At 45.2% G+C, this 53,208-nt stretch overlaps 1 protein-coding gene across 1 annotated transcript; it reads right to left on the bottom strand.

Annotated features, from left to right (window-relative positions):
• Positions 1-542: 542 nt before the first annotated feature.
• On the bottom strand, positions 543-39,253 carry IL6ST (interleukin 6 cytokine family signal transducer). The gene is made up of 16 exons (XM_066377638.1): positions 39,121-39,253; positions 30,659-30,737; positions 25,065-25,370; positions 23,687-23,807; positions 20,535-20,701; positions 19,858-20,012; positions 17,930-18,089; positions 15,823-15,905; positions 14,996-15,206; positions 14,316-14,498; positions 12,347-12,448; positions 12,029-12,175; positions 11,596-11,736; positions 10,819-10,915; positions 6,574-6,655; positions 543-5,766 (listed from the first exon to the last, which is right to left on the bottom strand). The coding sequence occupies exons 2-16, from the start codon at positions 30,720-30,722 to the stop codon at positions 5,038-5,040; spliced, it is 2,748 nt and encodes a 915-aa protein (XP_066233735.1). The 5' UTR covers positions 30,723-30,737; positions 39,121-39,253; the 3' UTR covers positions 543-5,037.
• Between the last annotated feature and the right edge of the window lie 13,955 nt (positions 39,254-53,208).

Genomic DNA, 53,208 nt, shown 5'->3' with positions numbered 1-53,208 from the left:
ACACGGCCCAAAGCCAGACATTATTCCTATAATAGCACATGCGTGAAGGAAGATGTTCACTTGTCTGGATTGTGGGTTTGTTCTGGACTGTGCGTACTTCAGATAAAATTGCAATGTGAGGACGAGCAAATCGGACAGATGAGTTTCTTCTAAGTTTCAGAATGGTTGACCAGGTCAGTTCTACACCCTGGGCGCCTCACTGGGACTAAGGCCCACACGACACAACGGTGGTACAGACTGGCCACAAGGTGGCGCAGCACCTCTGTACTAGGCTGGTCCCTTGTCAAAACCAGTCGGAAAAAATTCCCAGTGAGGCAACTCCTAAATGCAGAACATAACTTGCCACGTCCGTATCCACTGTGTTACAAAGGCCATGACGGCACATCCATTTTCTCAGTCCCTTCATCACGCTGGCCGAGCAGTTGCAAAGCCGCAGAACTCACACAGAGCACCGACTTCACACGGGGACCCGGCACCCACACTGACGCTGTCAGCCTAGCCATCAGGTGTAGAACGGCAAGGGCAGTGACCACACACAGACGCCATGAACAAAACTTTATTACCTAAGTTTACCTAAAGTATTACAGGTGAAATATGAGTACATTTATAGTAACAGTATGTCAACATAAGGAACAACAGCTGTGGTTACAATTAGCACATGCAACTCGCTACAAAGGTAAAAATACTCCCCATGACAAAGCTCCAGACAAGGCTTGTGTATGACAGTGGGTCAGCTGGGCGTGAGTGAGTGACCCTGACAGGGGACGCTCACAGGGAACGGGGCGCCCGGACCTGTAGGAGATGGCCCTCACATCTCCCTGCACTCGCAGAACTAGCAAACTGCGCGCCCCTGTTTAGAGCTTACTGATCAAAGTGCGTGTGTATTAAAACTAAAGAATTTTCAAACACTGACCTTTCAGAATATCCCTTTCTATGACATCACATTTTGGTATTTGTATCACAGCACTGGAAAGTGTGTCTGAGGGAACAGCTCATCACCCCTGGCCCTAAGTGCATGCTCAATTCCAGCTGTCAACCTGAATGGTCATGGCATCGGCACCCGTAGAAGCTCTGAAGGTTTGGGAACAAATGGGTGACACAGCTCACCCAGAGCTGCCTCCTTATTTTTAATGCAGTGTCCAAGACCGTCATTGCTAATGCAGACTAGGAGCATCTGATAAAAATACATATTAATCCCAAAGGTGTTATATTTGGCTTTGAAAAAACTCTTGGACCTACATCTGAATTGTTTATAAACAGTCTGATGCGAAGGACCAGTCCAAAGAAGACCAGGCTGCAAGTGTGCTAATTCATACTTCCTTTGAAATCTAGGACAAGACCCAACGTTAGGCGAAATATCTAAATACCTTGCTGTTTTGTGGCTCCTCCCTAGTCTCTTGATTCACAGAAAAGTGCAAAGAACTTGTTCAGTAACCTTACCTGGGCCACAGACTCTTCACATGACCTACAGCAGAAAGCTATCCCAGTAATTTTTAACCACTGAACTTTGCATTTAGGGAGCTTATGACTTTGGAATTGTAGCCATTTCAGTACTGTTGAAACGGAAGTGTATGGTTTAGAAATATGTTCCTGAAACCGCACAGAGAATGATGTGGCATGCGGCTAGGTGTGGCCGGTATTAATGTTCTGCCTCATTGTGTCCCTCCAGATGCTGTGAGTCCTTCAGGATCCAGCCAGGACCCTCTGCCGGTGGAGACACGACTCACTGAGGTGCAGTGATAGTGAACTTTCTAGCAACACTTTTTACAATGAAGGTATGTCGGACTGGATGCCCTAAACACAAAGCTCTCCTGCTTGGTTTACAGCTGGTCAATAGGGACCAGTTAACGGAAATGTTTTAGGGGATTCTATATGATTACCCTACCTCTTTATTCATGTCCTGACTTAACTACATAGTTAACTGTGGAGAGGAAAAAGACATCTTTCAACCTCTGATTTTTATAAAGCTATTTTAGATGTTTCACTTTCAACAGAACCATTCATAAGTACACATTTATAAAGTATATTTCAATTCCTTTGACCTTTAACTTCATAATAAGCTCGGGTCACTGGATAATTTGATGTGTAGACCTCCTATCGAGGAATCAAGAGGAAAGTAAATGACCCGAGTCGGCAGGAACAGAGCTGAGCAGAGGGCATGGGACAGTTCTGCTTGTTCTCTCTTCTCCATGTGGGTATGCTGAGGCCGACTGATCCATGTTTTAAAAAAGGACTTGATTTTTTTAGATTTTTTTTTTTTTTTTTTTGTATTTTTCTGAAGCTGGAAACGGGGAGAGACAGTCAGACAGACTCCTGCATGCGCCCGACCGGGATCCACCCGGCACACCCACCAGGGGGTGATGCTCTGCCCCTCCGGGGCGTCGCTCTGTTGCGACCAGAGCCACTCCAGCGCCTGGGGCAGAGGCCAAGGAGCCATCCCCAGAGCCCGGGCCATCTTTGCTCCAATGGAGCCTCGGCTGCGGGAGGGGAAGAGAGAGACAGAGAGGAAGGAGAGGGGGAGGGGTGGAGAAGCAGATGGGCGCTTCTCCTGTGTGCCCTGCCCGGGAATCGAACCTGGGACTTCTGCACGCCAGGCCGACGCTCTACCACTGAGCCAACCGGCCAGGGCCGATTTTTTTTAGATTTTAATGGGTTTAAAGTTAGTTTTCCAACACTTGTTCAGAATCCTGCCTTTGTGAGAGACCAGAGAGGGATCCCCATGACACCGGTACCTGACAGCACACGCTATGGATGCTCGAGGGGTTTTTGTTTTGGTTCTCTAAGAGGCAACTGCATCAGAAGCAGTGAGTCAGTTTTGTCCACCAAGAAGCTTGCTGATGAGCCAGTGGTCCTTTAAACTTAATTTTTGGATGCTAAAGATTTCATGGGTGGTAAAACCCACTAACTTATACATAGACTAAATGTCACATGAGCTGGAATCTTTCTCTGCCCACCTAACATACAATTCACATGCATCAAGACAGATGATTCAAGATGTGTCTCAGCCAAGTCATCCTGTACTTAAAACCAGTTTCATTTATTTTCTGTCTGGAAGGGCAAAGATGTATACTTTATGTTAGTGATCAAATATATATTTTCTGAATGAATTTTTGTACAGTAACTATATATCCATTGTCTAAAGTGCTCTGTGGCTGGGGGATGGGGGTGGGGAACTCTATCACATTCTGCATAAGCTGTGAAGTTTGCTCACGGGACGCCTGTCTTAAGTGACACCTCACTCTCATTCCCTTGCGCTGTGAGCTGTTACCACCACCCTTCCACGTGCAAAGTTCACATAGAATGTGCCCTCCTCCACCACCACTGCTTATGAGAAGGGTTACAACTAAACATAATCACAACAACGTGACTACTCATCTTGAGGAAATGAAAAATGTAACAGATATAAACTTGCAAGATATGTCACGAGATAGCTCTCATCTTGCTTTGGACCAGCCACTGATGGTCAACTTAAATTGCGGTGATGCCCTTATCCTGTAGTGTGAGTGTGGGGTCTCCTGCCCCTGCCGGGGCACTCTGTGCCTCACCTGCTTCAAATCCTGTCCCTCACCAGTCCTGCTGGTTTACCCAGATGGGAATGGGCTGTGTTGGAACAGAGCACCTGCTCCGTTGCGCAGAGACTGCAGACGTGAGGAGGGTGGCGAGCATGGGGCAGGGCCGCACCGGGGAAGGCGTTGTGAGAACTCCAACATGAACGGTGTTCTGAGAGCAGTGAGGAAATTCTATTCCAGCTGTAAGTGTATACCGATTCTTCTTACCCCTTTTATTCTCCAACTGCCTCCACAAACTATTTTAAGTTAGCCTGGTTTCTGTAACTTGCAGGACAGAAAACAAAACCTATTTTCTGCACAGTCACTTGACAGCAGTGATGAATTTTGACAGCGTCTTCCTACTCGGCTCCTACCTCTTGCCCATGTCCCCATCGATTGTGGTGTGGGGGGTGGCACACAGGTGCGCCTGGCAGAGCAGGTGCAGAGCTGAGGTCCCCACCTCAGAGCCAGCAGGAGTTCAAGTGGTCACTGTGATGCTCACTGGGAGCAGCAGTACCTGTCTGCAGGCATGGTCTGTCTGTCACACCCTCTAACTTAGTCTGCTTCAAACACCTAGTAGAAAAGAAGAACCTCGATCTTGGCCTACTTAAAAAATAGAAACAAAGCCTATGAAATTGAACTACATTTGAAGGCTGAAGGCACTGCATAAACTCTCTGAAATCCTAACAAAAGGGTCCACAACGTAGGCATCTATAGACGGTGAGCACCGTTTTAAGTGCCTACGGCAGTTCATGGTGTCTGTGCCCAGGGCCTTTCTGGGCAAACTGCTGAACTTGTGAAATGCATCTTCACAGAGATTGTTCATGGTGACAGCAACTTTTTGAAAATTTACTTACATTACTGGTTATATAGTAGTTAAAAGTTAGTATTTTTAATCTTCCAAGTTAAAGCTCTAGAATTTCTTTTCTCTAAGACTTGCGGCATCATTACCAATGTAAGATGACACATATTTTATAGGATTATAAATGGGCCCATTCCCCCCTTTTTTTCTGGCCAGGGAACAAAAGTTGGGCTCATATAGTCAGGCTGCCTGGACTTGTTTTAAAATTGTGTTGTCAGCAGAGGTAGAGGGTCCAGACCGCCTCACCTTGTTCTCTGCATTACCTGCTGCTCCCATGACCACGGTATTGGATGACTTCCGCATGGAACTCAGTACCGCTGTGCCAAGTTGCTCACTGCTTATTTAAACACTGTTTGCTGGGTCACCAGTTTCCTTTGTAAGTTCCCGAGGAGCTTTCTGCTTCTCTTCAGTGCAAAGGTCCTGAACTGGCCCGGTCAGGCCCCATTCAGGGAGGAAGACAGTTCATGTAGTGTTGAAGGACCCAGGTTGTCTGGAGGGAGGCCAGGCACTGGGGAGGACAGGGCATCCCCGTCCCCATGTCGGTGAGTAAGGGCGGCTGTCCTCCGGGATCACAGACACACGGGCTTGGCCTGGCTCTGCAGCACCGCCGAGGGTAAGCGAGTGCCCTTACTGGGGCATGTAGCCGCCCGGCCGTACCGTCTGTGGTAAGTAGCTTTTTGGAACGCCTTCTTCAAGCGTGGCCTCCACCCCTACTGTTTCCAACCTCTCGACCAGTCCCTCTGTCCCTGGAGCAAAGGTGTCCATGGCGGGAACCTCCTGGAACATCTGCATCTGCCCAGACCCGCAGGCCTGGGACAGGCGCTCGGACCCCGGCTGCTGTGTGTGTCGGGCCGAGTCATCCTCCTGGACCGGCGACACTGGCTTGGAGGTTTCCGACGGGGAGCTCTCTGGCCCGGTCTTGTGGTGACTGCAGTTCTGCTGGAAGTACGGCTGCCTGGGCAGCACGCCGTCGAGCCCGTCCGCCAGAGGCTGCTCCTCCGGCCGCTCCTCGGAGTCCAGCAGGGGCTGCGTGGACTCGGACCTGGAGAAGACCTGCACGGAGGGCACCTGGTGCCGGTAGCCGCTGTGCACCACGGTGGAGTACTGCACCGTGCTGGCGGTGCTCTGAGCCGACTCGGTCTCGTCCCCACTGGAGATGCTCGGCCTGGAGGAGGACATGCACGAGGACCCCCCGATGCCGCTGCTGTGGCCTTCGGTGCTGGCCTTGTCCTTCCGGAACAGATCCAGGGACTTCAGGTCCTCCGGAAAAGGCTTGTCGTTAGCTTCTATTTCCACAACGCTCACATCAGTGAACGTGCCGTCTGAATACATCTGATCCTTTGGACTAAAATTATGCTGAGAGAGAGAGAGGACAAGACATTACCTAGGGCGTATGCTTTAGAAACTCTGAGAAACATGGCAGATGTCAGCGCACAAAGTCAATGATTCTGCTACCTCTCGAGGGGTTTCAACAGACAGCTCCCAGCCCCACAGCCCCACGTCAGCCCATGGCCCAAACCGCAGCTGCGGAGATGATTCTAAGGAGTATGCACTAGGGTGTATCTCCTCAGAACTCCACGTTGATATTGTTGGGGTTACACTTTGAGAAGCTATTTGGTCTACAAATAGTAAGTCATATTTCATGCCTGGACTAGGTAGCCTAGGATCAAATGGACACAAAAACTAGAAAATGTTAAGAAAAGCCAAACTCCAATGACTCTTGTTTCATAAAATACACAACGCATTTTAATCTATTAATATAAAATTCAAGAATTAAAAAGTAATCTATACAAATCATTTCTCCTTTAGAGTTCATAGAATTTAGTGCAGGTGTCTGGAAATCATGTCTTCACTGTTTCATTGTGGCAGATTGTTAACTCTGATGTTATTATCCAGTGTGGAAATGTCTGCCGTACAGGGTTAGCACACAGCGCTATTAGTCACTTTCAGTTTTCAAGCTGTACTATCAGGATATTAGTAGCTGACATTAGGAGTATCAGAACAAATATGCTATAATGATAATAAGATAGAATGTGTAGGTATCATGTTAAGTTTCTGTCAAAAGTCTCATTTGTGTACTATTCTGAATCAGTCTGATCATCTCTTAGTTGAACTCCTAATTAGCCTGTGTCTTATAAATAAGTTACAAATGTTTTCTCTTACCCGAGGAGGCGTGTGAGGTGACCACTGGGCAATGTGACTCTTTGAAGGATCGGGAACATTGGGCCAGATGTGTTTTTTAATGCTGGAGGGAAAAGAAACACAGCATGTGTAGAATCCCATGTAATCAACAAGGAGCTGCCCCTCCATCTAAACATGCTCATCTAACACTATGAAGAAGCAAAGCAATTAAGTAAACAACCCCCACGGTACCACAAAGCCAGTCAGAAATGACCTGCCTTGTCATCAGGAGAAAATTACAGTTTAAAATGCTTTAGGATCTTAATCCTAAGTCATAAGAAGAAGTTGTTAACAAGGGCAAAGCTAGTATCAAATTCTGTAATAAAAATCATTTAAAACATTAGATAGATCACAAAATGATGTGGTATATAGCCCTTCCCAATAACCAAAAAGCAAAAATGTTCAATTTCCAAATAAAAGATAAAGTTTCACATTGGTACCAGATAAAGAATGATAACTCTGACTTTTCAATAGGAAGACTAACGATATTAAGAATGCTCAATGAGCCTGACCAGGCGGTGGCGCAGTGGATGGAGCATCAGACTGGAATGCGGGGGGACCCAGGTTCGAGACCCCGAGGTCGCCAGCTTGATCGCGGGCTCATCTGGTTTGAGCAAAAGCTCACCAGCTTGGACCCAAGGTCGCTGGCTTGAGCAAGGGGTTACTCAGTCTGCTGTAGCCCCATGGTCAAGGCACATATGAGAGAGCAGTCAATGAACATCTAAAGTGTCACAATGAAAAACTAATGATTGATGCTTCTCATCTCTCTCCGTTCCTGTCTTCCTGTCTGTCCCTATCTGTCCCTCTCTCTGACAAAAAGAAAAAAAAAAAGCTCAATGAATTCAGGATGTCCCATTGTCAAAGTCTGCTTGTGTATGTTCACTTTACTATTGGTTTGCAGCCCAAAGTTAGAGGCCCATTATTTTCTGTAAGTAAACAGGAACTGAGTCATCTTGAGAACAGGTTCAAATGCAAAAATAAAAATGAATAATAAGACCCTGCCAGACTGGCTCTCCTGCAGGAACAGCTACAAAACCTGGCTTGATATAAAAAGCAACCAAGTTAACAACCTATATCAGGGGTTGGGAACCTATGGCTTGTGAGCCAGATGTGGCTCTTTTGATGGCTGCATCTGGCTTGCAGACAAATCTTTAATAAAAAAAAAATGTTAAAAATATAAAACATTCTCATGTATTACAATCCATTCATTTCCTACCGCTCATGTTCATGGTTGTGGGTGGTTGGAGCCAATCACAGCTGTCCTCCGGGACAACACCAAATTTTTATTGGATAATGTGTAATGTACATGGGTCGTTGTATGGCTCTCACGGAATTACATTTTAATATATGTGGCCTTCATGGCTCTCTCAGCCAAAAAAGTTCCCGACCCCTGACCTAGATGAACAGACCAATCAGTTGATGGATACATCCCTTGAGAAAGAAACATCACCAAAAACAGACTAAGAAAACCTTCAATAGCCTGGTATTTATAGAGAAATTATATTTTTAATTAAAAACTTCCCATAAAAGAAAATTCCAGGCCCAGATGCTTTGTTTGTAAATTCTACCAGACACTTTAAAAGGAAACTCGCCTGCTCCCACTCAAACTCTCCCAGAAACCGGAGGTCACACATCCCCATGAATTTCATGAGGTTGTCTTATGAGACAATCAGCAACACCCTGATTCCAAAACCGGACAGACACCACAGAAAAGATCACTCATGAACACAGAGCAAAAATTAATACAGTAAATCCAGGAAAATCCAAGGGATGCAAAGATAGTTTACGTTAATCTGAAACTCAATGAAAAAAACTACCCAATTCAGGAAAGAAAAGGAAAAAAAATCACATGCTCAGTCTCACTAGATGGGGAAAAGGCATCTGACAAAGTTCAACACCATTCATGACAAACACTCTTGGCAAAATATAAATATAACTTTCTCAACCTACAGCTAACAAACATCACGTGTACTGACGGGTTGGAGACTGACCCATTTCCTCCCCTAAAATGAAGGACATCGGTTCTCATTCTTTCTATTTAACACTACACTGGAGGCCTCAGCAGGCAGCGTGACTGTGTGTAAGAACTCCTAAGAAATAGAAAAAGCTACCAGAAAACATGAATTTATCAACGTCTCAATATACAAGAGCAGTGTATTTTAAAAGACCAATTGCATTTGTACATACTGTATTAGCAATGAAACAATTAGAAATTTAAAAAAAAATCGAAGTCCAAGTATAACAGTATAGAAAATACTCAGGAATAAGTTTAACATTAGCCTCTCTGCTGAAAACTACAAAACATTGCAAAAGGCAATTAAAACCCAGATATGTAGAGATACATACTGTTCATGGGCAGAAACACGAACACCTGTACTCATGTTCAGATGGCATTTCCCCCTAAATTGCTGTGTAGGCTCGATAAAATTCCAGTCAAATTTCTAGCAGGGTTTTTTAAAAATGAAATTGGTAAGCTGATATTAAAATGTACCTTAAAAGTCAAAGGACCGAGCAAAATAATTTTGGAAAAGAACCTACGGAAGGAATTTCAGCACCTGCTCTCAAAGCTCACTGCAGAGCTGTAGTAACCACAACAGGGTGCACTGAAGTCAACGAACAGAACGGGAGTCCAAAAAGGGTTCCAGAGTTACATGGATAACTGATTTTGACAAAGGTATGAGGATAATTCAATCAAAAAAAGTACATGATGCTCAAACAACTAGATATCTATGAGAAAAAATGAACTTTGACCCTGACTTCACACCATGCACAGAAAATTAATTCTAACGCAATTAAAGGCACAGCATTACAATGATCAATACTCTATCAGAAAATACAGAAAAATGTCTGTGACTCTGCGTTAGGCAGTTTTTAACCAGACACGAGACCCAAAGACCACAGAAAAGAATAACCACTGATAAAATGGACTTCCTCAACATGAAACTGTTTTTCTAAAGTCACAGTTAAGAAAACAAAAAGGTAAGCCACATAATAGAATGTGCAAAGTATATTATTTGACAGAAATTATGGAACCAGGAAGACTCTTATAGCTCAATATGAACAAGACAAAAATCCAATTTAAAAATGGGTGGAGGCCCTGGCCGGTTGGCTCAGTGGTAGAGCATCGGCCTGGCGTGCAGGAGTCCTGGGTTCGATTCCCGGCCAGGGCACACAGGAGAGGCGCCCATCTGCTTCTCCACCCCTCCCCCTCTCCTTCCTCTCTCTCTCTCACTTCCCCTCCCGCAACCAAGGCTCCATTGGAGCAAAGTTGGCCCCGGCGCTGAGGATGGCTCTGTGGCCTCTGCCTCAGGAGCTAGAATGGCTCTGGTTGCAACAGAGCGAGGCCCCAGATGGGCAGAACATTGCCCCCTGGTGGGCATGCCGGGTGGATCCCGGTCAGGTGCATGCGGGAGTCTGTCTGACTGCCTCCCTCGTTTCCAACTTCAGAAAAATACAAAAAAAAAAAAAAAAAAAAATGGGTGGAAGAGTTTGCAAGGCTCACAGAAGATCTAGGAGTGGTACATGAGAAGCCTGATCGCCAGCTCCCAGGAAAATGGAAATTAAAACCCTGCAGAGCCAGCAGGAGGCCGGGCTGGAAGGAGAGCCCGGGCAGCGCTGGGCCTGGTGAGAGGCGAAGCAGCCACACCTGCCACATGGCAAGGTGGCAGACCCCCTTCGGAAATGGTGTGACAGTTTCTGAGCAACTTAAACGTGCACGTAGAACCCAGCAACCCCACAACTAGGAACTTACGCAAACAAATGGTAACATCTGATCACACTAAAACTTGTGTGAATGTTCACAGCAACATTATTCAAAATAGCCAAAATCAAAGACACAACCTGAACTCCCATAACAGATGCACGGATAAACAAATTTCGATGTACTACAGAATACTCTTCAGCAATACAAAGAAGCAGCAAATAACATATGCATCAACATGGCCAAGTCTCAAGTATGCTAAGTGAAAGCTGTCGTACACAAAACTAAGTCACAGAAGGCAGACAGGAACCGGCTAGGGCCAGGGGCCTGGGGACAGGAGGACGATGAACCAAGGACACTTCCCAAGGAGATACAGGTGCTCTCGAGCCCAGCTATGCGGGCAGTCACACTTGTGTATAGTTACAGAACTCATCACTGTATGCTTGACACGTCTGAATTCTACTGCATGCAGATTATAGTTCAGTGCAGCCGGGGGAAAATGCAAGACCATGAATAAGGACACTTACAGGTCTCGCTTATTAAAGCAGAACAGTACTCCCAAAAGGGTTACCAACAGGAACGCCAGGCAAACGGGCACAACGATGGCTTCGATTTCTCCTTGGGCTGAAACACAAGAAAGGTGAGCAGGTAAGTGCTGATGCCCTGCAAATGGGCAGCCCAGGCAGGAAGGAGCAGAGGGGTGGCCTGGGAGAGTCCAGTCTGAGAAACAAAGAACAGGTCAGAGAGGCCCGGGGAGGAGGCAGTTTCGGGAGGAGCAGCCATCCGAGTGAAATGCTGAGACGTGCAGGAAAAACTAGGAATACAGGAGGCACGTGCTGATGGACAAGAGAGAGGTCTTCCCTGGGCGCCACCATGGTGGCCTCCGTGCAGAGGAAGCCGGGCTGCAGTGGGTAAAGATGGTGCTGCAGGCATGCACGTGGGAACTACAGGGCAGCCCTGTCTTCCAAGCAACCTGTCGGGGAAAGGAGGGAACAGGAGACAACCCAGGGGGAAAGAGAGGCCACTACAGAGACACACACATGTTCTTCTAGGATTTACTGGGGTTAGGGGTATGGGGTAATCAGTCCGACACAGTTAAGAAAACAACAAAAAAAGGTGAGAAAAGACAGTTCTTATAGTTTAAAGCGACAAACCAGAGTGATCACATAAGTATAATTTCTGAACACTTCATGTCTGTAAATCCAAAGAGGCACTCTTAACAAAATGTTAGCGTATCAACTAAGTCCATTTTCTTCTGATGGAATTTTAAAGAGAAGAGAAAGATCAGATGGCACACCACTCACCAAACTTCTGCGTGGTGAACGTGAACTCCGGGCCGTCCTGCCCGCCCTCGTCCGTGTATGCGGCCATCCGCACCATGTACAGGGTGTCGCTGGACAGCGAGGACAGCGTGTACTCCGTGTGGGTGGAGTCCACATTCACGACTGGGGGAAACCGAGAACTGCGCATTAGTCAATGACTCGGCATTTTTGGTTTATTTTTGCTCCATTTTGCCTACATAAGACAGTAAAAGTATCAGAACAGAATAGAAGTATATTTTAGCAGAAAACACCTTCCCTCACTGACATAATTGGACCACAAAAGCAACCGTAAGGCACACTCTCTGGGGACAGCACGCCACAAGAAGGTGTACAATATGACAGACTTAAAAATTAGTATTTGAAAGCTTAAGAAAAAAATAACCTGATTCTTAATGAATAGATCTATTTTTATTACCAGTTTCATTTCCAATGTTGGTTTTATAGATTATTGTGTAATTTCTGATGAACCCATTCTGAACATCCACGGGAAGCCTGTCCCACTCTAAGACGGCTTCGTTCTTCCCCACTTTTTTTGTCCGAACAGTGGGTCCTTTGGAAGGTCCTGGAACAGAAAGGATAAAGGTTATTTGCTAACTGAAAATCATCAGAATTTAGTCAACTTTCATTGTCATCAAGTTACCCGAACATACTGAGACATATTCTGATTTAAAGCCATTTATAAATGTCTTTTACACAGAAGGATACTGGTCAGAGAAAGTGGGTTTGGACTCACGAGCTTGTTTGAGGTATGCCTGTGTAGACGCGAGGCCTCCCGGGCCGTCCTCATATGCTGGGGTCACTGTTATCAGATAACATTTGCTCTCTTCCAGGTTCCCTAAGGTAAGAAAAGTAGACCAAACGTTGCTTTTTTTACAATGAAGAAAAGTCTGAATCCATTATTTACTTTTACGTTATAATTCCACAGTGCCCTGCTTTGTTGAAACTGCAGCTTCCTCAGCGGACACCGCCCTCTGTGTGCCGGACTCGAGCTTGGAAACGGTTGGTTTCCTGCCGGCACAGCAGGTGCTAGGCGCTGGCGCTGCCTGTGTGAGTGGTGGCTGTGTTGGTGACACTTGGGGTTGTGCACACCGAGCTCACGCTGTCCTGGGTCTCACCCGCAGTCCAGCAGTTTCTGTGTACTCACCTAATTCTCTGACAGCTGTCTGCCGACCCAGACGCCCCGGAAGAGGCTGGGCGCAGCTTGGTGAGGTGATGCAGAAAAAAGAACTAGTCTTATTTCCCCAGAAAGTAACACAATTTTAAAAGAAAAAATTATCGCCTGACCAGATGGTGTCACGGTGGATAGAGCATTAGCCTGGGACACAGAGGACCCAGGTTTCGAAACTGAGGTTGCTGGCTTGAGAGCGGGTTCACCAACTCAACTGCAGGGTCGCTGGCTTGAACGTGGGGTCGTAGAGATGACCCCATGGTCGCTCACTTGAAGCCCAAGGTCACTGGCTTGAGCAAGGGGTCACTCACTCTGCTGTAGCCCCTGGTCAAGGCACATATGAGAAAGCAATCAATGAATAACTAAGGTGTCACAACGAGGAGTTGATGCTTCTCATCTCTCTTCCTTTCTGCCTATCTGTACCTCTCTCTGTCACACACACACACACACACACAAAGAAAAAAATGATCTTGAATACAAGTAATCTAGCTGTTTCTTCAGCACGCAGTAGTAAAATGTTCCTCTGTATACAGCACACTGCATCTGCCTGCGTCAGAAGACGAGGTGGTGTGATCCTGAAGTTGATGCCTTCAGCTTGTGCCTCCTTGAACAGAGCAGCCTTCTCACTCCCTGATAACTCAGTATCGGCCAGGTGAGTCACGTTCACACGCTGCTGTAGCACAGCGATGTCACCAGAGCTGCTGCACACCCTGCAGGTCCCAGAGCCCGTGCCAGGTGTTAAGTGTCTACGGTCTGGGGGTTCCCAAACTGTTTCCTTTCTCATGCTTTTAATTTGGTAAGCTTGATAAACCAGACAACCAAGCTTATTAAAACTGTAGGTAAATAGGTCAATGAGGGCCAAGCTGCCTACCTTAAGCATAAAGCTCACAAACTTAACTTTGTTAGTATGTCCTATGTATCTGCTAAGAGCTTTTCTCTGATTTGTGTTATTTGTAGCTGAATTCTAATGGGTATCCTTCTTTACTGAAAACACAGGTTTATAAGCTGATGTATTTTTTTCTCGAGTTTTTAGAGCAGTTTAAAGGCAACGAGCAGAACGTGAGGACGCAGAGCAGCCCAGTGGAGCTCTGCTGTTCTGTTCTGTCCTCGGTTCTTCCCTCCAGTTAAAAGGCCCAGAGGATTGAAGTTCTAGTTCTGTGCCCCCTTTCAACAGCTGTAAGAAGAGTCAAGTATTTTCTCATGAAGGCTGAGAAGTGGCATCAGCTACAGAGACCACGCAGCTTGTTAGCAGCAGCAGTTAGACCCTGGACATTTTGTGACACCTCGCTGGATGATGAAAACACCAGTGCAGGAAGAAGACAGTATCACCCCCCAACCCCCCCAGCCAGTAACAGACCCTGCCGTTCAGAGAGGTCAAGTGCAGCTAGTAAATCAGACCCCTAACTGGTAACGATGACAAACTGCACGTCTTTTCCATGCATTGCAAGGCCTGGGAAGCAGAAGCGAGTGAGCAGAGGGAACCATCTCAACAGCAAGAAGGAGAACGCCAGCTGTGATGTGCCAGCAGGTGTACCTCTCAGGTAGGTGCGACGCGTAGTGCCATCCTCCTGCTGCCAGTCCGGGACACAGGGCGCCTTTTCTGACAACACGCACCACTGCAGTATGTACTTGTTGGCAGGTGTATCCGGAGCGGTCCACTCCACCCAGAGCACATTATCTTTAGGAAATGCTTTAAGATCCCTTACAGGGCGAGTTGCTTTAAAACAAAATATGAATATCGCTATGATACACAAACACTTAAAAAATTTCAAATGTTGACATTTTACATTCACATCCATAATAACCACGTGAGCTATCTTGCTATTAGTTTTTGCAGCATATGATGTCAACATGTATATCCATGAATAAAAGCACATTATAATTTACACGTAAAGCAGTCAATGTATTTCAAGCTTAAATCCTTCCTTTCCCCAAATTCTTCATATCCTCTGTGTATGTAAATTATAATTTTCCTTCTTTGAAAGCTACAGATAAACAATACATTCAAGTCACAGGTGTATAAAGTTCCCTGAACCCTAAAATAGCATTTTAAGAACTGGTGAATCCATAATCAGAAAGTGCTCCAACGAGGTCAGTGGCATCCAGCAAGTTTAGGGGAGCTGCGTAACGAGGAGCCCGGCCGCCGCTGAGCCTGAGGGTGTCTAGAACAGTGTCCCCACAGGGCCTATCCAAGCCCCACCCCCTGACACAGACCTGTGAAGTTACGGGCAGGGATGGTCACGGCCGCTGCATCAGACCTGCCCACCAGGTTTCGTGCTGTCAGAGTGGCTTTGTAGCGGTCTCCCGTGAGGGTCACCGTCAGGTTTGTGTCGTGCACTGTGTAGTTTTGTGGCTGTGATTTCCACCCTGTGAGGGTCACTTCATAATCCAAGATTTTCCCGTTGGCTTCAAAAGGAGGCAATGTCTGTCGTAAAATATGTCACATTAAAAATGCATTTCATCAATCTGGACTCTATTTTCCTTCACGGTCATGCATTTTGCTATTACACGCACAATGAAAGGTGCTAGGTGCTGGCCGCTGGCTGTGCCCCTCAAGTGGAGGCAGCAGAACGCGAGGGAGCAACTTGGTCTCCATGGTGGGCCTCGGACAACCCTGTACTGTGCCTGGACCATTTCACACCTGTTTCCTCTTAATCTTTTTTAGTATGATCCACTCATGTCCGTTTATGGCATGCATAAATTTTACATTTGCTATTACCGACATACATTTAGATTGCCAAAAACCTTTATTACGTCATTACCTTCTGAATCACTCAGGACAGTTCAATAAAAGACAAGGTCTCTGCTCTTACAGAACGTCCACAGGGCTATGCTCATAGTTCTATGAGGTATTATTACCTGTGGTTGATGAACATGACTTCTACATACTACATAAACCTCTGTGTTTCTATGTAGTATAGCTATCAGATAATTTGCTGATATTAAAATGAATAAAAGTTTAAATTTAAAAAACTCCCCTCATTTCATATACAAGGCATTTACATACTAGAGGAAAGAACATAAACGTGGGACTTTTTTACCTTCCATATGAGCTGTACGGATCTATTGCCATGAGGAGGCGACGGCTCGATCTTATACCAGAAACTTGGTGCCCTGGATGGTCCTAAAGAGAAGACGTACACTTCTTAGAGATTCTTACAGTAACAGTAAGACACAACACTGGAAATCATTCTCACTTTGTTATTTACACGCAAGTCCCTCATGCATGCAGTGCCTGTCTCTGCACGTGCCCTTCCCGGCCAGCACGGTGTGCCTGGTCCTCCTTTAGTACACGTGAGAGCTTATGATTTAGATCAGCGGTTCTCAACCTGTGGGTCGAGATGATACTGAAACTCTTTTGTAACCGTAAAGTCGTAAAGCTGCAAATATAGCCTAAGCACTAACCAGAGATGCATCACTCATTATTTCTTACTGCTAAAAATGAAATGGAAAAGTCCTATTTAAATAATACATGCTTAAAAGCCCTACACATATAAATGTAGGAATACAAAACAAATGAAAATCCATGGAGTAAATGTAGTATGAGTTTATTTCCTTCCTGGGGTGATTCCAGATAATGAGATAGAATACAGAGGAATTCACAAACTTGTTGGGATTATCACCAACCATGTGGGAAAAAGCACTTTATAAAACAAAGTGTCAAGTGCTAGTGATTAGATTTTCAGGATTCCTGCAGGATCACCTGATTTTTAGAAAATTTTATAAATTGAATTGCAAAACTTGGTACTCAGAAGGATTTAGAAAGCATCAGAACGTACTCTGCGCAGTGCCGTGGGGGTCGGGAAGAGGGACCACGGCTGACCAGACATGGAGGAGGCTGCCTTCACAGGGGCTGAAACGGATACATCCCCAAGCACAGAGACACACAGGGAAGAATGGGAAGTTACAGAGAAAGCACACGTGGGCTAAGAGTGTTTCCACACACACAGTCAACCTCGAGGCTGCACTCCCTGAGCTTACGGTATGCCACTTTCTGGGTTCCGCAGATCTCTGATCTGTTAAAGGCCATCTCCTCAGAAAATGCACACAGGCCCTCAGCACACTGTTTACATTTTTAAACGGTTCTGAACTCACTCAAGTGACCCAAGTATTTTAAAGGCCCTGGCTTAGACAAAGGCATCTGGCTGAGGATGCCCCTTCCCAGCATTTGTGAGCGAGAGGAGGTTCTCAGTGAAGGGAGCACTGGACTCCTCTCCACTCGCTACGTATCCAGCCCTTGAGTAGGGGTGGGGTGGGGGGCACAGGTGGTCAGGGGATTACACCTGAGGCCACGGCCACTGATGCCCACAGGTGAGATGTGGACAGGAAACCACTCAGGAAGAAAAGTCTACTCCTTGTTGGCTAGCTGCCCTGGCGAGAAACCACCCACCAAAATACCAGGATTCTTTTCTAAGGCCTTAGCAAGTGCTAGCAGAAAAAGTAAAAAATACAGTATAGGCATCTTTTTTTTTTTTTTTTGGTGACAGAGAGAGAGAGAGGGACAGATGGGGCAGACAGACAGGAAGGAGAGAGATGAGAAGCATCAGTTCTTTGTTGCGGCAACTTAGTTGTTCATTGATTGCTTTCTCATATGTGCCTTGACTGGGGGTGCTATAGCAGAGTGAGTGACCCCTTACTCAAGCCAGTGACCTTGAGCTTCAAGCCAGTGAGACTTGCTCAAACCAGATGAGCCGCGCTCAAGCTGGGGATCTTGGGGTTTTGAACCTGGGTCCTCCGCGTCCCAGTCTGATGCCCTATCCACTGCGCCACTGCCTGGTCAAGTATAGGTATCTTTCTGATAGTGAGGACCTGGGGTACAGTTTGCTAGGCAGCGTGACTTGAATGATTCAGGATGTCTCTCTGGTCAGGTATCTCTCTGGACTGGTCTCCATCAATAAGGCGGGTTTCTCCTGGTCTCTAAACCACCACTCCTAGGATAATCTTAGTGAATCAGGTATCATTTACATCTAAAATATCAACAATGCACCCTATATTTTATATTCTCAAGTCCTTAAAATGAAACTACAATAACGAATAAAATGACCAGGAAATAAGCAATGAGCTCTCACTATTAAAACCAGGCAAGTTCACAGCCGGAATCCCAACCGCCGTGTTCCTTCACGTGCCCGCCCGCGCCCACCCACTTACTGTCCTCATAGGTGACCCCACTTGCTTCCTCACTCCAGTTGCTCCAGAATCCCCTCCCATCTTCCTTCACGCAGCGAATCCTGAACACATACTCTGTGAAAGGTCGAAGGTCCTGGACGGTGAACGACGAGCGGGTGGACGCCGTGTCTTCAGGAGGAATCTGAAAACAAGGCAAATCCGCCAATGGAAAACCCAGTTGCATTTGTTACAGGTCTTCTACAGGCTTAGGACTTCAGAAAGTAATTTAATGAAACAAGACTAATATGTTAACTCCAGTTCTGGAGAGAAAAAAATGCAAGTCAGAAAACAGCCCAAAGCAGTGAAGGTAACAGGTGTGGGAGGTATGGAAACATCTGTTCTCAACCTTTCTCCCTTCCTGCCAGAGGCCAGCTCGGGTGTGCTGCAGGCAGAGTGCAAGTCAAGGAGGGCGTTCGACAGGGGCACGGCCGAGCGCAGAGAAACCCGGAGAGCGGTCCAGCATCTGGAAGAGGAAGTGGGGTCACCTGGGGAGGAGCCTTGACCTTAGGCTGAGAGGCACTGGCAACTCTGGGGGGCGCAGGCAAAGCAAAACACGGGAACCTCTGCTCTCTCCTCCCTCAGGTTACCCCGGGGGAGGGGGGGGTAACCAAAAGCAACAGGAACTCAGAGAAAGCTGCTCAGGGCAGCAACCCAGACAACGAGCACAACGAGAAGGACCTGGACAAGGCGAAAGGAAGACAGCTGATCCATCCAAACAAAAGCACTGCTGTGAACACACTTGGTTTTTAAGAAAAAAAGAGGAGACTAACTATAGATACATAACTGGTTCTTTCTGCTACTGAGATGCCAATATTGCATACAAAATCGGTGGCAGTGTTTTTATTTTTGTACCAGTGAGTTAAGGTGTTATGATCTTTAAAACGTATTTTGAAGAATTTCAGGTATGTATCTGCTGTGTATATGAAGCAATAATCCATTCTGGTTTACTCCTTTCTCTTTTTAAAAATTATTTATTGATTTTAGAGAGACAGAAAGGAGGGAAGGGGAGAGAGGGGAGAGACAGAGAAAGAGAGAGAGAGAGAACCAACTGAACTAACTGGCCACCAGGACCTTAGTGCTTTTTCTAATTGTATTAGATACTGGAACAGAGCACAGAAGTGGTAAGGTCATAGGCTCAATTCCCTTATGAGCTCATTATTGCAAACAGAGAAACCAAACAAAAGCGTGCTATTAATGATGAATGGAGTACAACAAAGAAGGGTCTGGGGAGCTCAAAGCTCCAGAGAGACTTGTAAGAGTCCCCAAGTGTTTCTTCTGCTGACAGCATCTTCTTTGGGAACATTGTCCTTTTCAGTCTTAAAAGTCCCCCACCAATCCCTTCCTCAACCTCAGGGCTTGGCAAATTCACTATTAGTAACAGGCTAGGAGGTAAACATTTTAGGCTGTGGCCCAAATGGCCTCTGTTGAAGTACCCAACTCTCCCATTGTAGCACAAAAGTAGCTAGAGACACTATGTAAATAATTGTGTGTGGCTGTGTTCTAATAAAACTTTATTTACAAAACCAGACGGCAGCCTGGATGTGGCCTGCAGAGTTGGTGTGCCAACCTGACTCGACCTTATGCATATAATCTCTTCATTTTTACTCCTCCACTTAATTTGCTAATATTTGTGTTCCTTTCTCCTCCCAACAAAAATGCTATTCCCTCCTGTCCTTGCATTACTTCCTTATTTCACTTACAAAAGCTACTGTATTCACCAAACCTGCATTTTCTATTTGGATGTCTTCCTGGTTGCCCTTGCTTGAATTGAAATACAGACCTAGAAGAGGCGTCTAGCAAAAAAACCAAAAAAACATTTCACAAGCAAGACATTTGGAAAAGGGTTGAGACTTGTAGGTGGTTAGAGGGTTACAAGAGACTACTTGGATGCAAAGTAACTTTGCACTTACCTGGCTCCACGTGGAGGCATCCTTGGTTCTATACTGAATGTCATACTTCAGTCCTATAATGTCCTTCACGCGGGGGTTGATCCATGTCAGCTTTAAGATGCTAGACAGTTCCTCCGAGTTGGTGATGGACAAGTTATGTGGTGGATTGGGCTTCACTGAAGAGCAAAATAAAGACTAACAGTTACTGACTTCCTACACAGACTCAGATGTCCTCGTTACATTGTCTGACTTCACAATATTCATTTCTTCTCACTCAGGGAACTCATTTCTCTGAAAACAATCCATGCCGTATTTTATAATAAGGAAACCTGTCTAAGCTTTCATTTTAGTTTATTACATTAATCTTTTTAGGTTCAGATACCAAAAAACATTTATAACAAAAAAAAAATTAAAAATAATATAAATGGACCATGTATACTATGATTATAATTCTGTAATATGTTTGGCAACTTGAACAAATACCAAGATGACATTCAATGTGAAAAGAGCTCAGAGCATGACTGGACAATGGGTAGTTTTCTTTCCAAATTATTTTTCATGTTCCTGATAAAATAAATTTGCAAAAGTCACTAATAAAATAAATGTTTGTTTCTACAGTAGTTAAAAATCTAAAAAATGCTTTAATTTATAAATCCCTGTATGGTTTAATAAATTCTCAAATTCAGGTTTCTAGCCACCTTTATCTACGGGATCGAAATTGCTGTGATCTGACGTGGCCTTCCCGAGGGCGTTCTCGGCTTCCACCCAGACTTCAATGTTGACAAAATACACAGGAGAGTAGTCCACAGTGCACGAGGTGGGCATGCCACGTTTTGTTTTACAATCAGCAAACTTCTCTGTTGCCCTGAGGACAAAAAGGGAAGAATCAGTTATGAAAAGCATATCTGAAAAAATGAGAGTAAAAAAGGTTACTTGAGAAGAGTTTAGTGAGACCCAGGTTATTATAGCTCAAAATAAATTAATTCCAGTATGTCTGAAGTAGATGGCTAAAAACAAAATTTCTTAAAAACTACCTGTGTTTCTTTAAAACTCAGTTTGCTCTGTACTGTAAACACAAAATGATTAACAAATTTTTACTCTAGGAATGTTACATTTAGAATGTTATGCTCTATCTTATTGACCCTTCTCTAAAAATCATCTATCTCCTGTAGTCTTAGCATTGTGCCATTCCTCTTCTGACACAGAACCCGCACCACCACCATCTCTTTAAACACGGCTGGCTTGGAGGTGGGGAGAGGGCGGGGCTGAGACTGTCACCGACTGCCCTCAGCCCCTCCCAGCCAAGCAAATGAAAAGGATAAAACAAACCCTAGCCTTGTTTTATACATTTGACTTTTTGGATTAACTATTTCATATTTTAATAAAACTTCATAGAAACAAAAATAAAATGAAACATAAACTCTTGTACTGAGCTGGTGGTCCCACGGACCAAAAACAGGCTAACTGAAATATCAAAAACAATACCCATAGATTGAAACAACACCAAGTGTGTTAACATACAGACTCAGGAAGCCCCTCATTACCTACTTTTGGAAGATACTGGGGAACCAAGTCATTATAAAACTAGTTAATAAAGGGGAATATTAAGACCATTTTGCTTGTCTTATATAACTTGTACCTCAGGGTAACCAAGAGTTGATGAAGAGAAGTTTTAAGTATTCCAGGTTCAACAAAAAAGACAGAGTAGCACTATTCTGCATCTCAGATACAAATAATGACTGCTGGCCCTGGCCGGTTGGCTCAGCGGTGGAGCGTTGGCCTGGCGTGCGGGGGACCCGGGTTCGATTCCCCACCAGGGCGCATAGGGGAGGCGCCTATTTGCTTCTCCACCCCCCCCCCCTCCTTCCTCTCTGTCTCTCTCTTCCCCTCCCGCAGCCGAGGCTCCATTGGAGCAGGGATGGCCCGGGCGCTGGGGATGGCTCCTTGGCCTCTGCCCCAGGCGCTGGAGTGGCTCTGGTCGCGGCAGGGCGATGCCCCGGAGGGGCAGAGCATCGCCCCCTGGTGGGCAGAGCGTCGCCCCTGGTGGGCGTGCCGGGTGGATCCCGGTCGGCACATGCGGGAGTCTGTCTGACTGTCTCTCCCCGTTTCCAGCTTCAGAAAGATACAGAAAAAACAAACAAACAACAACAAAAAAAACAAATAATGACTGCTGATGACTGCCCAAACCTTTAAGTCAGTGGTCCCCAACCCCTGGGCCGCGAACCGGTACCAGTCCGCAAAGAAAGAATAAATAACTTACATTATTTCCGTTTTATTTAAGTTTGAATGATGTTTTATTTTTAAAAAATGACCAGATTCCCTCTGTTACATCCAGTTAAGACTCACTCTTGACGCTTGTCTCGGTCACGTGATACATTTATCTGTCCCACCCTAAAAAGGCCGGTCCGTGAAAATATTTTCTGACATTAAACCGGTCCATGGCCCAAAAAAGGTTGGGGACCACTGCTTTAAGTGAAAAATTGTTGGGAAGTAATATGGTTAAATCCTCCAAACATGCTGCTGAGTCATAAACTTCTTCATACTGTCTGATTCCATCTAGATGACATCCAGGAACAGGCCAAAGTCTTCAGTGAAGAGAATCAGACAGGTGACTGTGTGAAGGGATAAGGAGGTGGCCGGGGACAGAAATGGGCATGACAAACTTTCTGGGTGTTAGTAACGTTCTGTATCTTGTCGGGGGGTCTGAGTTACACAGGTATGTGCACCCTGGTACAACTGATGTATTTCAGCTATGTTAGTATATTTAAGATACACATAAAATCTGCCAAAAAACAAAAACACACCTGTGAACATCTAGGTATTTACGGCTAATTAATGACGTATGTGCTGAAGTGTGTTTAACGGCAAGGCATTCTAATGTCTGCAACTCCTTTGAAGTGCATGGAAAAGATGGACTGATAGGCAGATACAGATACGTGATAAAGAGAATATAGCACAATCCTAATTGTGGAATCTCGGCGATGGGTATGTAGAAGCATTCACTATAAAACTCTTTCCATTTTCATGTCTGACAGAAACTCATGGGAAATTTTATAATGAATGTCCCGGGCTGACAATGCCTGAGACCCCAGTCATCTCTGTACGAGAGGGAAGAACAAGGGAACATTACATACTGGTGGTCCCTGATGGAAGTGCACAGTACTCCTAGTAATTATTTTTGAAAAAAAAAAAAAAAATCACAGCTGAACTTGAGCCAGTGTCAAGATCTAACAGGAATCTTGAGGAAATGAAGGGACAGGAATGTTCAACAATGTAAACCATTATTTCACCAAATGAATCACAAAGAAGAGAGAAGCAGGTGGGACCTACTGCTGAGAGAGACTGACAAGACATGGCAATCTGAAACATACAACACGATTTACATCTTCATTTGAACAAAATGTAAAGATACATGGATTTACAAGATAGCCGGGGAAACTGAACCCTAATGGAAAATGTAACAGCGACGTTAGGAGTATTTTCAGTTATATTTGTTGAGGGTAATAATGGTACGTAGCTATGTTATTATTTCATTTTAAAGGTGTCTATCTTTTTAGAGATATGTATAAAGTATTATGAATACAATGGTATGAGTCTGAGATCCTCTTTCAGACGTTCTGGGTAGGGGTGTGCACACAAAACTGGTCCTGAGCTGGTCACTACGGAAGGTGTGTGAGGGCACGTGGAAATTTAATAACTAGTCTTTCTGCTCTTACGTTTCATATGTTCTAACTTCAGAGTCAAAATATTTAAAACTTTGCATTTAATACTGCTACTTAACAAAATAACAATTCCAACACAAATGATTCGCTTAACAAATCCAACACCCCACCAACATGAGACGACTTGCCATTCGGATTTTAAAGTGAAGTTTGTTTCCAGGTACGTCTCCCGTCCGGGGTCCCAGTGGCACGTCATCTTCTTCCCCTCGTTCACAATGCAACTCAGGCCCTTAGGTTTCTCTGGAGGCACTGACAGGGAAAAACGAGCAACTTTCAAAAAGCTTTATACCCACAAATTCCACGTAATTTATATACTACCCAAGAAATTGACAGCCTAAATTAAAAAGAGAAGCCCAACCAAGGAAACTGTGGACATAATGAACGATGGGCACCTAAAAAATTAATTTCTATTTAAACTCAAACTTCTTTCTAAACAGTTAGATACATTTTTCTATCTTAACTGTCATTAACTAGAATATTTAAAATTGATTTTCTACATAAAAACAACTTTCATTTATAACTAGATAACAGTATTAACTGATTTCTCTATTAAGTGTATTTTTAAAAGCAGTATTTGCATATTAGTAAGAGGCAAGGAAACAGAAGCAGGAAGGACTCATTTGTCTTTCCTTGTCTTCCTAGTGCCTTCCCCACCTCTGCTGGGGTGGAAGCCAAGTTCTGGTTCCGGGTGGCCCATGGGTTTGACAGTTGCTCTCTCTCGGGCCCCTGGGTCCCCTCCCTGACTCAGAGGAGGGCCCTTCTCCAGCATTCACTCGCCTCCTCAGGTGGCTGCTTACCGTGCATTTGTCAGCGATTAAGGGATACTGAACAAATTCAGACTACAATTCAACAATTCTTTTTGGGGTTGAGTGGGTCAAAAGATTCTTCTAGAAAATAGAGGCTTGGCTTTCAGGGAAAATAGAAAACCTGTGTTACTTTTTAGGTTGTTTTTTTTTTGCATATTAGATGAAACTAGTTCTGCTTCTAGGTTTATTTTTAAAAAACAATTATGTACGGCCCTGGCCAGTTTGCTCAGTGGTAGAGCATCGGCCCAGCGTGTGAAAGTTCCGGGTTCAATTCCCGGCCAGGGCACACAGGAGAAATGTCCATCTGCTTCTCCACCCTTCCCCCTCTCCTTTCTCTCTTTCTCTTCCCTTTCCACAGCCAAGGCTAGATTGGAGCAAAGTTGGCCCGGGCGCTGAGGATGGCTCCATGGCTTCTGCCTCAGGTGCTAGAATGGCTCCAGTTGCAACAGTGTAATGCCCCAGATAGGCAGAGCATCGCCTCCTGGTGGGCATGCCAGGTGGATCCCAGTCGGGCACATGAGAGTCTTCTCTCTCGGTCTCCCCACTTCTCACTTCAGAAAGATACAACAAAAAAACCCAAAAAACTATGTGCAAAAGTCATTGACCCACCAAGTTACTGCATTTCATAAAGACCAACATGCAACATTAAACCTTTCAACAGTCATGACAGAGTCTGAAATAAGACATAAACAAGACTTACAGCCTGAAATGACTGTGATTCCATAAACGTTCTGAGCAATCTGTCCATAGGTACGGATGTTGCAAGTGAGCTGAACATTCAGTAGAGACATGTCCGTGAACGTGACACTGGACGTCGTTCTGTTTATGACAGTGTATTGCTCTTGGGGGACAATGGCGTGGTTTGTCTTCCAGAAAATGTCATCGGCATTGACATGGAAATGGTCGATGCATTTATCCGTCAGCACACAGACAGCAGTGAAATTGGAGCCAAGCTGCACCACCGGAGATTCGGGGTAGATATAGCCACAGGGGTCTAGAAGTTCACCTGCAGAGAATAAGAACAGAACACCTAAACAGGGGCCACATTTCACCGCTGCAAAGCTGTATCTGGTGCCCAGGCGGTCCCTCAATCTCCACTACAACATCACTAGACTCAGAAGAGGAAGAAACACCCAGTGAAAATTAGTATGGTCTGAGTTTAACGCCAAAGTTTGCAAGAAGTGTACAGATTATGGGAAGATGGAGATGGATTACAAAGAAAACCCGTGCTAGCTTCAGCCCTTTCCACAATATTCGACCTTGAGAAAACACAGGCCGTCACCTCTGCTGGATTCCTCCTGGCTCAGCCGCCCCATTCCCATCCCTCCACTCAGAGCCAGGCCTAACTTCAACCCCTCAAGACCCGGCAGTGCAGTCTCTGCTCCTCTCCGGTCCTGAGCGCTGCAGGGGGGAGGGGGGTGCTATACACCATTCACACATCACAATTCTGACAGCAAATCAGACAGAAACAGGAGGACCAGATAGCCAAGTCGATTAGCTTTCACAGTAAGTGTATAAAATATAAAACTCAACTATGTAACTAGAACTATTACCTACTCCATGTTGATGACATTGAAACCTGTCTCCAGCTCCAACTTTTTTTTTTAATTAAAAAAAAATATTTTTTTTTGTATTTTTCTGAAGTTAGAAGTGGGGAGGCAGAGAGACAGACTCCCGCATGAGCATGACCAGGATCCACTTGGCATGCCCACCAGGGGGCGATGCTCTGCCCCTCTAGGGCGTCGCTCCGCTGCAACTGGAGCCATTCTGGCACCTGAGGTGGAGGCCATGGAGCCATCCTCAGCGCCCGGGCCATCTTTGCTCCAATGGAGCCTTGGCTGCGGGAGGGGAAGAGAGAGACAGAGAGGAGGGTGAGGGGGAAGGGTGGAGAAGCAGATGGGCGCTTCTCCTGTGTGTCCTGGCCGGGAATAGAACCCGGAACTTTCACACGCTGGGCTGATGCTCTACCACGGAGCTAGCTAGCCAGGGTCCAACTTCCTGTTTTCAATAACTTACAAAACATACCCACCTGACATGTTCCTCAGGTACTTGAAAATGAACATGTCTAAACCAAATGCATGACGGCCCCTTTCAAACTCATTCTTATTTCTCTACCTCTGCTAACTCACAGTACCAGTCCCAACTGGTCTTTCAGACGGACACCCTGCCATCACCATCAACATCTCTGGCTGGCCCCCTCAGCCTGAAGCTGGACAGCACTGCCCCAAGTGCTTCTGGTTACATACTCGTGCTGTATGTGCCCCCCCCCCTGCTCTGACCATTGTAGCCCCGGCCCCACTCTCATGCTGTGTATGCCCGCCCCCCCCCCCTGCTCTGACCGCTGCAGCCTTAGCCCCACTCTCACGCTGTGCCCCCCCCAACCCCACAGCCTGGACCGCTGCAGCCCTGGCCTCTGCCGCAACGGCCTGGGCTCCTCCTGGCCTCTCTCATCACTGCTGCTGGAGCTGCTCCTCCAGTGGGAGGCTTTGCCTGGTGCTGAGCTGCTGAATGGCATCCTGTTCCCATGGAGACAAATTCCCAGCCAGTCAGCTTGCTGCTCTTTTCTCCAGCCCCCCTCCTTCCCCAGGTCTAGAGTCTTACAGCCCCTTTCCTCAGTGAGTCCATTCCCTCTGGGGAAATAAAGTCAACAATGGCTATCTTAAAGAGCCTTCTGAGAGTCACCATAACTTAGAGCACACACTGTGACGCCCAGCACCCGACAGGCCTCCAGCCACCAGCCGGCCGCCATGACGGGTACTCCACAGAGCCAGTGCCCCAGAAACAGTGACAGAGTCTGGAAGTCCCCCAGAGCAAATGGTTCCAACAGCCAAGGTAAGAAGGCCCAGGAGGGCAGCAACAGGGACCTGAGAAGATTCGGGAGAGCACTGCCCTCTGATTTATAGAGAGCCGCATACCCTTCGAGTCAACCTCCACTACCAGCTGGACGCTTCTAAATCCGGCTGGGCCCCAAGCTGGACGGCACAGAGAAGGCAGCTACCTCACAGAGCTAAACAAATTATTTTCCTACTCTGTATCTCTCAGTCAGCAGGAAGAGCTAAATACAGTCTTTGCAGTCAGAACAGTGCCCCTAAAAGGAATCCTGGGGCCTCTTCTAAACCCGGCAGGACCCCGAGTTGGAACGTATATTTGTTTCAAAATGTATAGTGCGGCTTGTTTATGTGACCTCGCCATTATTTCCACATGTCTACTGTAAGTCCTAGTGCATAAGACTTCCTCTTGTGGGTACCAGTAAGAACACTATTGCCCTGTGTCGCTTGGCCAGTCCTTGCGACTCCCTGGCTTCATTCCTTGGCGAAACCACTCCTGTTCGACTTTCTCTAAACTAAGTAAGTATGGGGAACAGTAAATATAAAATATAGAGGATTAGAGAACATAGGAAACAAACAAAAACAATACTACCAATACTAATCATTTTTAATCACACAGAATAGAGAAATACTAGAAATGGGCAAATGTTCACGTTTTTGAAGAGAAGCACAGGCTCATTAAAACCGTCCCATTCCAAATTAATCCCATTTTTACAGGGCTTTCTGAGATTGAACTGTAGAAAGAGAGTTGTTTTTTTTTTTAATTTAAAAAGGTATCTGACAAAATTAGTTGGGGTATTCACGTGGGCAAGATGACAATGTGGATTGGAATATAACAGATAGAAGAACGAATATTAGGAAACTGGGGATATTTGGCTGTTGCTGATCTATGTACAAAAATAAAAATTTCATGGATTCAACCTAATAAATTTTTAATTGGCCAATGACTCACAGAATAAAAAATAGTGACCAGGAGGAAAGCTGACAGCGAGGAGCCCTGAGTGGTCTGCTGTGGCCTGCCAGGTCCTGGGCGCAGCTCTGTCCCCTGACTCTCAGTCCACACAGAGGTGGGCTCTCTGTTCCCACCCCCCACTCAGGCCTGTGTGGGGCCTCCAAGTGCCCCAGCCAAGGCGGCGTGCTCTGTGACTTCTGAGGCTAGAGCATTAAAACATCCCACTGCGACTAGCTCTTTCTCTCCGGACGTCTGCCCTTGGAAGCTAGCTGACGTGGCGTGGAAGCCAAGGCCACATGGACAGACCACGTGCGGTGCCCGCCCTGACTGATGGCCCCGGCAAAGCCTCTGGCTCCAGCCAGCAACACCACCAGACACATAAGTAAATGAGTTGTGGACCTCAGCCCCAATCTCTGAAAATCTCAGGTGAGGCCCCAGACATCACGGGGCAAGGACCAATGAGTCTGGCTGTGTAGATCCGTATTTCTGACTCACATACACCATGAGAAATAATCGTTGTTATTTTAAACCATGGAGTTTTGGAAACATTTGTGAGGCAGCAACAGATACTGTGGTCCTGTTATTTCCAACATTTTAATCAACAACTTGGGAGAAAACAGAGAGACACACACACTTTTCAAATTAGTAAAGGACTAAGGATTGTCAGCACTCTGAATGATAAAGTTAGGTCTCAAACATTAGGTTGAAAGATTAGGCCAACAGGCTAAAACTAATAAAGTGAACTCTGCAAAAGAAGAAAGAATCTCCCACTCAGGTTGATAAGAAAGAAATGGCTAGACATTAATTCCTATGAAAACAAACAGAATTTTCCCTTACCAGTAGCTTAGCTTAACACGAAACTGCAGCACAGTTCAGCTGGCAAAAGACTATGTTGTTTTATTTTTATTATTATTATTTTTTTATTTTTTCCTGAAGTGAGAAGTGGGAGGCAGACAGACTCCTGCATGTGACCGAGATCCACCCAGCACGCCCACCAGGGGGCAATGCTCTGCCCATCTGGGGAGTTGCTCTGTTGCAACTGGAGCCATTCTAGCGCCTGAGGTGGAGGCCATGAAGCCATCCTCAGTGCCCGGGGCCAACTTTGCTCCCATGGAGCCTTGGCTGCGGGAGGGGAAGAGAGAGACAGAAGAGAGTGAAGGGTGGAGAAGCAGATGGGTGCTCCTCCCGTGTGCCCTTGCCGGGAATTGAACCCGGGACTTCCACATGCCAGGCCGATGCTGTACTGCTGAGGCAGCCAGCCAGCCAGGGCTAAGACTATGTTGCTTTAACAAAAATAATGTTCTGAACAAAGTAATAAAGTCAACAGACTCAGATCATGACTAGTTCTGATATATTTATTTTCCCAAGTGCCTTCTATTCAAAGCTTAATAATAAATACCTAATTACTATCCTTTTTTATAATGCTTCCTGTGGGCCAGACATTGTCCAAATACCTTCCATATATTCATTCAATTCTCACAATAAGCCGAAGCAGGGACCAGAGGACATCTTACAGCTGGTAGGAGGGAGGAGTGGGCACGAGGTGCTGCGTGGCAGCCCCAGGAGGAGGACAGGCAGGAGATGAGCCTGCCCGGGCTGAAAGTCGAGTGCAAGGATGAGCCTGGGTGGCTGGGGAGGGTCAGGCTGGGGCAGAGGGACACATAAAAGCTGTCCTCCCGTGCTTACAGAAGTCACAGTGTGAAGAGGAAGAGGGCCTACTTGAGAACCAGGGTTTATACAAAAAACGATGAGGAAAATGGGGGTTCAGGAACAAGGAAAGACTTTCTAAATCAGAAAGGTTTTCAATCTAAGTTTTGTGTTCAAGAAGAAGCTGCATTCTAGCTATAAGGAGGATGTAATTTAGAGTAGTGGTTTTCAAACTGTTTATGGTCAGGAACCAGTATCCCCCACTCCCCCAGTCCTTTATCCTTTGCAGATGTATTCTGTTCTACACTCTGTTCCCTGAGACAGGGCATTCACTGATCACAAGTCCGAACGTCACAGTTACGTCACACTGTTCAGAGTTTCTAAACATTCAGCCTTAACTTCTGTACTAGTCTCGCTGTGGAGGAGTGACAACCATTCTCAGGGGTGTCAGGCTGCGGACCGGGGTGAGCAGTCCTGCTCCAGGTGACCTCACCTGCTACCACAGTCACACTGCTGCTCAGTGACACTGCTGGGTCACAAAGGAGCCAAGTGCTAACTGTTGACAGGTTTTCCCCTATTTCTTTATTTAAAAAAATTGTTTCTTGTCCCCACCTTAAAGTTATTGTTCCTATAGCTAAAGAGCATTTAGAACTACTGAGGGATTGTTTCAACTCAAACTATAGAAATCATAATTTATCAAGAGTATTTCCCTATTAAAATCATTTTAAGACATTATTCTCTTAATAATGAGCCTAGACAGAATATGTAAGCATAATTATATAATTACTAAGCATAAGCTGAACTGTGTTAATTATATAACAAACCTGATTAGTGGGGTTGGGAGGTAGTGTATTTCATGAACCTTACCCAGAGATTCAGTGGCGAGAAAAATAAACAAGGCTCGCACCGTCCAAGTTTGCAATGTCAACATCTTGCATAGATGTTTCTGTAAAAGACACATGTAACATTATTTTTAATATATTTTCTTATTGCACATAAGTTAAGACAATTTCTAAAGTTCTCTTGTTTCCAGTGTATAGCTATATATTTTCTGAAAGGTGGCAAATTCTTACAAGAATCCAGAAAACAAATTTAAGTCTTCACAATATTGTTTTTTATTCCCACTAAAGTTGTGGCTACATACAATATTGCTGGAAAACATAATTTATACTTTAAGGTGAATTAACAGAACAATCCTGTTTCTTTATTACTAATTATTCCGAGATAGAACACTTCAGAGTCAAGTTTTCGCATGGTAAAAACCACCATAAACAACCTAAGAAGATGGAGAAAAAAGAGTATGCAATTCATAGCATGACCAAAATATCCCAAAATATGAATGTCTACAAATCACTAAAAAAATTCCAACACCTAGTAAAAAAAATGGGCAAGATGAGTTGAATAGGTAATTCATAAAAACAGAAATACAAGTAATTCAAACATATGAAATGATATTTTCAATCTTACTCATAATGAAAGATGCAAATGAAAACTACAATGTAGGAATGCAGGTGATACGACACTGGGAAATAATTTGGCAGTTTTTTTTACCAAGTTAAAAGCACATTCTAAGACTTGGTATTTCCACTGCTAGGAATGTATCCAAGAGAAGTGAAAATTTTTGTCATCCACACAAAGACACTCAAATGTTTGTAGCAACTTTATTCATAACAATCCCAAACTAGAACAACCCAAATATCCATCACTGGGGAATGAATAAACAATTGTCCAAACAATAGGATAGCTGTCATCAATCAAAGGGAATGAACAGTGATAGATGTAACAGCTTGGGTGAATCTCAAAAGTCCTGTGCTAATTGGAAGGAGCCAGAAACAACAGGCTATACACACTGTATAAATCTATTTACAGGAAATTCAGCAAATGGTAAAACAGTGTTGGCTAAGGTGGGGAGGGGAATAAGTACAAAGGGGCACAAAGGAACTTTTGGGGTGACAGAGATGTTCTATGACCTCACTGTGGTGGTGACAGCAAGACTACATTTGTCAAAATTCACAGAATTGTCATGAATTCTGCAGGCTCTGAGATTTTACTTTCTTGGAAGCTAACAAGTTAGCCTCCGGTTCCATGGATACTGGCAGAAGACATCAGGCCCCTGAATCAGAGAGAAAGGATGTTATTACTCATTTCAGGAGCAGCAGTCAGAGCACCAGCTTTTTCTCATGCTAGCGTGTGAGGAGTCAGGTAACACCTGTGCATGCAGTGGGCCACGTTTCCTAAGCTCAATCTTTTTAGAATGGTGTAGTATGCATAACCCTTCACTCTGGAGGAAGACTATCTCTAACTGCCAAGGCTGTAAGCAAACCTGACCTTTATTTTACGGAGAGACACCGTGTCCACTTTCCAATATCCTTGACAAGATTAAGATTGTCTAGGAAAAAAGGTAATCAGGGTTTTTGCTTCTAAGAAATGTAGGCGACCCATCCTAAAAGTTGAATTTTATTATTTATAAATTAGACCTCCATTAAAAACAAACAAAACTGACCCCAACAAGGTGTCACAGCCAAAAGAAGTGTGTAACTCCTCCAAAGACCCGTACAAGAAAGTGAAGTTTTATTCATAGAAGCTAAAAAGTAGAAGCAACCTCACATCCATCAACAGTTGAACAAATAAATTGTGATATATAATGCCTACATTATATTGAATCACTGCAATGGAAAAGAATAAATTATAGGTACTTACAACATGACTGAACCTCATGTGCGATACAGGAGAAAGAAACCAGATGCAAAAGAAGTGTGCTCTACACAATTCCCTGCATACAAAGTTCAAAACCAAGCAAACAATCTGTGGTGACAGAGGTCAGAATAGTGATTATCTTTGGGGAGCGGGGGTAGGGGGGCAGAGGGAACATTCTGGGAGCCTGGGCTGTTCATTGTCCTGATCAGACAGTGGTAAAAAGTCAGTGAGCTGGTCCACTTACGATTTGTGGACATGTAGGCAAGTTGCACTTAGTAAAAATAGTGAACAAGGAAACCAAAAAGCACTACCCAGATCAATCATCTCATTTCCCATAGTGGTAGATACATAAAAACTAAAGTGAGACAGTGTATGAAGACAATGACTCAAAGTCACACTCACAGGCTGTAAACCTGTAACCTGTAAACCAGCAGCACTTTCCCAGAGAGTTACACATTTACAACTGTGAACTTCAAGGTTTGTACCTCCAGCCTCAATCAAAAACAAAAACCTAACCAGACAACACACATGGCCGCATTAGCACTATCAATTCAAGTTGAAATACATGTATGTTTGAAACTTACCCACCCTACCAAGGACCTGTTCTCGCCCTAAAGAGCCTTCCCCACAGTTTCTGAACACCGGTAACTTCCCACCGATGGACTATCTTTTTTGGACAAAACTCAGAAACAGGAGGGAGGCCCTCCCATGAAGGTTATTAATGACTGCTTCAAAGCAATCACATTTACCTGACGGTGCCATGAAACCCAGGTCACAGGAAAACCAGCCAAGGCAGGGTTCACATTTCAACCTTTAGAAAGAACTGTCCCCTGATTTGTAAAGAACTGTCATCGAGATGGGATGAAATAAATGAAGGAACATCTATTGATGACCCCCAACTTCACGATATGCAACATATCCACCTTCAGTTTTGGTCTTGTTTTTAAAATGGACAGAACTGGCAGTCCTGCGCAGTAGTGTCCTTTCCTTTTATTCTGTTGACAGTAAACTCAACTTGAAATCTATTACGAGCAGCAGCCTTCCTCCTCATCTCCTGCAGGATTTTCTGTGTATGTATTATAATCACATACTGCATACAGTGATTTTCCTAGACATCTGCAGGTTTTCTCAGAAGCGTCTATGATGCTGAAACAAGACTCCCAACCACACAGCTCTAGGAAAGGTTATTCCAAGAACTGACTGATTCTTCTCTGCAGCAATACCTTGGCCCTGGGGGCCCAACAGGGTGAAGTGCTGATGGGAGCCCCCCCCCCCCATGAGATCTAGTACCAGTGATTCACCACTGTTAGTTAACATACAGATTCACAATGTTTGTGAATGATTTACTCAAAAAATTAGAACAAACTTGAGACTATCCCCATAAGTGTTCATTCCATTCACTTCCTTTCCCGTGGATTTTCTCAAGTGGGAGAAAAAGCAGTGGAGTTATAATTGATAAATATTTCATAGTTTTGCCCTTTATAAATTATTTTTATTATCTGTCGACTGTGTTTGAGTCCCCCCCCCCTTTTTAGTTTGACCCAAAGGCAGAATGAAAAAGTATGAATAATGCAGTCCAAGGGACACTAAGTGGGAGGAGCCTATTTGGAGGTGCTGAGGTTAGGACTTCAACATAAAGTGCTGAGACTCTTATCTGACTCCAGCTCATTCTCAATAAATGGAAACAGCCGTTGACATCAGTGCAGCTTTCCTGTTGCTGCCTCGGTCCTTACCAGAAACCCAGAGTAAACAGCATACGGAGAGAGACAAATCAGAAGCACTCCTATTCAAGTTAGGGTTCCAAAGAGATGCTTGGAGCCATCACTTAACACAGTTCTAGAGGGCTTCATCAAAAATAAATAAGCTAAAAATGGAAAAAGAAGAACTTGTAGATGATATGATCATCTATCAAGAAAAGGAATGAGACCTGGCCGGTTAGCTCCAAGGTTAAGAAGCATTGTCCCTAAACGACAAGGTTGTGGATTCCCTTCCAGGTCAGGGGGAGCCTCCAGTGAATGCCTGACTGAGTGGAACAACAAATTAATGCTTCCCCTCCCCACCTCTCCCTCCCTCTCTCTGTCTCTAAGGAAAATAAACCCGGATAGCTCAGTTGGTTAGAATGTCATCCCAAGTGTGGAGGTTGCCAGTTCGATCCCCTGTAAGGGCACATACAGGAGCAACCTGATATTCCTCTCTCTCTCTCTCTCTCTCTCAGAAATAAATAAAGGAGAACCAAACGCCAAACTATTTGGTCTCTTGTGAGTTGAACATAATGGTTAAATAAAAGATAAAAAAACAGAGCTCTCCTATACACCAGTAATAGCACACACACGAGCTGTATATCATCACCTTTGACTCTAATTGTCAACTGAAGGCTACCCAGAGCATGCCAGTCTACACAAGAGAGCTGTGCTCTGGGAAACACAGCTTTGGGTTTGAGTTTACTTTAGGTTAGGGGTTTGGGGCAGGGAATACGCACACCAGAACATGCAAACAAAAACAGACCTACTGAAGACCAATACGGAATGCACTATTGAGAAGCAACGATGAAACCAATCCACCTTAGAGCAAAGGATGAAACTATTAGTGTGAGGAAACTGAAAACAATCATTTGGAGGCAGAATTTTCAAATTTTAACACAGCAACAGATTTACTGTGCCAAAAGGAATGAATGGCTCTGGATACGTAGGCATGCAGCTTTAAAACAATCTACACTCCATTTCCATAGATGGAGGGTGCACTGTTATTCATGATCAATCGGCTAACTTAATTCTCATGAACTCTAAGATATACACTAGACAGACACAGAATGATAAAGCAACTGTAGCCATGATGAATCTATCAGAAGTGTTTCTGAAGCCTTCCACACTGCTGACCAGAGCTCTGCTTCTTGAATTTCTTGGTTTCTATGGCACTAAATCACGTGGTTGAATTCCTTCCTTGATCTATTTCACTGTCTCCTTCACTGAATTCTCGGCTAGGTTTTATCTCCTGGCTAGGCATGAACCCAAAAATATTTGGCATCTATTTTAAAATACCAACTTCCCTGAAGACTTAAGATGTCACCTATTACCTTCAAACAAAATAATTTCAATAATTCTGGCTGAGACCCTTTCTTTTTTTAAAAATTTCAGTTCTGTACCACCGTCTTGAATATTGTCTCTGACAGAAATAAATTGAACAGGTCTGAAAACAACACACGTGGTCATGCATGTGACACATCTATACGTAAAAATGCATGCACCTTTCTGTAGAATGCAGCTTATCTGTCCCCTCCCCCCACCGCCCGTCTAAAAGAACACCCCCATTCTTGAACTGCCTATGCCAATGGGGTCCATGTTGTCCCTACCCATCCATTACACCCCAGCTCTTCTCAGCTACAAGTCTTTTCCAGTCTTCTCTCATGTCTCTCCTAATTGCCTCTTCTCTTCTACCCTCATCACGACCAACCTGATTTAGCTTAAATCACCTCACTATTTACACTTGCTTCCTTGCTCCCTCCAAACCACTCTGAACATTTTTGCTGGGTAAATCTCTCTAAAACATTCAAGTTGTCACTCTTTTCCCTGAAGCCTTTTAAAGGGTGAAGAATGCCAACCATTTCAGCTATTTAAGAACCTAAAAATTTCACTTCAGTGTGCCTGTCCAAACTACCTTCTCCAATTATTAAAGTCTAGTCCAAAAAATACCCTCTACTCAGAGACTCTTCCCTAGAGCTAATGCACCACCTATACCCAGAAGCAGATTAAGGTCGGTTGAGGCCCCAGGCGCAGAAGAAAATATTGGGCCCCCTAAAAGAAAGAGGCAGGGAAAATAAAAATACGTGTTAACCATATTTTTAAGTAAATAAAAAGTATTATGTACTATTAATGTTAAAAGTACACATATGAAACCATACTTGGTGTCATTAGAAAAAAGTGTAAAGTTGGGGTTTTGCGGGGCCCTTCAGAAGTTGGGGTCCAGAGCCCGCGGCCTGGTGCACCTGTCATTAAATCCACCTCTGACTATACCTCTACAGAGGATAGCAAGCAATCTGGTTTTTACTCCAATCATGCAGAATTATTTTTGCATTTCCCAAATGCAAAGCAAATACTTAAGCTCCTTACGGTACCTGACCTCCCCCACGCCATTCACAATTTGGTCTGACCTTTCAGCATTCCCCATCAGCCACCCCCAGTCTCAGCACAAGCCACAGCAAACTAGGAGGCTTTCTCAACACTGTGATTTCAGAGTTTGGGCTCTGACATACACCATTCCCTGCTCTATGATCTTTTCCTGGACTCTGCTTTGCAATGTTTATAACTCAGATGAAACATCTTCGTTGTGGAATTTCCTGCCATTCTCACAAGCATTTTTGCTCCCAATGTACTCGTACAACTAACTAGATTCATAATACTGAACTGTAATTACTTGTTTTATGTATTGATACCCTCAGAATCTCCAAGGCACATACAGACAAGTAAAAGTGGTTTTAAACGATCTTCTGGTATTATTCCATTGACTGGAGTGTTCTGCCACTCAAGTGTACCACCTGAAGAGGCAGTACAGCATCACAGCTGAGCCGAGAGTCTGAAGTCAGACTGTCTCTAGGTATGAATTTTGGATCTACCACTCATTAGGGTCACGTTCATTATGGTTATTTCTGATGTATGGCTCTTTCTGCACAGACCTCTATTTGGAATGGGCTCCCTTCACTTTTCCCTTGATCTAAATCTTACCCAGGTTTCAAAGCTGTCCTCTGGTAAATCCTTTGATCATGCCAAGGCTTAAATGACCACTCCCTATTTTAAATATCTGTAGCATTTTCTGTATCGCTCTGCAATTGTTTGTGTTTGTCAACCCAATTTCTATAAGTGCAAGCTGACCTCTCACATCTCTGTGAGCTCCTACAGCCAGTAAGTAGTCAGTGCTTAGTATTTGTAGTGCAAAATAATAAAGCTCTGGACACTTCCGCTCGGATCACACTGTCCCTGCAATCAGAGAAACGGAGCAGACAGAACAACGCAGCCTTCTCCAGGAGCAAAGCTGCAAACGGACCTTATTGGGCATTCTGACTCTCATAAGCACAGGGTCTCAAACAGCTTCAGGGAAAACAATCTTCCTGCAGGAGTCAGGAGTCCCTAACCTTCCAAACCAAACTGTGGCAGCAGCTGATACTTTAGGGAAAGTGTGTCAGCATAATGTGCACACTTGGGAGCAACAGAGAGCTAGTTTTACAGGGACACAGACTCAGTTTTCTACTCCACAGAGAGAAAGCACTGTAACACCTAATGCACAGGTGCAGGATAATGACATTCACCTCAACTGTTGGCTGAAGTACAAATGCCTTGGGGAAAATTTTAAAATAAACTGAAAACACTGAAATTCTTAAATAAAAATGAGAACCGTGAACACAGTTTTTTAATTGCATAAGAAAAGGTATTAAATTATCTGGCCGCAGTATTTATAGTATTCTAAATTACCTGTGAAAAAATTAAACACGTACAGAATCGTCAACAATCCAGACTTGAGACGAGGAGAAAACTCCACTAGAAACCTGACCCTGCTTTCCCAACACTTTCTCCATCGTCATTGTTTCCTTCCACTCGTGATGAAAAACAAGTGTTCAAAATTATCCCCAAAAGACAAGAGTTGTAAAGCACAATTTCACTCCGCAGCAAGCCAGTTCTATCATGCTGTATGTATTCCAGCGCCTAGTTCCAAAACACTCCCAAACAGGAATTACCCCTACTGCAAGAAATGCAGACAATGCACAGGGCTCTGAGCCGGTCGCGTCAAGTTCAAAGCCGCTCAGCGCGCAGCCAGTCCGCTGAGACGCGCGTTCACGCCCAGCAGAAGATTCACCTGGGGCCGCTCGGTTTTACGCGGTCCACTCGCTGCAACACTACGCAAACTCCCCGAACCGAACCGAACCGGGGCCCGTTTCACTGGCTCAGACGGAGGCTCTGAGCCCCGAGGCGCGCGGGGAGCGCCTGGTCAGGGACCTCCGGGAAGAGCGCGGCCCAGTATCCAGCAGTTTAAGGGGAAACACGGAGCGGGCGGCCTGGGAAGGAAGAGGGGGATTTTGACCGAAAGAGGCCGACCCACAAGGGAGTTGTGACTGTGTGTTTGATGTGTTGGTAAGTGTGGGAGTGTGCTGGTGACTGTGTGTGTGATGGTGTTTGGTGAGTGTGAGTTTGCTGTTCGTTGTGTGTGTGTGTGGTGGGCTGGTGAGTGGCCTCTGTTGTGTGTGTTCTGGGTCTGTGATGGTGTTTGGTGTGTAACTGCTGTGTTGGTGTGTGTGGTGGGCTGGTGAGTGTGTCTGGCTTGTGTTTGTGTGTGTTGGTGTTTGGTGAGTGTGAGTTTGCTGTTTGTTGTGTGTGTGTTGGCGAGTGATTGCGTGTATGTCGTGTGTATCGGTGGTTTGGTGAGTGTGTTTGAACGTCGCACGGAGGGTGCGCGCTCGGCTCCTAGATTCCCGGGGACAAAGCTGCGGGCTCCGAGTCGGACGCGGCTGGATCGGGACGAAGGAATGCGGGGACTTCCCGACGGGGACCAGGACCTCGGGTCGCGCGGCAGGGACGCCGCCCTCCCGTCCCGCCGCGCCCTCGCCCTCCCGCGGCGCAGCCCCGCGTTCGGCCACGGCCCCTCACCTCCTGTGGCGCCTCGCTCTCGGGTGTCCGCAGCCGCGTCCCCGCGGCGCCAGGCCCCGGCCGGCCGGTCGGCAGGGCGGCCACGGCCTCCCACGCGACTGTGCCCGGCGTCCCGCTCGTCGTCCGCTCCGGCGCGCGCAATCCTCCCCACAGACGCGACACGCGGCCCTCCTCCCGGGCGGGCCGTGCGCTCCGGCTCCGCCCCCGGGGCCCAGCGGGGCCCTGCGCGCAGATTGGCCGCCGCGGGTCCGGCGCGCCCGGCCATTGGCCCGACGGCAGTTCACGGTGGGGGGCGGGGCCTGGCGGCCGCGATTCCCGTAACGCAGCTCCCGGTGTCCCGGATTCTGGCGTCGCCCAAGTGGCTGGGAGCGGCGGGTCCCACCTCCCGCCCCCGTGCGGGCCGAGGACCGGGATGTCCTGTGTCTGCGTGCGGCGCCGGGACCCGCGTGTCACCGCCGCCGCCCTGCTCGTATGCCGCGGCTCCTCGGCTTGCCCGAAGAACCGCCGCGTCCCCTGGGGAAGGACGCGGCTACCCGGGGGACGTGAAGGGCTCGGCGGCCGCAGACGGCGGCGGCCGCGGCTTCGCTGCGGTACTGGGAAACGAGCCATGAGCCTCCTTTTAGGAGTTCGGGCGGTATTCGGCGGGGACTCGGGGTTGGGGGGCGCCGGAGACCACGGTCTTTGCGGTCGCGCCTCCCGATCGGTGACAAACTCAGAGAAAGAACCAGCCTGGTCCCACGCCCGCCCCTCCAACCTCGCCCCCGCCGGTACACGGACCTGCAGGCCCACTGAACTGTGTGTGTGTGTGTGTGTGTGTGTGTGTGTGTGTGTGTGTGTGTGTGTAGGAGCCAGGGTCTCGTGTGCAAGAATGATAGGAAGGCAGCAATGGTTTAATGGACTGGAACAGATTATACCCAAATATTAACATCATTATAAGGTCCTTCGTTATATTGAGGACTCAAGAGTAAAACCCAGACCAAATTATGATTTCTTAGGTCATTTTTAAAAGACACAGAGAGGTGGACCTGCTGTGTGCCTGGTGGGAAAGAGGTCCCAGGGAAGCTTGGGGAACCAGGTTGCATAGAGAGCCCCCAGCGTTCAGCTCTGGCTGCTCTGCCCTTTTTAGGGGTGTCTGTTTCAAAGCTAACTTTTTAAATCTAGCAAAGATGTATTTGGGGGCAGTGTCTTCTGGTTAAGTGTATCTTATGACTTCAAATTGCCTGGATTTAAATCCTACTATTTCCCGTGTCTGTGACCTTGAGCAATGTTTCCACCTGCAAAGGAATACTGGTAACGACCTAATCGGATTGCTGCAAGGGTTCAATGAGTTAAATACATGAAGTACTCCCATGTAGTAGATTAGATGTTAAATAAATATCAGCTGATTGCATTATTGAATGTGGACTATGTCAATACCTCTCAAACTTTTTGCATCACAGGGTATGTTGGAAACAGTGACATTCTCTGGCACGTGGGGGATTAATCAGTCACAGCACCTTGGTCAGACAAGCAAAGAACTGAGTTAGCCTTTTAGTGGATACACTTGTATTGTGTTAGCCCTAACCTCTAAGATAAACACATTCTGTGGGGGTGGTTAAAAATCCTAGGCTAAAAGAAGGAACTGATTGGAGAAGGATTTTTCAGAACAGCTAGAATGCTTCTCCCCTCAGCTGGAATTTAATAACTTTGCAGACACATCTGTAGGGTATTTGGATCTGAAGTGACCACTTTCAGGGGAAGGATGTGTCCTCGGAAAGCCCTGCCAAATGCAAAGAGAAGTGGGGAAGAGAACTTTCCATTTATGCCTTGGCACCAGCTTGGATTTTAGATAGTTAAAAAAGCAGAGAGGGCAAGGTGAGGACTCGCGTTATTGGAGAGTAGGTGAACAAAGCCAGGGGATGGGGAGATGCTACAGAACAAAGGCGATAAGTGGTTGAAGGCAAACTTTGCCTGCCTTGCTATTTGCTTAAATGTGGCCCTGACCACAGGGCACCATTTGCTTCCTTTCCTGTGTCCAATTATGTTTCTGAAACTCTGTGTCAACCTTGGAACTATCCCCATGTTCTGCATCAACTTAATGATTTCAGCATTCATAATAATGATTCAATTAGCACCCTGACCTCACAGTTTCTCATTCTCCTCTTCACCGAGGATCTTCAACTTCAATCCTGTATCCGAAACCCACAGATGCAGCCACACCTTGAATCCAGTCATCAGATGAGTTGATGGCACCTGCAAAATTTTGGCTTGTGAATTGCCCTCTCTCCCCACAGCCACCCACCCCTCCTGTCCCCCTTGCTCCCACTGAGCCTGCAACTTGTCCTCAGTGACCTCCAGGGTTTGTTCTCAACGCTTATCAGTTATTTCCTACCTACTTCCTAAGGGTGAGAACGCCTGTCAATCATTTAACTGCACTCAGACTAGTACCTTCAATTTCCTTGACCTTCAGCCATGTTTACTGGGGCCATGTCATTTCCTAACTATTTCCCTTTTCCTTGAACTACCAACTCCACCCCAGTGCTTATTCTTGTTTCATTAATCCCTGGAAAAGCCAAGATCATTATTTGTCAGCATCCTTAATTTTTCTCCATTTTAGGAGGCAACTGTAGATTTATCCTTTTCTACTGTGTGAAAGGAAAAATGACTTTTATTCTTTTAAAAATATTCCTCCTTCTGTGTGCTTGGTTCTACTGCTAGCAACTTCAGTCCCCTAGTTTTATCTTTTTCATTAGTAGCATAAAATGCCTTAGAAAAATATAAAATTAACTCAGTGGTGAGTGGGAGACAGCCTTTCTGTAGATGTTAAAACTTTTGTAACCTAATAGCCTCTAATTCACCAAACACTTAAAAGTATGTGATTCAATATACATCTCCAAATGCAGCAGTTAAACCACATTGCAATCCAGTTAGGAAAATAAGTTTGAGATGAACCATGAACTTAAAGTGTAACTAAAGTTCCAAGCTAGAAAACAGGAAAAATTCACTTCAAAGCAAGAGAACTAAGCAACATTATGTCTCCATTTCAAAAATGTTACTGAAGAATAATAAATACTCAGAAAGACAGAGCATACCATAAAAGTACAACTTGAAATTTTTTCACAAACTGAACACAGCCATGACACTTGCATCAACATTGAGAAACACACCATCACCAGAACCCCCGAAGTCCCCTCCCATTCCTCATTGTTGGAAGACCATTGGTGATCACTATTCTGACTTCTAATCTGACATCCTTGTTTTACAGCTACCATTTTAAAATTGAGACATTAGCAGAAACTTCTTCATGTTACTAGTATCTGCTTATTTTATTTCATCTTACTGAGTAACTACAGTAGAGCAAGAGTTCACCATGAGATAAGCTGCTCTGTATAAAGATTAAACAGATGCAAATTGAGGTGAGGGAGTCTGGCTTCACATTTCTCTGGACCTCCAGGAACCCTGTCAGAGGGCCCTGGGCTGGCCACCTTGCTTTGCCCTGTCTCTCAGGGAGCTTGTCTGCAGAGAGGGCAAGGCCAGTGCAGACGTGGGAGCAGCAATTAGGGGATTCCTGTGCCCAGACACGTAGGGAAGGAAGTCAGGTATGGGGATGGCAGGCAGCTTTGGCATTGCAAGGACTAGCTCCAGAACACCATCTCAAGGAGCCTGACCATCCTCGGCTGCTGTGAACTCTGGTACGACCACTACAGAAGCAGGAGCTCTCCCTGGTTGACCCGCATTTGAACAAGCACCCTTCAGTTACAAGTAGATTCCTTGGCTCCAAGTTGGATAGTTCCACTAAAAGCAGATAGGTGAGAAAGTACCAACATGATATATATTTTTAAATACTCCTTCTGTAGGTTTTGTATAATGAAGAAGTCCTAGCCCCTCTTCTGGGATTTGTATAAACATGCAGTACTAATTGTATCAAATAATAGCTGAGGCAAATGTGTGTCTGTCTCAAGGGGAAAAGGTAATCCTACAGCTAAGAAGGCAGCACTGAATTCTCAAGAACATAATTTTACTATAAGAACCTCTAAGTCTCCTCTTTGGAAAACAGAGCTTTTGCTTAGCTGTGTTCATAGTTTGCAAACTCCAAGATTCTTAAGTGAATCTTTATCATCTGTTTCTAGCTGAAGCCTCCAGACTCTGACTTCATTCAACAAGTCAAATATGAAAACTCCAGTTGGAACATAAATAAGAAGTAGAGATTTGGGCATAACACTAATGTTACATAGGATGTGTTTACGACTTAGGGTTAAGGCATGACAATAACTACTTTTGGGTAACTAACTGAAAGACAGACTTATCCTCCTTTTTGGTGGGGGGGGGGAGGGACCATATACACATATGAACTTTAAGCCAGGGATCATGGGGAGGGAGGTGAGAAGTTCTTCCTTCTCTTACGTTTGGCTGAAATACTCTCACATGTAGAATGTACACATTCTACTTTTCTTTGTCAAACTTCATTTCATGCACTGTGAAGAGGGTGGGCAGACGACTGAGTTGGAGTCAGATCATCTCTGAGTCTGGCTCAGTACATTCCTGACCATGCCGCCTTTGGCTGGTCACCTAATTGCTCTGAATGTCACCTCCCTCGTGAGCACAGTGGGATACGGAAAGACAGTCCCTGGCTACCACGCAAGGATGGTCTCAGGGCCAAAAGAGAGAAAGATAGGAAAGGGCTTTCTGAATGGTAAAGCACCAGCAAAGCACACTGTTCACATCAACCGCAGCTCTATCTAGCTGAGTGTGGGACTGTTGGTCCCACTGATAAGGCGAAGGGTTGGGAAGGTGGTGTGGGAAGTGTGGTATGAAGGAGGATGCTGGTGTTAAACCACAGCTGCTGGGCAGGCAGAACAGCAGGGCAAAGCCTGCTCTCTAACTGCGCTTGAGACTCCATTTTACTGTCTTTCCTCTGCATTTACTCCCCTGCCTATCAGCCGTGAACCTAAGGCCCCTCACCTCCCACACCATGGGGCAGAGGGAAGCCAGAGCTAACTGATAGAGAGATTGAGTCACTAGCAACAACCACCACGTGCTGAGTGCTTCCTATGTGCCAGGCATGGCACTAAGTTTATATACAAGATCTTTCTTTATCCTTGTGTCTGAAAATGAAGTAGGTATGATGTTTACCCCCATGTGACAGACAAGGAAACGGAGTCAGAGAAGTCAAATAACTTGAACACGATTATAAGTAGGCAGCTGTCTTCACCAAAAATCGAGTCCTGGTGGTCTGAGTCTAAAACCCACATCCTCAAACACTTAGCTCTATTGTCTTCTTAGAAGGCAGAGTAACCTCTGGTTCATGTTCACTCCCAGCTTCCTGCCACCAAACACCACCCCACTGGTGGCAGCCAGTTTCCAAAGAGCCAATGCAGAGACAGGGCCACATGCTCATGATGGTCTGGCAGCCCCATTTCCTACAGGGACATAGATTCTCCTCAGCACAGTGATGTCCTTGTTCTGTGCAGGGGACCAAGCATTTATCTGGTAAGCTGTATCATTTTGCTCCTACAGACTCTGGCTAATCGAGGTCATAATGTTGTCTAGGTCTAGTGTTAGACCACAGTAGGATTAGGGTTGTCATTAGGACAGGGTTTGATGGGGTGGTCCTGGCCGAGGAACGTCTGTGACCTGGATTTAGGGGGCAGTGGCTGTGCTAGAACACCAAATACCTCATCTCCACAGATCAATGGAATTGCTATCTGTGGCAAGTATTTCCTGAACACCCCTGCAATGCCATACTCAATACCAGGTGCCAGGTTCTTAGACTTGAGAGAAGGTGGCAGAAGGCAATATATGTTGAAAACAGATCAGTGGCTCAGAAAGCAAGTGAAACTGAATTTTTGGAGGAGGAGACTGCTTAGGGTAAAGCTGTCAGGGGGACTGGCATGAAAGAAGGACTGAATTGGACTTTGGTGGGATTGGGCTACGTGAAAAGCTGTGGGATTGAAGGGGAAACCATGAGACAGGAGGGCGTTGTGGGAGCAGGTGTAGTGCAAAGTTAGGCTCAGGACAAGTGAGGATGAGAACGGGGTGTGAGGACGCCCTCAGCTAGTGCACACAGAAAAGGCTTCCACACATGAATTTTTTCACTAGCCCAGAGGGTGGTGGGCTTCTGGGTTGATTGATGGAGCAGCCCCAGGGCGAGGTTTTCTCCTAGTTTCTGCTCTGGTTCACGGGGTCTTCCTCCTCAGCGGTCCGGCAGTGTGCACCCTGGTTCACATCCAATGAGAGTTTCTCTTTCCCAGAAATCCCAGACTGGCCTCTCTTTGTATTTCATTGGCTCGGACCGCTTCCTGCCTGCCTGTCCCAACCCCCATCCCTGATGAAGGAAATGGAATGTTGTGACTGGCTTTCACCAGGGGGTCTCAGACTTGAGCCTGCATCGGAACAACCTGGGCACATAAAAAGGCATCGTGGCCCTGTCCTGCCCTGGGGTCTCCAATTTAGTAGGTCTGGGGGCTAACCAGGTGTTGCATGATGCTAGTCCTTTTAGGAGTGGGGAGAACCACAGTTTAAGGATCACCGTGTTAGGATAATCACCCACGGTGGAAAGGAGGTCGGGGCATCAACCTCAATGTCCCACCACAGTTCCTGTTTCTGTCTGTTGAGCCCCGTAGTTAAGTCCCATTTCACTCTCAAAGTGCCATTGGTCATTTTCTCATAAATTACATTGTTACTTTACCATAAGGTACTTGAAGTTCAAGTCACTGACCCTTCTCTGCAAGTGAGCTCGGGATTCAGCAATAAAATGTGTGTTCCAATCTTAGTCCCCTGTCCAAGTATCTAAAAGAGAGAGAGAAAGAATCAGGATCAACCATATTTTATGCTGTTGCATCCTGACTAATGTGTGTTTGGAGCGTTGCTCTGAATTTATATGGAAACTAGTCTCTATTCATAATATACGTAGTTTTTGATATCTTTCGTTTAAGATTCCTGGTTTTTTTTGTTTTGTTTTTGAGGTTTAATTTATTGATTTTACAGAGAGGAGAGAGAGAGTTGGTGGGGGGAAGAGCAAGAAGCATCAACTCACAGTAGTAGTTGCTTCTCATATGTGCCTTGACTGGGCAAGCCCAGGGTTTTGAACTGGGGACCTCTGCATTCCAGGTCGACGCCTTACCCACTGCGCCACCACAGGTCAGGCTTCTTGAACATTCTTAACAGAATAATCCATTTTACTAAATACTAATTAATCGATTGCACCTCATTTTATGACTTAGTTTTTATAAAAATGTGAAATATATTTTGTAGTAAGCTGAAATATCATATTTTAAAAACTTTGACAATGCTCACAGTAAAACAGAGTTCATAATTAATAACTAGTGTCGGTTGCCAAGTATTTCTGGTTTACCCAGAACTGAAAGTTTTTATTGAAAATTTATCACATCTGGAGTCATAGTAAGAGGCCGTGTAATTTCTGGAAGAAAAGCCGTGAAAGAATATTCCTGTTTTTCTTTCTTAATGTAGTGTTTTTTTGTTTTGGGTATTTTGGGTTTTTTTAGATTTTTTTACCTAAAGGTTAACAAAAACTTAAGTTTGAAATGGTCTTACACATTAGGCACCTTTGATCTTATTCATGGAATCAGATTTTACCTCTTTCATTTTCTTTACAAATGGATAAGAAGCAGTTCTGAGGATGCAGTTTAAGAGTTTAATGAAACACACACAAAATCATGAACCGAAGCAAAACCCTGATGAGAATCACAGATACCGCATTGTTCTTTGCAAAACCAAGAGTTGTGAAATTTCACTTAGTCCAAAATTGTTTGAAGTTGTTGTTGTTCGAAGCCTTTTACTAGCCTTTTCTTCCTATGCCAGAATGACTACATATGGTTTCAGTCCTTTGAGAGGACTGTTTGGGGGTGCATCTGGTAGAATAGCCACATTTTGAAGTTTAAATATGGTAAAATATTTGAATGGGAATGACCCTAGCAGTCTTCTGTTCTATATTTCCATTCATAGTAGGGTTCTCCTCCCCAACATCACAAAGAGATATGTTTGTTTGTTTGTTTCCAATTGATTTTATGGTGTGTGTATTGGGGGAGAGGGAGAGACAAAGAGAGAGAGAGATTGCTTTGTTGTTCCACTTAGTTATGCATTCATTGGTTACTTCTTGTATGTGGCCTAACCCAGGATCGAACCCACAACCTTGGCGTTATCAGGAAACACTGTAACCAGCTGAGCTACCCGGCCAGGACCGAGAGATGCTTTCTTAAATGGAGTGACTACTTCCAGTAATAGGAGGGCCACAGCCTCAGAGATAGCACAATCGGTTCCTTTGTTGGACAGCTTTACCTAGAAAGCTTCCTAACAGTGAGTTACAACATCTTCCAGTATGTCTCCCTTAGAGGACCGTGGGCTATGCTGTGGACTGAATCGTGTCTTCCCCAAATCCCACATTCAAGCTATAGCCCCAAGGTGACTGGGTTTGGAGAGGGATTTGAGGAGGCAATAAAGATTAAATAAAGTCATTAGTGTAGGCCCTAATCTGATAAACTGGGGGCCGTACAGGAGAGGAAGAAAGAGAGATCATTCTCTCTCCCCGCAGCACGCGCAGAGGAAAGGCCCGGTGAGGACGCAGGAGAACCCGCAAGCCGGGAAAAGCACTCTCACCAGAAACTGTGTAGGCTGGCTCCTTGATCTTGGACCTCCACCCTCCAGAACCGTGAGAGATTAATTTCTGTTATTTAGGCGACCCAGTCTACGATGCTTTTTTTTGTTCTAGCTCAGACCGACTGTATGTATTACCTTTACTATACCCAACTTTCGGTCAGCATGCCCATCCTAAATACCTAAGATTCTTTCAAGTGAAAATTCTCAGTGAGTTCCATTGTTTCTTTATCTGATAGGATTTCCAGATTTCTGTCCAGATGGCCCAGTTTGTGACCCCTCCAGCTTTGGTTTGTCTCATGACATTGTGGAATGTTGTCCAGAACTCTGCTTAATGTAAAATACATGAAGATGTTATTTCTATGAGCTGGATTTTTTTCTCTTCTTGTAGGCTATACCTGTTATATTGGTTTTGGATTTTTCAGAAAACACATTATTATGTACACGTTAAATTTACAGTAGCCTAAAATCTGCATATTTTTTTTAGCTGAGCTTCATCCTGGGCCCTGTCAACAGCCAGGCGCTTGGATTACCACATCTGAGACCACGTGAAAAAAATGGAGACGTTTCAAGAAAACTGATATTTACCACATAGATGTGAACTCCAAGAGCCAGTTAGTTTACGTAATATATATATCAATTATAAACTGTGTTGGAAGGTGCTAAATGCTATAAAAACAAGAAAATGTAGAGCAGGACAGGGGTTTGGGGGACTATGCTCCTCTGGTCACAAAAAGGACAGGACCTCACGAACATGATTGTCACTTTTTCTTTTTCTGCTTCCTCAAGCCCAGCCATGAATGAAGTGTTTAATTTAGAGTTTATTACATATCTCATTTAGTTAATATCGCCAATGCACGGTTGTAATAGACAATGGTAATTAATTTAGCTGAGGAAGTAGTCACTGTGTTATTCAGGTGGAATAACAGCTTGTGATTCTATTTATTAGCAGTATATTGATTTTTCAAAATGCATTTACTTAATCAATGATGAATCAGCCATCATTTGGTGGACAGATATTGGTGGACTGCTTGTTATGCAGAAGGGTGAATTATATGTGCATGAGTTAAAGTTATAGAATTATTAACTCTAGAATCCCTCCCTGGGTATTCATAGAGGTAGAATTAAATGCCTAGATATATTATGAAGCTAAACATGGCAGTATTTTCTAATCTAAAGACTAGAGCTGTTGTATGAGCATTTTTCTCTTTTTCCTTTATGATTATGGAAGAAAACATTTATTTGGTCCCACAATACCCCTCCAATAGGTAGATTAATGTGTTTTCCTCATTGTATGAGCAAACTTGACCTATCAGGAAGTTAGTTACCCTACCCTTGGTCACTTAGGGAGTGAGTGTCAATAGTGCAGTGGAAAACAGGCTTTGGAGTCCTTCCTTGGCTGGTTCTGACCTGAACCACTAAATCAGGACCTCCCAGGGTGTGGACCAGGAACCTGTGTTTTAAGAAGTCCTGCAGGTGATTTTTATGCATACTAATTTGTGACCTACTGTCCCAACTTAACCTATAGTATTCTGAATTTGTCATTTTAGTATAATTGAGTAAGATACCTATCCTTTCTGATAAAGAGAGTCTTCTAGTTATAAGCAAGAGTGTAGACAAGGCTCTGTTTAGACAATATATGTAAAGTGTGAGGATGGAAATGCAGACATTGACAGTCTGGGCCCTGGGGCTAAAGGCAGAGGTTTTGAGAGGAAAGCTGCTTCCAGGAAGCCACAGCATGCGGGCAGCCATCTTTCCCCTCCAGTTGATCTCCCACCTCGGGCTAAAGCTCTCTCTGCTGTTGACTAGGAGTTTATATTTTAACCTGCTCTAAGCAGGCTCTTCCCCATAACCAAACAGGACTTTCAAAGACACTGCTTTCAGCAAACAAAGCCCTGCAGTAGACAAAGGCTTGAAAAGAATTCAAGCCACATGAGCCAAGACCTCTCTATGAAAACCACTGGTCCTCAAGGCCAATAACACGGACAATGTCATACCAGACTGCTGTGGTCATCAGAGTTGGGGCAGAACGGTGAAGTTTTTTTCAGGTCCATTTTTGTCCCTCAGTGACCCCTCTCACTCCAAAAGAACCTTCTGATAGGAATCCTGGGAGGTGCAATAACGTATTTTCTGACCTCATTCATATCACCACCGGTCTAGCTTTCCATCACATTGAGGAGGGTTGGAGCAATGTCCCCAGGCAGAGCTAGGGGGTCACAGGAGAAGCCTCCTAGCTGACAAACTTCCACCCACAGCCATTTATTCTATTATCAGACATGCTGCATTAGGCTGAAACAGACCCCACGGTGAGGCTGTTTTGGAGCTCACTTTGACAGATGAGCTCCTACATCCCTGGGGAATGCACAAATCTCGCTGGGACAGTACCCAGATGCCTGAAGTCAGAATGTGGCAGTCATGATTCAGTCTGAGATTTCATATCAAGCCACAGGAACTAAAAACGCAAGTCTATTTCCCAATGTGAAACACGACCTGCAATCTCCATCCATTTAACTTCCTCAAATTGCCATCTTACTCAAAACAGCCTGTTTCTTCACTAAGCCTAGATGAATTTCCTCTGTGGTAACCGTCACACTCTGACCCAGTGACATGTCCAGGTTTTCCTCGTCATCTGTGTCTCTGCCTTCAAGGAACGGTCACTGAGCAAGCAGAATGGGTCTAGATAAGAACATATGCGTGCAGTCAGAATACCTATGTCCAAATCTCCCAGTTTGGCTTGTTAGGGGTGTACCTGTGGATGTTCTTAATCTTCCTAAAGTACAGTTTCCCCACCGGTTCAAGGAGAAAATATAACTACTTCCCTCATAGCATTAACAAATAGCACAGGGTCCACTCCGTTGGGAATGCTCAATCAATATTAGCTCTTACATGAGGTGCTATAGCCCAATGGTTAAGGGCAGGATTTTAAGACCAAACTGTCCAATCCAAATCCTAGCTCTGCCACCTATTCACTGGGTGACCTTGGACAGGTTTCTTAATCTCCCTGTGTCTATATTTCCTCGATTATAAAATGAGGAGAGTAATAATATTCTTTAGGGGTTACAGGAAGGATCAAGTGAGTTAACATGGGCCAAGTGTTAGACTAGTAATGATACACAGCAAGCCTGGGTTAAATAGTAGTTAATAGTATGATACAGGAACTGTGACATGGAACACCTGTCAGGATCTGACAGTGATGGGCCAGGACCCTGGTCACAGGGGGATTCAGACCAGTATTACACCCCTGAACTGCACTGCTTGATCAGCATCGACGAATTCAGCAGAGATGGAGTTGAAACACTGTCAAGAGAGAGTTGGGACCACACGCCATGCCACCCATTTGGCTCTTCCCACTTGTCGGGCACCAGCACAGAATATAAATGAAGCCCACCTACCATATTTTAAATATGTAAACATTATAGAGCGTGCTAAAAAAGCTATTCAATAAAACATTTTCTATCCTCCTGTCTTGCCAAATATACCTTCATAACCACCTGGAAGTCCAGGTTAGAATGTGGGATTCTCAGAGGCTCCCACCAGAAGTCAGAGGTACAGAGAGAACAAGATCTAGCCCTGTTTCCCCATCTCTTCCTATGTCCAGCATCTTCCTGACTCCAACCTCAGGGCCCAAGGTGTACCCCAGCCCTGCCCCATTGTGTCCCAGTGGTGGCCGTGTGCCAACTGGCAGTTTATAGGGAAGTCCCAGACAGACGTTCTGCAAGTTGGCCTGGGTTCTTTGGACAGAAAATTCCAGAGTCTTGGGTACCAGGAGTTTATTCTGGAAGGGGCTTCTTATAAACTGAATGTTTGTGCCCTCCTCAAATCATATACTGAAGCCTTAACCCCCCAAGATGGCTATATTGGGAGATAAGGCCTCTAAGGAGATAATCCAGACTGAATGAGGTCATAAAGGTGGTGCCTGGTCCCACAGTCCTCATGAGAAGAGACACCGGACAGCTTGCTCTGTGCGTGTGTGTGTGTGCGTGTGTGTGTGCACGTGCGTGCGCATGCACGTGAAGACAGAGAGAGAAAGGGCTCCCACCAGAAAGTGTCCATGCTGCCTGGCACCTGATCTCAGACACTTGGCCTCTGGGATTACAAGAAAATAAATTTCTGTTGTTTAAGCTGCCCAGTCTGTGGCCTTTTGTTATGACACCTGTTGGTCAAATAAGTTTGTAAATATGATATATATATTTGCTCGCTTATAGTTTGCATTGGGTATGGGGGACAGGCTGTAAGCAGGCCAGGTCATTATAGCCTAAGGCTTAGTTTTAAGACTAAGCTTTTTCCCAAACCCTTGACTGATTGTCTGATGTGGGGTGGTGCACTCTCATGAGGAATCCCATTATGCCTCAGATAAGTGACTTTGTATCAGAGACTTCCTTATATGTATATTGGATTAAAGGTTTTGATTTCTACACTATCAAATGGGGGCAGAACGGGAGCTTGCTCTCTCTCAGTTCCTAACATTAGCATTAGAGAGGAGAGCAGAGAAAGGCCACGTGGAGGAGAGGAGAGAAGCAGCCAAGATGGCAGAGTGCTGAAGGAGAAGCCAGTTTGTGTAGTTTGTGCAGAGAGAAGGAGATGGGAACAGAAGTGAATAAGGCTGGTGAGCTAGAAACCTTTGATTCTAGGAAACTCGGATAAGTCAGTGGCTTTGGGAGCCCTGAATGGAAAGGGAAGTGTTTTCCCACTGTGTGTATTTCTTGCCCGCCAGGTGCAAGCTAGGATAAAGATGATGGCCCACCAGTTCTTGGCTCTATTGTTTCATTACCAACTGTCCAAATCAAATGCAAACCTGCATGGGCCAGGTGGCTGTGATGGTGGCCGTGGCTCCTGGCTTTACAACACCCAAGTTGATTAATACAGTGGGTGCTGGTTGGGGCAGGGAGCCCTTTACCTATAGGTACTCAGGATGAGGTGGAGAGACTTTGCATTTCATGTGTTCTTGCTCTGGAGGAGAGTCTCAGCATGGAAATTTAGGCCAAGGACTAGGAGGACCTTAACAGTCATGGTCCTGGGCAGTTTAGCTAGAAATCACTCTCCGTTGGAGACACTGAGGTCTACAGTCTTCCCACAGGTGGCCCAGAAGCTTGCTGAGATCTTAGACCTCCGAAATCTTAGGCACATACCCTTTTCTTTGGTAGGTTCAGTCTCCCAGGTCTGGGGTTAACTTTCAGAGGTCTACTGAATGGGCCAGAAGAACTCAGAATGCTTTAAGCTAGGGCTGCTCATGCCTACTCAAGTCAGGGTCAATAAGACAAAAGCAATTCTTTTAAAAACTTACACAGCTACCATGTAATTATTTGGGTTTCTCTTTATACTGATTAACTAAAGAAAAAAGTGCATAATAACATTTTTAGAGTGAGGCGTTGGATGTTTACACACTATTATTCAACCCCAGTGAGACAAACATGTGACTCATAGCAAATAGAGTCCTATGAGGTTCAAATGCCATGTTTGCTTACATTAAAAGTCTCTTTGGGCCCTGGCCGGTTG

Source organism: Saccopteryx leptura, chromosome 1, assembly GCF_036850995.1.
Source record: "Saccopteryx leptura isolate mSacLep1 chromosome 1, mSacLep1_pri_phased_curated, whole genome shotgun sequence".
NCBI lineage: Eukaryota > Metazoa > Chordata > Mammalia > Chiroptera > Emballonuridae > Saccopteryx > Saccopteryx leptura.
This window is presented reverse-complemented; position numbering and strand designations above follow the sequence as displayed.

What these genes read in the sequence shown, in the direction of transcription:
- IL6ST (XM_066377638.1), bottom strand. Translation starts at nt 30,722, where the DNA reads ATGTTGACATTGCAAACTTGGACGGTGCGAGCCTTGTTTATTTTTCTC. An exon ending in GCGTCGCACCTACCTGAGAG is followed by an intron (nt 12,449 to 14,315) that starts GTACACCTGCTG and finishes TTCTTACCTTAG; the next exon opens with GGAACCTGGAAGAGAGCAAA. An exon ending in GTTCACCACGCAGAAGTTTG is followed by an intron (nt 10,916 to 11,595) that starts GTGAGTGGTGTG and finishes CTTGTGTTTCAG; the next exon opens with CCCAAGGAGAAATCGAAGCC.